The following is a 72089-nucleotide window of genomic DNA, read 5'->3' as shown; positions in this document are numbered from 1 at the left end:
TCATGAGTGATTGAACCAGGTTATGTAGACAAACAGTGCAATTAGTCCAACCAATGACAATAGTGAGGGGTGTGTCATAATTATTAAGTTAATTAGAATGAATTGAGTGAAACTGTCTGATAACATTTGTTTATAGCATATTGAATATATTAGGCGATTTTATCTTATGAAAACATAATTAAATATTGTACATAATATTAGCATCAACATACATTATTGTTTAATTACATTTTACATATATATTTAATTGTTTCCTATTTCATTTTTTAGCAACATGCTCAATGCCTGTGTATTTGAGGGAGGAGATGGGATGGTTAGCTTCAACAAAGTGAGCTGCTTCTGGATAACCAATGTTTTTACACCTGATTGAGCTGCGGTGTTCAGCTATGCGTTGTTTTAATTGTCTTTTCGTTTGTTCTACGTAGGCTTTCCCACCTAAACAGGTGATGAGATTACTCCCTTGGTCTTGCGTGAGATGACCATATACCACACCTCCTCATAGTCTTATTGTTTAAATATAGAGACGTGTTGATTATCGATCAAGGTCAGCAAAGGCCTTTTCTGTAGAGATTAAAATGTATTACGTAGTAATTTTCTCTCTGACAACTGATATAAAACATACTCTCACATGCCATTGTGACAAAGCTTATTCACATTGCCCTCTAATAAGACTGCATTACAGAATAAGCACACACAAACACCAAAACTACTACCATCTGAGTGTCTTCTAAAATCCATGCATTGCCAGATACTGTAATGCCAGGTATTTCTGAAGTGGAAGTAATGTATCCTTTAATTCTCTATCATACTGGCTTAAGGAATCCATCATTTTAATATGTAATGTAATACAATTACTGCTACTAACTATATGTTGCATATCTATGGCTATAACAGTCCAATGTGACATTAAGTTCACAGGCACTATCACATAATCAAATCAAATCAAAGTTTATTTGTCACGTGCTCCAAATGCAACAGGTAGACCTTACAGTAAAATGCTTACTTACCAACAGTGTGATTTTTAAGTAAAAAATAGGTATTTGGTGAACAATAGATAAGTAAAGAAACAGTGAAAAATAACAGAAGCGAGGCTATATACAGTAGCGAGGCTATATATAGGCACCGGTTAGTTGGGCTAATTGAAGTAGTATGTACATGTAGGTATGGTTAAAGTGACTGCATATATGATAAACAGAGAGTAGCAGTAGCATAAAAGAGGGGTTGGTGGGTGGCGGGATACAATGCAGATAGTCCGGGAAGCCAATGTGCGGGGGCACCGGTTAGTCGGGCTAATTGAGGTAGTATGTACATGAATGTATATTTAAAGTGACTATGCATATATGATAAACAGAGAGTAGCAGCAGCGTAAAAGAGGGGTGGGGGGGAGGGGCAATGGAAATAGTCCTGGTAGCCATTTGATTACTTGTTCAGGAGTCTTATAGCTTGGGGGTAGAAACTGTTGAGAAGCCTTTTGGTCCTAGACTTGGCGCTCTGGTACCGCTTGCCATGCGGTAGCAGAGAGAACATTCTATGACTGGGGTGGCTGGGGTCTTTGACCATTTTTAGGGCCTTCCTCTGATACCGCCTGGTGTAGAGGTCCTGGATGGCAGGCAGCTTAGCCCCAGTAATGTACTGGGCCGTACGCATTACTCTCTGTAGTACCTTACTGTCGGAGGCCGAGCAGTTGCCGTGCCATGCAACCAGTCATGCAAATTGGAGTGGGTCTAGGGATTCTGGGATAATAGTGTTAATGTGAGCCATTACCAGCCTTTCAAAGCACTTCATGGCTATGGACATGAGTGCTACGGGTCTGTAGTCATTAAGTCAGGTTGTCTTAGTGTTCTAGTGCACAGGGACTATGGTGGTCTGCTTGAAACATGTTGGTATTACAGACTCAATCAGGGACATGTTGAAAATGTCAGTGAAGGCACATGTCAGTGAAGGCACATGTCAGTTGGTCAGCACATGCCCGGAGCACACGTCCTGGTAATCCTTGTGGATTTTGACCTGTTTAAAGGTCTTACTCACGTCAGCTGTGGAGAGCGTGATCACACAGTCGTCCGGAACAGCTGATGCTCTCATGCATGTCTGTGTTGCTTGCCTTGAAGCGAGCATAGAAGTGATTTAGCTCATCTGGTAGGCTCGCAGCTGTGATTCCCTTTGTAGTCTGTAATAGTTTGCAAGCCCTGCCACATCCGATGAGCGTCGGAGCCGGTGTAGTACGATTCAATCTTAGCCCTGTATTAGCACTTTGCCTGTTTGACGGTTTGTAGGAGGGCATAGCAGGATTTCTTAAAAGCTTCCGGGTTAGAGTCCCGCACCTTGAAAGTGGCAGCTCTACCCTTTAGCTCTGTGCAAATGTTGCCTGTAATCCATGGCTTCTGGTTGGGGTATGTACGTACAGTCACTGTGGCGAACATGTTCCAGTCAAGTAATATATTGACGGTAACGGGAGCTTTCCCACTTGCCTTCTGTGGATCCTTGCGATGCACCCTGCTCTGTGTCCTCTGTACCTGCGTCTCTTTCTCTTGCCAATGACGGGGATGTTGGCCTTGTCGGGTGTTCGAAGTACATCCTGTGCGTACCTTGCAGTCGGAGGCCGAGCAGTTGCCTTACCAGGCAGTGATGCAACCAGTCAGGATGCTCTCGATGTTGCAGCTGTATAACCTTTTGAGGATTATAAATCATAAAAATATATATTATTAAATTATTTTACGAGGAAAGTCAGTTAAGAACCAAATCTTATTTACAATGACAGCCTAGGAACAGTGGGTTAACTGCCTTGTTCAGGGGCAGAATGACAGATTTTTACCTTGTCACATCCGAGATTCAATCTAGCAACCTTTCGGTTACTGGCCCAATGCTCTAACCACTGGGCTACCTGGCGCTCCCCTAGATAACTCCTGCTCTATAGAGATAATCTTCATCTTAAAAGAGTCAAATATAAGATGTGCCTTGTAGTGTCCTTTTTTGGCATTTATCCCTGAATGACAGATTACTGAGCTCAATATGTAGGTCAACCTCCCATTGCGAACTGCTGAAAGATCAATAAAGCGAGATAAGGACACAAGGTTTCACATTACTGTGGATGCCTTTTGACCTTACACGAGAAACATAAAGTACAAGTAGTGCTGGAGAACGAAGTGCTGTATGACACACACATATGTATGACACAGTCCCCCTCCAAAACGAATCATTATTTGGTTAGTAGAGATCCTACTGTGTATTTTCTACCCCACTTTAGCTGAGACATGTGGAAACGTTTTCTCATTACAGCCCAATATTCTCAACATACTAGTGTCAACATTGTATTTTCATTATTGGTCTTAAAAAATATTATTTACATTTGTTTTCATAAATTACTTATTGCAATTTCTTGTTGGCACAATAAAAGTGGCCATAGATTAAAATGCAATATAATTTGAATTAGTTATCACATTGACATAGATTTTATATAATGCCGACTTTTATTTTGAAGTTTTCCACATTACCATACGAAAGTGACGTCTCGTCGGAGCTGCTGGCAGAATACTAGTGCGTGTATTTATGTCAGTACTATATTGATAATAACAGCGGCTATTTGTGACCAAGCATATGTAAAGCAATTCTGCGTGAATATATGCAAAGGTAAGCAGATTAATCGAATATCGAATGTTGCCATTTTGATCATATCTGTAGTGCGTGTGTAATACCGCACAGTGATGCTTTGACATTGTCAGGGGAACCGGGCAACATTTTGCAATATGGAAACATTTTATCCATGCTAACAATGCCCTGTGCTCTGCAAGTTTTCTACGCAATCATTCACATCAATAACTTGACACCAAATAAAATACAACAGAATATCGCAGCAAATACGCAACAATGTATTCGTGAGTTTCAGATTAAAATGGCAGGCGGCGAACGAGTTTCTCTGGAAGGAACATGGTGTACTGTGTAGCATAATGGTCGTCTGCACGTCATAACAGTACCTCGACCATTGGCGCACAATGTATAGTAGGAGTAGAAGACACGATGCGATGTGTTTGACTAGGTTACATATATTTGGTCCATACGAAACTTTGGTCAGAACAAGTGTCTTTTGTTTGACAATAATTGTTTCAAGCACGCATGAATTACATAGATGGTGCGCACTTGATAAGAGCTTTTGGGGAGTTGGTGTAAACTGGTCTAAACAAAACAAAAATAATCTATCCAAAAATGGAATAGGAGAATGGTAGCCTGTCTACAGTATAAATTGGCTTTTAAACCTGTATATACATGGTCATGACGTAGGCAGGTACCTTGTTATAGTACAAAAGTAGTATAAAACAATTTGTGTAAAATGACCATAACTACCATGTAAATATCAAATGAATATGTGGCACGAGTTTTCACTACCAACCACACCTACTTATTAGATCTTAAATGTTTTATTCACAGAAAGTGATGGGGAAGTCACACTCCCTCTTGTCGAAGGGGAAAGACGACCGTAGCAGCCAGAGTGGCCTGACGACTGGTCCAGAGTACATAGACACACAGAGTGAAGAGGATGGAAAGAATGGAGATGTGTCTCAGTTCCCCTATGTGGAATTTACTGGCAGAGACAGTGTCACATGCCCCACATGCCAGGGCACTGGCAGAATACCACGGGGTAAGGGGATAAACAAATACATTCCTACACAGTAATAAACATGAACTCTCACTCACTGACACAATACACCTACATCTGTTCTAAATCTCCACCTCATGAGCTGCTATTTTTTATTTCCTAATTTGCATTTTGATTAGATAGGCCACCTAGAAACACTGAGACTTCCAACATTCACTGAAAATGAAAAAGACATACGTTTGAACCAACATCAGTTTCCTCTGTAAATGGCTTTGTCATCACATCTCTAATGCAGGCCAAGAGAACCAGCTTGTGGCTCTGATTCCATACAGTGACCAGAGGCTCCAGCCAAGGAGAACGTAAGTCTCATCTCGCTCAGCCAAGACGTCTCTTTTCTTTTGAAAGCTGTGCAATTGAATGATTCAACTGTGGTTGACTGTGGTCTATATCCAACTTCTGTTTTTCTTTTAATGGCGCTTCCTCCCTTTCTCTTGCAGAAAGCTGTATGTCACTGTGTCTGTGTTTCTATGCCTCCTGCTGTCTGGCCTGGCTGTGTTTTTCATGTTCCCTCGTTCTATCGACGTCTCCTATGTGGGCGTGAAGTCTGCATTCGTCTCCTATGACCAGGACAAACGGATTGTCTATCTCAATATCACGGTAAGATCCTCTCTCTGGTGTTCGTTTTTTTCTTGTGTTTCCATCTAAGGGTTGACATGGATTCAAATCAAATTGTATTGGTCACATGTTTCGTAAAACAACGGTGTAGACTAACAGTGAAATTAGTATTTACCAACCGTTCCCAACAGTGCTGAGAGAAAAATAGAAAAACAACAACACAAGGACTAAATACACCATGAGTAACAATAACATGGCTATATACACGGAGTACTAGCACCGAATCAATGTGCAGAGGCATGAGGTAATTGAGGTAGATATGTACAGTTGAAGTCAGAAGTTTACATACACTTAGGTTGGAGTCAGAAGTTGGAGTTTTCTATATCCACAGTAAAACGAGTCCTATATCGACAACCTGAAAGGGCGCTCAGCAAGGAAGAAACCACTGCTCCAAAACCGCCATAAACAAGCCAGACTACAGTTTGCAACTGCACATGGGGACGAAGATTGTACTTTTTGGAGAAATGTCCTCTGGTCTGATCTCGGGAGTTGATAGGCTTGAAGTCATAAACAGCTGCTGGCAAACGCACAAAAGTGTTGTTTGAATGAATGCTTACGAGCCTGCTGCTGCCTACCATTGCTCAGACTGCTCTAGCAAATCATAGACTTAGTTATAACATGATAACACACAGAAATACTAGCCGTAGGTCATTAATATGGCCGAATCCGGAAACTATCATCTCGAAAACAAGACGTTTATTCTTTCAATGAAATATGGAACCATTCCGTATTTCATCTAACGGGTGGCATCCATAAGTCTAAATCAAATCAAAAATCAAATCAAGTTTTATTTGTCACATACACATGGTTAGCAGATGTTAATTCAAGTGTAGCGAAATGCAGTAATAACCAACGAGTAATCTAACCTAACAATTCCACAACTACTACCTTATACACACAAGTGTAAAGGGATAATGAATATGTACATAAAGATATATTAATGAGTGATGGTACAGAGCGGCATAGGCAAGATACAGTAGATGGTATCGAGTACAGTATATACGTATGAGATGAGTAATGTAGGGTATGTAAACATTATATTAAGTGGCATTGTTTAAAGTGGCTAGTGATACATGTATTACATAAAGATGGCAAGATGCAGTAGATGATATAGAGTACAGTATATACATATACATATGAGATGAGTAATGTAGGGTATGTAAACATTATATTAAGTGGCATTGTTTAAATATTCCTGTTACATTGCACAACCTTCAATGGTATGTCATAATTACATAAAATTCTGGCAAATTAGGCGGCCCAAACTGTTGCATATACCCTGACTCTGTGTGCAATGAACGCAAGAGAAGTGACACAATTTCACCTGGTTAATATTGCCTGCTAACCTGGATTTCTTTTAGCTAAATATGCAGGTTTAAAAATATATACTTCTGTGTATTGATTTTAAGAAATGCATTGATGTTTATGGTTAGGTACACATTGGAGCAACGATACGCACCGCATCGATTATATGCAACGCAGGACACGCTAGATAAACTAGTAATATCATCAACCATGTGTAGTTAACTAGTGATTATGATTGATTGATTGTTTTTTTATAAGATAAGTTTAATGCTAGCTAGCAACTTACCTTGGCTTACTGCATTTGCGTAACAGGCATTCTCCTCGTGGAGTGCAATGTAATCAGGTGGTTAGAGCGTTGGACTAGTTAACTGTAAGGTTGCAAGATTGAATCCCCCGAGCTAACAAGGTAAAAATCTGTTGTTCTGCCCCTGAACGAGACAGTTAACCCACCGTTCCTAGACCATAATTGAAAATAACAATGTGTTCTTAACTGACTTGCCTAGTTAAATAAAGATTAAATAAAGGTGTAAAAAAATATGAATATATATTTTTTAATCGGCTAATTCGGTGTCCAAAAATACTGATTTCCGATTGTAATGAAAACTTGAAATCGGCCCTAATTAATCGGCCATTCCGATTAATTGGTCGACCTCTATTCTGGATTTCAGGGAGCTCGGCCCCAGTGATGTACTGGGCCGTACGCACTACCCTCTGTAGTGCCTTGTGGTCGGACGCCAAGCAGTTGCCATACCAAGTGGTGATGTAACCAGTCAAAATGCTTTCAATTATGCAGCTGTAGAACTTTTTGAGGATCTGAGGGTCCGTGCCAAATCTTTTCAGCCTCCATTTAGGGGAGAGGTGTTGTCTTGCCTTCTTCACAACTGTGTTGGTGTGTGTGGACAATGTTACTTCCTTAGTGATGTGGACACCGAGGAACTTGAAGCTCTCAACCCGCTCCACTACAGCCCTGTCGATGTGGATGGGAGCGTGCTCGGCCCTCCGTTTCCTATAGTCCACGATCAGCTCCTTTGTCTTGCTGACGTGGGGGGAGAGGGTGTTGTCCTGGCACCACACTGACCTCCTCCCTATAGGCTGTCTCATTGTCGTCGATGATCAGGCCTAGCACCATTGTGTTGTTAGCAAACTTAGTGATGGTGTTGGGAGTCGTGTTCGGTCATTCAGTCATGGGTGAACAGGGAATACAGGAGGGAAATGAACACGCACCCCTGACGGGCTCTGTGTTGAGGGTCATAGTGGTAGATGTGTTGTTGCTCACCTTCACCGCCTGGGATATATATACAGTGCCTTGCAAAAGTATTCGGCCCCCTTGAACTTTGCGACCTTTTGCCACATTTCAGGCTTCAAACATAAAGATATAAAACTGTATTTTTTTGTGAAGAATCAACAACAAGTGGGACACAATCATGAAGTGGGACGACATTTATTGGATATTTCAAACTTTTTTAACAAATCAAAAACTGAAAAATTGGGCGTGCAAAATTATTCAGCCCCTTTACTTTCAGTGCAGCAAACTCTCTCCAGAAGTTCAGTGAGGATCTCTGAATGATCCAATGTTGACCTAAATGACTAATGATGATAAATACAATCCACCTGTGTGTAATCAAGTCTCCGTATAAATGCACCTGCACTGTGATAGTCTCAGAGGTCCGTTAAAAGCGCAGAGAGCATCATGAAGAACAAGGAACACACCAGGCAGGTCCGAGATACTGTTGTGAAGAAGTTTAAAGCCGGATTTGGATACAAAAATATTTCCCAAGCTTTAAACATCCCAAGGAGCACTGTGCAAGCGATAATATTGAAATGGAAGGAGTATCAGACCACTGCAAATCTACCAAGACCTGGCCGTCCCTCTAAACTTTCAGCTCATACAAGGAGAAGACTGATCAGAGATGCAGCCAAGAGGCCCATGATCACTCTGGATGAACTGCAGAGATCTACAGCTGAGGTGGGAGACTCTGTCCATAGGACAAAAATCAGTCGTATATTGCACAAATCTGGCCTTTATGGAAGAGTGGCAAGAAGAAAGCCATTTCTTAAAGATATCCATAAAAAGTGTTGTTTAAAGTTTGCCACAAGCCACCTGGGAGACACACCAAACATGTGGAAGAAGGTGCTCTGGTCAGATGAAACCAAAATTGAACTTTTTGGCAACAATGCAAAACGTTATGTTTGGCGTAAAAGCAACACAGCTCATCACCCTGAACACACCATCCCCACTGTCAAACATGGTGGTGGCAGCATCATGGTTTGGGCCTGCTTTTCTTCAGCAGGGACAGGGAAGATGGTTAAAATTGATGGGAAGATGGATGGAGCCAAATACAGGACCATTCTGGAAGAAAACCTGATGGAGTCTGCAAAAGACCTGAGACTGGGACGGAGATTTGTCTTCCAACAAGACAATGATCCAAAACATAAAGCAAAATCTACAATGGAATGGTTCAAAAATAAACATATCCAGGTGTTAGAATGGCCAAGTCAAAGTCCAGACCTGAATCCAATCGAGAATCTGTGGAAAGAACTGAAAACTGCTGTTCACAAATGCTCTCCATCCAACCTCACTGAGCTCGAGCTGTTTTGCAAGGAGGAATGGGAAAAGATTTCAGTCTCTCGATGTGCAAAACTGATAGAGACATACCCCAAGCAACTTACAGCTGTAATCGCAGCAAAAGGTGGCGCTACAAAGTATTAACTTAAGGGGGCTGAATAATTTTGCACTCCCAATTTTTCAGTTTTTGATTTGTTAAAAAGTTTGAAATATCCAATAAATGTCGTTCCACTTCATGATTGCGTCCCACTTGTTGTTGATTCTTCACAAAAAATACAGTTTTATATCTTTATGTTTGAAGCCTGAAATGTGGCAAAAGGTCGCAAAGTTCAAGGGGGCCGAATACTTTCGCAAGGCACTGTATATATATATATATATATATATATATATATATATATATATATATATATATATATATATATATATATATATATTTTAAAAAAAAAAATACCTGGGGGCAAGGAAGTCCAGGATCCAGTTACATAGGGAGGTGTGTTCAGTCCCAGGGTCCTGAGCTTAGTGATGAGCCTGGAGGGTACTCTGGTGTTGAACGTTGAGCTGTAGTCGATGAAGACTATTCTCGCATAGGTGTTCTTCTTGTCCAGGTGGGAGAGGGCAGTGTGAAGTGCAACAGAGATTGCACCATCTGTGGTTCTGTTGGGGCGGTATGCAAATTGGAGTGGGTCCTACGTAATGACTCTCTTTCCAACAACTGTTGTGCCGTATGTCTTTTCTTCTAGAACACTCTGAACATCACCAATAACAACTACTACGCTGTATCCCTGACCAACATCACAGCCCAAGTGCAGTTCTCTAAGACGGTGATTGGGAAGGCCCGTATTAGCAATGTGACGACCATCATACCACTGGATAAGCAGCAGGTGGGTCTTTACCATGTGAATTTTAGAATAACATGCCTTGGTATAACTGCTTGTTATAAACATATTACAGTTTATAAAGTGAGCATAGCTTGACAAGTGAATCAAATTTGTACTTTCAAATGTCCTGAAGTGCTTTTCTATCGCTCAACACAGCAGCTCATTGTTCCGCCCGCTTTGCTGCAAAATCTAGCAACAAAATCATGTCTCATTGATAATGAACCTTATTGTTGTTGACGAATCCACTAGAACATCTGTCCCTGTTCTGAGGGCATCAGTAGCAGCAAGGATGGAATAAGGATGTCATTTTTGGACTGTTGCCCTCAAACGTTACTCATTACTTACTCAGTCAGCACTCAACCGCCCTGTTCAATATGAGAGATGGATAACGGCTGCATTACATCATATTGTTTATTTCAGATTGACTACATGGTTCCCACAGTCATTGCTGATGAGATGAGTTATATGTTGTAAGTATTTCACACGTAATTGCATTTTATTGTGTGGTTGGCAGTACAAATGGTGACATTTCTTTAATAAATGTTTTGCGTTGCAGCGACTATTGCACCCTGCAGTCCATAAAGGTTCACAACATTGTGGTCATGATGCAGTAAGTATACAGTGCATTCGGAAAGTATTCAGACCCCTTCCCTTTTTCCACATTTTGTGACATTACAGTCTCATTCTAAAAATGTTTGCTCATAAATCTACACACAATACCCCATAATGACGAAGAAATGTATTAAACATTTTTTTTTAAACAGAAAAGTCTTATTTACATTGGTTCTCTGCTTTGGGACTCAACATTGAGCTCAGGTGCATCCCGTTTCCATTGATCAGCTTGAGATGTTTCTACAACTTTATTGGAGTTCACCTGTGGTAAATACAATTGATTGGACATGATTTGGAAAGGCACACACCTGTCTATATAAGATCCCACAGTTGACAGTGCATGTCAGAGCTAAAACCATGCCATGAGGTCGAAGGAATTGTCTGTAGAGCTCCAAGACACGATTGTGTCGAGGCACAGATCTGGGAAGGGTACCAAAAGATTTCTGCAGCATTGAAGTTCTCCAAGAACACAGTGGCCTCCATCATTCTTAAATGGAAGAAGTTTGGAACCACAAAGACTCTTCCTAGAGCTGGCCCGCCCAGCCAAACTGAACACTCAGGGGAGAAGGGCCTAGGTACGGGAGGTGATCAAGGACCCCAAGAACCAGCTCCAGAGTTCCTCTGTGGAGATGGGAGAACCTTCCAGAAGGACAACCATCTCTGCAGCAGTCCACCAATCAGGGCTTTATGGTAGAGTGGCCAGACAGAAGCCACTCCTCAGTAAAAGGCACATGACAGCCCACTTGGAGTTTGCCAAAAGGCACCTAAAGGACTCTCAGACAATGAGAAACAAGATTCTCTGGTCTGAGGAAACCCAGATTGTTCTCTTTGGCCTAAATGCCAAAAATCACATCTGGAGGAAACCTGGCACTATCCCTACGGTGAAGCATCATGCTGTGGGGATGTTTTTCAGAGGCAGGGACTGGGAGACTAGTCAGGATTGAGGGAAAGAGGGAGCAAAGTACACAGAGATCCTTGATGAAACCCTGCTTCAGAGTGCTCAGGATCTCAGACTGGGGCAAAGGTTCAACGTCCAACAGGACAACGACCCTAAGCACAAAACCAAGACAACGTAGGAGTGGCTTCGGGACAAGTCTCTGAATGTCCAGCCAGAGCCCGGACTTGAACCCAACCAAACATCTCTGGAGAGACCTGAAAATAGCTGTGCAGCAACGCAGAAACTCCCCAAATAAAGGTGTGCCAAACTTGTAGCGTCATACCCAAGAAGACTCAAGTCTGTATTCGCTGACAAAGGTGCTTCAACAAAGTACTGAGTAAAGGGTATGAATACTTCATGTAAAAAAAAACATGATTCTTTTTTTGCAGAAATTTCAAAAAGCCCTTTTTGCTTTGTCATTATGGGGTATTGTTTTCTAGATTGATGAGGGAAAAACACTATTTAATCCATTTTAATATAAGGCTGTAACATAACAAAATGTGGAAAAAGTCAAGGGGTCTGAATACTTTCTGAATGCAGTGTACCTTTTCAAATATCTACTAATACATTGAGTTTACACATGTTACTGTACCTACTCTATTTATTTTGTCAAACCACACACGCCCATGTGGGCAGCCATTTTGGGGAAACTGACTACTGTCTATTGACTGGTTTTCAGGGTGACAGTGACCACATCCTACTTTGGGCACTCGGAGCAGGTCTCCCAGGAGATATACCAGTATGTGGACTGTGGGGGCAACACCACCTCGCTGCATGGACATGTGAAGATGTATCAGTAAGGCAGTCAAAACACAGCCATAATGGAAGCCCATCCATCTAAAGGCAGACGAGAGGGTTTTTTACGGAGTTCCTTTGGGCACATGTCTACTGGAGAATAGGAGGAACCATGAAGTTAGCAAGGCGCCAATGTTCAGTTTAATGAGGGTTTGAGGATGTCGCAGGTAGAACATTTCTTGTGCAAATTCTTCCTAATCGAATGACCCAATCCAATGTGTACAGGCATTTGAGGTAAAGATGCACTTTAGCTTTGTATGGGAAACGCAATCATCAGAGAGTATTTATACGGCAGAGTTGTTGATGTAATGTAGTCTGTACCACTAACCTTCCCAGAACACTAGCTTTGGGACGTGCAATACAAATGAAGTAATAGGACAGCATCCTCATTTGGATTACCAGCACCACTAATCACCTCAAACCACTTTTTTGATGGCATTTTATGGCATTCTTTTTTTTTAAATACCAGCCATTTTGTTTTCTTCAAGGATGTATTTTGTACAAAATAGTACTTCCTGATGATGTTTGTCGTTACTCTTACATTTTCATTGTAATGATAGAATTAGGCGTAAATCTAACTGAGGTGGCAGATCATGTCGGGGTGGAGTCGGCGTAATTGTGATGACTACGGACCATAATTAGATTGCGTCATTTAGGGATCTAATGAGAGGGATCTTGTATTTTTATAATTCAATTATTCAAATACTGTACCTATAACTATTAGATGTGTTGTTTTATGATGTGTATTACTCTTTAATTGTTTGTTGTAATGGGAATGTTACAGGGTTTTTTTCTAACTTGACGACTACCCATTTCGAAATATGATATTACATAAATACCCTCAATGGTGTTGTAAAATTTGGTTTTTATTTTCTCTTTGGGAATCGATTTTAAGAGGTCATTTTGTCTTTACATTTTTCATTTGATGCCCTTTGACCCTTTTAATTTGTCATGATTGATCACTGAAACTCGCAAGTAAGTTGTGCTTTTCGAGTTTGTGTTTCTTTTTGAGATGATTAAATGTCAGGGTACAGTAAGTATCCATTTTGTTATTTTCCTTAAACATTTGTTATTACTTTTAACGTCTGTTGTGCATGCACAGAATACTGAACTGAGGACAATAAAAATGCCCAAGATAAAATATCAGATGTGTACATTGTTTATATTATCTGATATACTCTATGGAGGAACAATCACACCAATGTACTGTTGTACATGTCAATGTGCCATATTATGTACCAAATCATCCAAGAAGGAACATTTTCATCAGTTTAAAGTCAGTTCTGAATCCTCACTGAGGCGCGTTGACTGTGTACTACTGTGTAAATGTGGATACTGTCCATGTAAGCCACTGCCAATCATACAGTACATGTAACAATGTTTTTTCCTTGCATGAAACTGGGAATAAAAGCGGTTGATTTTGAGGTTTTTGTTTGGTGCATTTATTGATAGTTTGTAGTTGGGGGAGAATTCAAAGGGTGGAGAAATGTGCAATACCAATCACTAGCACAGGGTGGCGCCTAATTGAACTAAATTAACTTAGAAACAAGTAAGTGTTGGATGAAAATATAGTTTCTGTAATGACAAATGACCATATGCGCAAGTTTGCATAAAAAGCTTACTTTACTCACTATTGAAGTCCAAGTAATTAACAACACAATGCATGCCATTCATGTGTAAAACACACCAAGTCCAATATTTAGCATCTTAAAAATAGCATGAGGTGACATTTAAAGTCACACAGAATAGACAGGCTTAGGTATGTTTGACAGGGTGCTCTAGTGAACACGTACTTGTATTCTAAATGGACAGTATACAGCATATGTTTGCTGTCATACAGTACTGTGTCAATGTGGTACTCTGTTCTACAAGATCCTAAACAGGTTTGTATGCTGTATTGTAATGCATGCTGTATTGTAATGTATGCTGTATTGTAATGTATGCTCTATTGTAATGTATGCTGTATTGTAATGTATGTGTATTGTAATGTATGCTCTATTGTAATGTATGCTGTATTGTAATGTATGCTGTATTGTAATGTATGTGTATTGTAATGTATGCTCTATTGTAATGTATGCTGTATTGTAATGTATGCTGTATTGTAATGTATGCTGTATTGTAATGTATGCTGTATTGTAATGCATGCTGTATTGTAATGTATGTGTATTGTAATGTATGCTCTATTGTAATGTATGCTGTATTGTAATGTATGCTGTATTGTAATGTATGCTGTATTGTAATGTATGCTGTATTGTAATGTATGCTGTATTGTAATGTATGTGTATTGTAATGTATGCTGTATTGTAATGTATGCTGTATTGTAATGTATGTGTATTGTAATGCATGCTGTATTGTAATGTATGTGTATTGTAATGTATGCTCTATTGTAATGTATGTGTATTGTAATGTATGTGTATTGTAATGTATGTGTATTGTAATGCATGCTGTATTGTAATGTATGTGTATTGTAATGTATGTGTATTGTAATGTATGCTGTATTGTAATGTATGTGTATTGTAATGCATATGCTGTATTGTATTGTAATGTGTATTATGTGTATTGTAATGCATGCTGTAATTGTAATGTATGCTGTATTGTATGTGTATTATAATGCATGCTGTATTGTAATGTATGCTGTATTGTAATGTATGCTGTATTGTAATGTATGCTGTATTGTAATGTATGCTGTATTGTAATGTATGCTGTATTGTAAATGTATGTAATGTATTGTAATGTATGCTGTATTGTAATGTATGCTGTATTGTAATGTATGTGTATTGTAATGTATGTGTATTGTAATGCATGCTGTATTGTAATGTATGTGTATTGTAATGTATGCTGTATTGTAATGTATGTGTATTGTAATGTATGCTGTATTGTAATGTATGTGTATTGTAATGCATGCTGTATTGTAATGTATGTGTATTGTAATGTATGTGTATTGTAATGTATGCTGTATTGTAATGTATGTGTATTGTAATGCATGCTGTATTGTAATGTATGTGTATTGTAATGCATGCTGTATTGTAATGTATGTGTATTGTAATGCATGCTGTATTGTAATGTATGTGTATTGTAATGTATGTGTTTTGTAATGTATGCTGTATTGTAATGTATGCTGTATTGTAATGTATGCTGTATTGTAATGCATGCTGTATTGTAATGTATGTGTATTGTAATACATGCTGTATTATAATGTATGCTGTATTGTAATGCATGCTGTATTGTAATGTATGTGTTTTGTAATGTATGCTGTATTGTGATGTATGTGTATTATAATGCACGCTGTATTATAATGTATGTGTATTGTAATGCATGCTGTATTTTAATGTATGCTGTATTGTAATGCATGCTGTATTGTAATGTATGCTGTATTGTAATGCATGCTGTATTGTAATGCATGCTGTATTGTAGTGTATGCTGTATTGTAATGTATGTGTATTGTAATGTATGTGTATTGTAATGCATGCTGTATTGTAATGCATGCTGTATTGTAATGTATGCTGTATTGTAATGTATGTGTATTGTAATGTATGCTCTATTGTAATGTATGCTGTATTGTAATGTATGCTCTATTGTAATGTATGCTGTATTGTAATGCATGCTGTATTGTAATGTATGCTGTATTGTAATGTATGTGTATTGTAATGTATGCTGTGTATTGTAATGTATGCTGTATTGTAATGTGTATTGCTGTATTCTAATGTATGTGTATTGTAATGCATGCTGTATTGTAATGTATGCTGTATTGTAATGTATGTGTATTGTAATGTATGCTCTGTATTGTAATGTATGCTGTATTGTAATGTATGCTGTATTGTAATGCATGCTGTATTGTAATGTATGCTGTATTGTAATGTATGTGTATTGTAATGTATGCTGTATTGTAATGTATGCTGTATTGTAATGTATGCTGTATTGTAATGTATGCTGTATTGTAATGTATGTATGTATGCTGTATTGTAATGTATGTGTATTGTAATGTATGCTGTATTGTAATGTATGTGTATTGTAATGTATGCTGTATTGTAATGTATGTGTATTGTAATGTATGTGTATTGTAATACATGCTCTATTGTAATGAATGTGTATTGTAATGTATGCTGTATTGTAATGTATGCTGTATTGTAATGTATGTGTATTGTAATGTATGCTCTATTGTAATGTATGCTGTATTGTAATGTATGCTGTATTGTAATGTATGTGTATTGTAATGTATGCTGTATTGTAATGTATGCTGTATTGTAATGTATGCTGTATTGTAATGTATGTGTATTGTAATGCATGCTGTATTGTAATGCATGCTGTATTGTAATGTATGCTGTATTGTAATGTATGCGTATTGTAATGTATGCTCTATTGTAATGTATGCTGTATTGTAATGTATGCCATATTGTAATGTATGCTGTATTGTAATGCATGCTGTATTGTAATGTATGCTGTATTGTAATGTATGTGTATTGTAATGTATGCTCTATTGTAATGTATGCTGTATTGTAATGTATGCTGTATTCTAATGTATGTGTATTGTAATGCATGCTGTATTGTAATGTATGCTGTATTGTAATGTATGTGTATTGTAATGTATGCTCTATTGTAATGTATGCTGTATTGTAATGTATGCTGTATTGTAATGCATGCTGTATTGTAATGTATGCTGTATTGTAATGTATGTGTATTGTAATGTATGCTCTATTGTAATGCATGCTCTATTGTAATGTATGTGTATTGTAATGTATGCTGTATTGTAATGTATGCTGTATTGTAATGTATGTGTATTGTAATGTATGCTCTATTGTAATGTATGTGTATTGTAATGTATGCTGTATTGTAATGTATGTGTATTGTAATGTATGTGTATTGTAATACATGCTCTATTGTAATGTATGTGTATTGTAATGTATGCTGTATTGTAATGTATGCTGTATTGTAATGTATGTGTATTGTAATGTATGCTCTATTGTAATGTATGCTGTATTGTAATGTATGCTGTATTGTAATGTATGTGTATTGTAATGTATGCTGTATTGTAATGTATGTGTATTGTAATGTATGTGTATTGTAATGTATGCTGTATTGTAATGTATGCTGTATTGTAATGTATGCTGTATTGTAATGTATGTGTATTGTAATGTATGCTCTATTGTAATGCATGCTGTATTGTAATGTATGCTGTATTGTAATGTATGCTGTATTGTAATGTATGCTGTATTGTAATGTATGCTGTATTGTAATGTATGTGTATTGTAATGTATGCTCTATTGTAATGCATGCTGTATTGTAATGTATGTGTATTGTAATGTATGCTGTATTGTAATGCATGCTCTATTGTAATGTATGTGTATTGTAATGTATGCTGTATTGTAATGTATGTGTATTGTAATGTATGCTCTATTGTAATGTATGTGTATTGTAATGTATGCTGTATTGTAATGTATGCTGTATTGTAATGTATGTGTATTGTAATGTATGCTCTATTGTAATGTATGTGTATTGTAATGTATGTGTATTGTAATGTATGCTGTATTGTAATGTATGTGTATTGTAATGTATGCTGTATTGTAATGTATGCTGTATTGTAATGTATGCTCTATTGTAATGTATGCTCTATTGTAATGTATGCTGTATTCTAATGTATGCTGTATTGTAATGCATCTGCTAGTCCTGTATGACCTTTGATTTTATTTGTAAACTGTTCTGGATGTGTGTCAGTGTGTTACTTTGTTTGCTTCTAGATGCTTCAGGTCTCCAGTGTGTAACAGTATGCTTACCTCACATCTGTTGCTGTCGTTTAAACGGCAGTTGACTTCCTCCCCAGGATTCAGGTCAGGGACTTGGAGCGGTTCCTAATTAACCAGGGCCCAGTTTCCCAAAAGCATCTTAAAGCGATAGTTCTCCCAAATTACAAAATGACGCATTGGTTTCCTTGCCCTGTAAGCAGTCTATGGAAAAGGTATGACAGCAATCCATGATTTGGTTTAGTTTCCCTGGCACTGTTTCCACATGCTAACGTTCTAGCATTTGTGGCACAAATCCCATTCATGTCACGGGACCAATATTAGCATTTTTCACGCACCATGTCCAAATCATCTGAAGGTATCTCAAATTGATTGTAAAAGCTCAACAAAGTCAGTTCTAGATGTTTTGAACATGATGCACAAAAAAATGCTAATATCGGTCCCATGACTTGAATGGGATTCGTGCCTCAATAGTTTCCCAAAACCATTGTTACTAAAGTTTCACTTGAAAACACAGCTAAGTGCGTCGTTAAATGCTTTGTTTTGCCCTTCTGCATCACTTTATACACAGAAGATCTCCACTAAACATACAATAAGGATGTTTATACACCTCTGTGACCACAAAGTTCAATAGAAATACAAAGTTGCCAATGGCTTTGCAATTGTTACAAAACCGAGATGACTGCATTAAAATGTAAATACAGTATAGGCTACATAGGCCTATGTATTTCAATCATATTGTGTAACACGTTAAGCTTAAGTTCCATCTATTGGGAAACCGGGTCCAGACACAGACACAATGCAGTCACATGCTGTGCTCACTGGCATCATTTATGACCACCAACTATGAGGGAGACTTGAGTTTTCCTGTATTCAGAGTGTATTGAAACTAATGGTCAAGATTCGGGAACTATTTGTAATGGTGTGCAGTCTTATTGTGCTTCCTCAGCATGATACAAGACATCTGGAACATAAAGTAGACTGAGTGAGGATGTGAATTTGGTTTCAGACTTCTGGGTTAAGCAGTTCATGCAATGTTCACAAAATGGAGTTCTTGCGGAAATATGGTTGTTCTTCAGGGAGAAAAGTTACAAATGGTGAACGTAACATGATGTTTTGACAGCTATTGAGGAAGTACATTAACCCAGGGATGTATGGATGCCAGTGTATGGGTTCATGTTTCAGGGATGTAGCCTAGACAAACAACAAGTGTGTGAAATAATAATAAATCCAATTGTGTTTCTACAAACAACACTAAATATCATAGCACACCGAAAAAATACATTTAGATATCAGTGTAAGGTAGACTAGGAAGTTAGAAATGGGAGCAGACTAGACTAGTTTGGTTGTGTAAATGTCATTTCCTTCCCCATAGATGATATATACTTTCCCTTTTCCAGATGTAAGGAAATTACTTTTCCAGGTGCACTGTTGATAGGCTTCCATTACAGAGAAAACCAACTGAACATTTATGTTCTACCACTACCCTATTCTCCCTTCCATGATGGAGAAAAAGAGTTACCTAGTACAACCTCAAATGGTTCCCGAATAACCCTTTTTGGTTCCAGGTATAACCCTATTGCGTTCCATGTAGAACCCTTTTTCCAGAGGGTTCTAAATGCAACCCAAAATAGTTCTACCTGGAACTAAAAAGGGTTCTACCTGGAACCAAATGGGTTCTCCTATGGGGAACCAATTTTTCTAAGAGTGTACCTATCATTGTGAATTAGGTCTACTTCAAACTCAGAAGGCTATACTTTACAGGCTATAGCCCACATTAGGCCTACATTCTGACTAATAACCATCACATCGCGCATAGAACGTAATAATGAAGCCTTGATCATTTTTAAACTTCTATTGAAGTCTATCAGGTGGACACGTTAGCCAGGTTGCCTTCTCTGTTCAGCTATTACATTCCACTCCTTGCCACTTGTCATTTCCCAAAGAGACTGGCCTTTCGGCAATCTTCAAATATGAACGTTCTATCATTAATGAGCTCAAGGAGATCAGAGGATTTGATTCTGATTCGATAACCCTCACAGCTATCCAATCACAATGTTTATGCAAATTAGATAGCTTTTTTTTTAAACAACTGAATTCATACATTTGATTGGAAGCATTCTAACATTGAGCATTCTGACATAAAACATTTTATTGTAAACATAGTGCGCGGGGAGAACAGAGCATTCCCGTTCATTGCTTTCTTACCACCAGCCAATGTTATCACATCACACCAGAGAAGTTTCCCTGCTACTGTGAACACTGTAGCATATTTTATATCCAGAAAGCAAGAGCAAGGTGCTTCTTTGTCCAATATATGTTTTAATTGCTCAAAATAGGTGACCAAACTACATTAAGTGTCCAAAACATTAGGAACATCTACTCTATCCATGACATAGACTGACCAGGTGAATCCAGGAGAAACCTATGATCCCTTATTGACGTCACTTGTTAAATCCACTTCAATCAGTGTAGATGGAGGGGCAGAGACAGGTTAAAGAAGGATTTTGATGCTCAAAAAGAAAGGAGAACCAAGGCACTCTCATATAATGAATTAAAATGCCTTTATTTGTATGGCATGTTCAATGTAAACAACGTTTTAAATATCTGACGCCTTTCGGCTGCGTGGCCTTTGTCAGGGAGTTCAAAGAAATGATAATACAATGCCCTCTTTAGAACAGCTCTTTCCAATCAGAGGATTTTTATGCCTTGAGACAATTGAGACATGGTTTGTGTATGTGTGCCATTCAGAGGGTGAACGGGCGAGACAAAAGAACGTAAGAGAGGTGCCTTTGAAAGGGGTATGACAATAGAAAGGGGCAACTCAATATAAGGAAGGTGTTCCTTATGCCTTATGACTAACGTGACATGGTGTGATGAAAGAAACATACAGGAACTCAAATCCTTCTGTTCACCTGATTTAGAATTCCTCACAATCAAATGTAGACCGCATTATCTACCAAGAGAATTCTCTTTGATTATAATCACAGCCGTATATATCCCCCCCCAAGCAGACACATCGATGGCTCTGAACAAACTTTATTTAACTCTCTGCAAACTGGAAACGATTTATCCGGAGGCTGCATTCATTGTAGCTGGGGCTTTTAACAAGGCTAATCTGAAAACAAGACTCTCTAAATTTTATCAGCATATCGATTGCGCAACCAGGGGTGGAAAGACCTTGGATCATTGTTACTCTAACTTCCGCGACGCATATAAGGCCCTGCCCCGCCCCCCTTTCGGAAAAGCTGACCACGACTCCATTTTGTTGATCCCTGCCTACAGACAGAAACTAAAACAAGAGGCTCCCACGCTGAGGTCTGTCCAACGCTGGTCCGACCAAGCTGACTCCACACTCCAAGACTGCTTCCATCACGTGGACTGGGAGATGTTTCGTATTGCGTCAGATAACAACATTGACGAATACGCTGATTCGGTGTGCGAGTTCATTAGAACGTGCGTTGAAGATGTCGTTCCCATAGCAACGATTAAAACATTCCCTAACCAGAAACCGTGGATTGATGGCAGCATTCGTGTGAAACTGAAAGCGCAAACCACTGCTTTTAATCAGGGCAAGGTGTCTGGTAACATGACTGAATACAAACAGTGCAGCTATTCCCTCCGCAAGGCTATCAAACAAGCTAAGCGTCAGTACAGAGACAAAGTAGAATCTCAATTCAACGGCTCAGACACAAGAGGCATGTGGCAGGGTCTACAGTCAATCACGGACTACAGGAAGAAATCCAGCCCAGTCACGGACCAGGATGTCTTGCTCCCAGGCAGACTAAATAACTTTTTGCCCGCTTTGAGGACAATACAGTGCCACTGACACGGCCTGCAATGAAAACATGCGGTCTCTCCTTCACTGCAGCCGAGGTGAGTAAGACATTTAAACGTGTTAACCCTCGCAAGGCTGCAGGCCCAGGCGGCATCCCCAGCCGCGCCCTCAGAGCATGCGCAGACCAGCTGGCCGGTGTGTTTACGGACATATTCAATCAATCCCTATACCAGTCTGCTGTTCCCACATGCTTCAAGAGGGCCACCATTGTTCCTGTTCCCAAGAAAGCTAAGGTAACTGAGCTAAACGACTACCGCCCGTAGCACTCACATCCGTCATCATGAAGTGCTTTGAGAGACTAGTCAAGGACCATATCACCTCCACCCTACCTGACACCCTAGACCCACTCCAATTTGCTTACCGCCCAAATAGGTCCACAGACAATGCAATCTCAACCACACTGCACACTGCCCTAACCCATCTGGACAAGAGGAATACCTATGTGAGAATGCTGTTCATCGACTACAGCTCGGCATTCAACACCATAGTACCCTCCAAGCTCGTCATCAAGCTCGAGACCCTGGGTCTCGACCCCGCCCTGTGCAACTGGGTACTGGACTTCCTGACGGGCCGCCCCCAGGTGGTGAGGGTAGGCAACAACATCTCCTCCCCGCTGATCCTCAACACTGGGGCCCCACAAGGGTGCGTTCTGAGCCCTCTCCTGTACTCCCTGTTCACCCACGACTGCGTGGCCACGCACGCCTCCAACTCAATCATCAAGTTTGCGGACGACACAACAGTGGTAGGCTTGATTACCAACAACGACGAGACGGCCTACAGGGAGGAGGTGAGGGCCCTCGGAGTGTGGTGTCAGGAAAATAACCTCACACTCAACGTCAACAAAACTAAGGAGATGATTGTGGACTTCAGGAAACAGCAGAGGGAACACCCCCCTATCCACATCGATGGAACAGTAGTGGAGAGGGTAGCAAGTTTTAAGTTCCTCGGCATACACATCACAGACAAACTGAATTGGTCCACTCACACAGACAGCATCGTGAAGAAGGCGCAGCAGCACCTCTTCAACCTCAGGAGGCTGAAGAAATTCGGCTTGTCACCAAAAGCACTCACAAACTTCTACAGATGCACAATCGAGAGCATCCTGGCGGGCTGTATCACCGCCTGGTACGGCAACTGCTCCGCCCTCAACCGTAAGGCTCTCCAGAGGGTAGTGAGGTCTGCACAACGCATCACCGGGGGCAAACTACCTGCCCTCCAGGACACCTACACCACCCGATGCTACAGGAAGGCCATAAAAATCATCAAGGACATCAACCACCCGAGCCACTGCCTGTTCACCCCGCTATCATCCAGAAGGCGAGGTCAGTACAGGTGCATCAAAGCTGGGACCGAGAGACTGAAAAACAGCTTCTATCTCAAGGCCATCAGACTGTTAAACAGCCACCACTAACATTGAGTGGCTGCTGCCAACACACTGACAATGACACTGACTCAACTCCAGCCACTTTAATAATGGGAATTGATGGGAAATGATGTAAATATATAAACAATGCTACCTTATATAATGTTACTTACCCTACATTATTCATCTCATATGCATACGTATATACTGTACTCGATATCATCGACTGCATCCTTATGTAATACATGTATCACTAGCCACTTTAACTATGCCACTTTGTTTACATACTCATCTCATATGTATATACTGTACTCGATATCAGCTACTGTATCTTGCCTATGCTGCTCTGTACCATCACTCATTCATATATCCTTATGTACATATTCTTTATCCCCTTACACTGTGTATAAGACAGTAGTTTTGGAATTGTTAGTTAGATTACTTGTTGGTTATTACTGCATTGTCGGAACTAGAAGCACAAGCATTTCGCTACACTCGCATTAACATCTGCTAACCATGTGTATGTGACAAATAAAATTTGATTTGATTTGATTTGATTCCTAATGTTTTGTACACTCAGTGCATTGGGACACACATTGGGCTAGACTACTGGTTCAAGAGTTATAAGAGGAATAGAGAGAGGATGGATGTAAGAGAGGCCAGTAGAGATGCCAGCGGAGATGCATGAATTGCACAATAATATTTTTGGTCTGACACACGTTTTGTGCCAATGAACTGAAATTGAACATCACCAAATTCGTCGGTTTAATTAAATATGCAATAAAAAAGTATAATGCCTAGGCCTATTTGAAGACTTGTTGACTTAGAGAATTGAGATCGCCTGAACATTTACAACATTTTTACCGTTGCACTAATCTTTCGTGGGTGGGCAGCTGACAAATTACTTGAGACTTTAGTTCTGGGTGAACAGAAATTACCATTGCACAGAAGTCACTCACTGTTTTGAAGTGATTTATTGACAGCTGTCTCTGAACTCTGTCGAGACTTTTCCAGCTAATGTGAAAGGTCAACAAGGGACTCCCTTAATGTTAGAGAAACCCAATTATGGTCCTTTTCCAGTTCACACAAACATTTGAATACTTATAGCTACTATGTCAGGTGTTCATAGTCTGTGTACCAGTCTTTTTAGCTTACATTCCACTCCTTGACACTCCTGTCAGTTACCTACATAAGCAGCCAGGGTTTATCACTTTGAATGGCAGGCATTGCTCTCTGCAGAACCACTTAACAGAGAGGTCCCGAGAAGAAATTGAGACCACCTTCAAACTCCCCAATCCCACCCTGTCCACACCGATGTGAAGCTAGCCACAATAACTATTAGCCACAATAATGGAATTTGCGAGTTGCCTTCAAAATAAAAGTCCCACGTTGAAAGTGATGCACACGGACACAAATAGTGGAACTATGCCAAATTTGGACTAGATAATGCTAAGCAAGCCTGGCTTGTGGTTATATAATTCTAAATAAATACAATAATTCATTAATTTGAAAATAAATAGTACAAAAAATGTTTTAATCCCACTGTGGGTACTAATTGACTGCATAATTGCATTTTGGGGCATACATACAGTATATGCACTGTACAGCCTTACCTATGGAGTGTGCACTGTCTGTGCACCCATGGAATGGCGTTTCAGCCTATTCAGTGACACCCACAGATTATAACTCGGTACAGTTTACACAAATATTAGCGTCAGAGCTCTTATTGTCATTGGTTATTAGTCCTGCTACTAGAATGTCGTCAGAAACCTTGATGATGGTGTTGGAGTCAAAAATATTAGCGTCTTATTGGAGAACTTTGACTGTGGCAAATCACCTCCTCAATCAAACACTTGTGCGTATTGAATATTCATTCATATTGGACTGTACAGCCTTCAAATCAAATCAAATCAAATCAAATTTATTTATATAGCCCTTCGTACATCAGCTGATATCTCAAAGTGCTGTACAGAAACCCAGCCTAAAACCCCAAACAGCAAGCAATGCAGGTGTAGAAGCACGGTGGCTAGGAAAATTCTAGAAAGGCCAAAACCTAGGAAGAAACCTAGAGAGGAACCAGGCTATGTGGGGTGGCCAGTCCTCTTCTGGCTGTGCCGGGTGGAGATTATAACAGAACATGGCCAAGATGTTCAAATGTTCATAAATGACCAGCATGGTCGAATAATAATAAGGCAGAACAGTTGAAACTGGAGCAGCAGCACAGTCAGGTGGAAGTTGAAACTGGAGCAGCAGCATGGCCAGGTGGACTGGGGACAGCAAGGAGTCATCATGTAGTCCTGGGGCAGGTAGTCCTGGGAACAGGCATGGCCAGGTGGACTGGGGACAGCAGGGAGTCATCATGGGTAGTCCTGGGGCATGGTCCTCTCAGGTCCTCCGAGAGAGAGAAAGAAAGAGAGAAGGAGAGAATTAGAGAACGCACACTTAGATTCACACAGGACACCGAATAGGACAGGAGAAGTACTCCAGATATAACAAACTGACCCCAGCCCCCGACACATAAACTACTGCAGCATAAATACTGGAGGCTGAGACAGGAGGGGTCAGGAGACACTGTGGCCCCATCCGAGGACACCCCGGACAGGGCCAAACAGGAAGGATATAACCCCACCCACTTTGCCAAAGCACAGCCCCCACACCACTAGAGGGATATCTTCAACCACCAACTTACCATCCTGAGACAAGGCTGAGTGTAGCCCACAAAGATCTCCGCCACGGCACAACCCAAGGGGGGCGCCAACCCAGACAGGATGACCACAACAGTGAATCAACCCACTCAGGTGACGCACCCCCTCCAGGGACGGCATGAGAGAGCCCCAGTAAGCCAGTGACCCAGCCCCTGTAATAGGGTTAGAGGCAGAGAATCCCAGTGGAAAGAGGGGAACCGGCCAGGCAGAGACAGCAAGGGCGGTTCGTTGCTCCAGAGCCTTTCCGTTCACCTTCCCACTCCTGGGCCAGACTACACTCAATCATATGACCCACTGAAGAGATGAGTCTTCAGTAAAGACTTAAAGGTTGAGACCGAGTTTGCGTCTCTGACATGGGTAGGCAGACCGTTCCATAAAAATGGAGCTCTATAGGAGAAAGCCCTGCCTCCAGCTGTTTGCTTAGAAATTCTAGGGACAATTAGGAGGCCTGCGTCTTGTGACCGTAGCGTACGTGTAGGTATGTACGGCAGACCAAATCAGAGAGATAGGTAGGAGCAAGCCCATGTAATGCTTTGTAGGTTAGCAGTAAAACCTTGAAATCAGCCCTTGCTTTGACAGGAAGCCAGTGTAGAGAGGCTAGCACTGGAGTAATATGATCAAATTTTTTGGTTCTAGTCAGGATTCTAGCAGCCGTATTTAGCACTAACTGAAGTTTATTTAGTGCTTTATCCGGGTAGCCGGAAAATAGAGCATTGCAGTAGTCTAACCTAGAAGTGACAAAAGCATGGATTCATTTTTCTGCATCATTTTTGGACAGAAAGTTTCTGATTTTTGCAATGTTACGTAGATGGAAAAAAGATGTCCTTGAAATGGTCTTGATATGTTCTTCAAAAGAGAGATCAGGGTCCAGAGTAACGCCGAGGTCCTTCACAGTTTTATTTGAGACGACTGTACAACCATTAAGATTAATTGTCAGATTCAACAGAAGATCTCTTTGTTTCTTGGGACCTAGAACAAGCATCTCTGTTTTGTCCGAGTTTAATAGTAGAAAGTTTTCAGCCATCCACTTCCTTATGTCTGAAACACATGCTTCTAGCGAGGGCAATTTTGGGGCTTCACCATGTTTCATTGAAATGTACAGCTGTGTGTCATCCGCGTAGCAGTGAAAGTTTACATTATGTTTTCGAATAACATCCCCAAGAGGTAAAATATATAGTGAAAACAATAGTGGTCCTAAAACGGAACCTTGAGGAACACCGAAATTTACAGTTGATTTGTCAGAGGACAAACCATTCACAGAGACAAACTGATATCTTTCCGACAGATAAGATCTAAACCAGGCCAGAACATGTCCGTGTAGACCAATTTGGGTTTCCAATCTCTCCAAAAGAATGTGGTGATCGATGGTATCAAAAGCGGCACTAAGGTCTAGGAGCACGAGGACAGATGCAGAGCCTCGGTCCGATGCCATTAAAATGTCATTTACCACCTTCACAAGTGCCGTCTCAGTGCTATGATGGGGTCTAAAACCAGACTGAAGCATTTCGTATACATTGTTTGTCTTCAGGAAGGCAGTGAGTTGCTGAGCAACAGCCTTCTCTAAAATTTTTGAGAGGAATAGAAGATTCGATATAGGCCGATAGTTTTTATATTTTCTGGGTCAAGGTTTGGCTTTTTCAAGAGAGGCTTTATTACTGCCACTTTTAGTGAGTTTGGTACACATCCAGTGGATAGAGAGCCGTTTATTATGTTCAACATAGGAGGGCCAAGCACAGGAAGCAGCTCTTTCAGTAGTTTAGTTGGAATAGGGTCCAGTATGCAGCTTGAAGGTTTAGAGGCCATGATTATTTTCATCATTGTGTCAAGAGATATAGTACTAAAACACTTGAGCGTCTCTCTTGATCCTAGGTCCTGGCAGAGTTGTGCAGACTCAGGACAACTGAGGTTTGGAGGAATACGCAGGTTTAAAGAGGAGTCCGTAATTTGCTTTCTAATAATCATAATCTTTTCCTCAAAGAAGTTCATGAATTTATCACTGCTAAAGTGAAAGTCATCCTCTCTTGGGGAATGCTGCTTTTTAGTTAGCTTTGCGACAGTATCAAAAAGGAATTTCGGATTGTTCTTATTTTCCTCAATTAAGTTAGAAAAATAGGATGATCGAGCAGCAGTAAGGGCTCTTCGGTACTGCACGGTACCGTCCTTCCAAGCTAGTCGGAAGACTTCCAGTTTGGTGTGGCGCCATTTCCGTTCCAATTTTCTGGAAGCTTGCTTCAGAGCTCGGGTATTTTCTGTGTACCAGGGAGCTAGTTTCTTATGAGAATTTTTTTTTTTTTTAGTTTTTAGGGGTGCAACTGCATCTAGGGTATTGCGCAAGGTTAAATTGAGATCCTCAGTTAGGTGGTTAACTGATTTTTGTCCTCTGGCGTCCTTGGGTAGGCAGAGGGAGTCTGGAAGGGCATCAAGGAATCTTTGTGTTGTCTGTGAATTATAGCACGACTTTTGATGTTCCTTGGTTGGGGTCTGAGCAGATTATTTGTTGCAATTGCAAACGTAATAAAATGGTGGTCCGATAGTCCAGGATTATGAGGAAAAACATTAAGATCCACCACATTTATTCCATGGGACAAAACTAGGTCCAGCGTATGACTGTGACAGTGAGTGGGTCCAGAGACATGTTGGACAAAACCCACTGAGTCGATGATGGCTCCAAAAGCCTTTTGGAGTGGGTCTGTGGACTTTTCCATGTGAATATTAAAGTCACCAAAGATTAGAATATTATCTGCTATGACTACAAGGTCCGATAGGAATTCAGGGAACTCAGTGAGAAACGCTGTATATGGCCCAGGAGGCCTGTAAACAGTAGCTATAAAAAGTGATTGAGTAGGCTGCATAGATTTCATGACTAGAAGCTCAAAAGACGAAAACGTCATTTTTTTTTTTTTGTAAATTGAAATTTGCTATCGTAAATGTTAGCAACCCCTCCGCCTTTGCGGGATGCACGGGGATATGGTCACTAGTGTAGCCAGGAGGTGAGGCCTCATTTAAAACAGTAAATTCATCAGGCTTAAGCCATGTTTCAGTCAGGCCAATCACATCAAGATTATGATCAGTGATTAGTTCATTGACTATAATTGCCTTTGAAGTAAGGGATCTAACATTAAGTAGCCCTATTTTGAGATGTGAGGTATCATGATCTCTTTCAGTAATGACAGGAATGGAGGTGGTCTTTATCCTAGTGAGATTGCTAAGGCGAACACCGCCATGTTTAGTTTTGCCCAACCTAGGTCGAGGCACAGACACGGTCTCAATGGTGATAGCTGAGCTGACTACACTGACTGTGCTAGTGGCAGACTCCACTATGCTGGCAGGCTGGCTAACAGCCTGCTGCCTGGCCTGCACCCTATTTCATTGTGGAGCTAGAGGAGTTAGAGCCCTGTCTATGTTGGTAGATAAGATGAGAGCACCCCTCCAGCTAGGATGGAGTCCGTCACTCCTCAGCAGGTCAGGCTTGGTCCTCTTTGTGGGTGAGTCCCAGAAAGAGGGCCAATTATCTACAAATTCTATCTTTTGTGGAGGGGCAGAAAACAGTTTTCAACCAGCGATTGAGTTGTGAGACTCTGCTGTAGAGCTCATCACTCCCCTACAGCCTTAACTATGGAGTGTGCGTCCATGAATTTGGGTATCAGCCTACTCAGTGACATCCACAGATTACAACTGTAGAGTTTACACATATATTAAAAATAGAATCAAATGTTATTTGTCACATGCTTCGTAAACAACAGGTGTAGACTAACAGTGAAATGCAGAGATAAAGATAAAAGATCAAATAAAAAATAGAAATAGTGAGACGAGGAATAAATACAGAGTGAATAATAATGCAGAGTAAAAAATAACATGGCTATATAGAGGGAGTACAAGTACTGAGTCGATTTGCAGGGGTACGAGGTAATTGAGGTAGCTATGTACAGTGCCTTGCGAAAGTATTCGGCCCCCTTGAACTTTGCGACCTTTTGCCACATTTCAGGCTTCAAACAAATATATAAAACTGTATTTTTTTGTGAAGAATCAACAACAAGTGGGACACAATCATGAAGTGGAACGACATTTATTGGATATTTCAAACTTTTTTAACAAATCAAAAACTGAAAAATTGGGCGTGCAAAATTATTCAGCCCCCTTAAGTTAATATTTTGTAGCGCCACCTTTTGCTGCGATTACAGCTGTAAGTCGCTTGGGGTATGTCTCTATCAGTTTTGCACATCGAGAGACTGAATTTCTTTCCCATTCCTCCTTGCAAAACAGCTCAAGCTCAGTGAGGTTGGATGGGGAGTATTTGTGAACAGCAGTTTTCAGTTCTTTCCACAGATTCTCGATTGGATTCAGGTCTGGACTTTGACTTGGCTATTCTAACACCTGGATACGTTTATTTTTGAACCATTCCATTGTAGATTTTGCTTTATGTTTTGGATCATTGTCTTGTTGGAAGACAAATCTCCGTCCCAGTCTCAGGTCTTTTGCAGACTCCATCAGGTTTTCTTCCAGAATGGTCCTGTATTTGGCTCCATTCATCTTCCCATCAATTTTAACCATCTTCCCTGTCCCTGCTGAAGAAAAGCAGGCCAAAACCATGATGCTGCCACCACCATGTTTGACAGTGGGGATGATGTGTTCAGGGTGATGAGCTGTGTTGCTTTTACGCCAAACATAACGTTTTGCATTGTTGCCAAAAAGTTCAATTTTGGTTTCATCTGACCAGAGCACCTTCTTCCACATGTTTGGTGTGTCTCCCAGGTGGCTTGTGGCAAACTTTAAACAACACTTTTTATGGATATCTTTAAGAAATGGCTTTCTTCTTGCCACTCTTCCATAAAGGCCAGATTTGTGCAATATACGACTGATTTTTGTCCTATGGACAGAGTCTCCCACCTCAGCTGTAGATCTCTGCATTCATCCAGAGTGATCATGGGCCTCTTGGCTGCATCTCTGATCAGTCTTCTCCTTGTATGAGCTGAAAGTTTAGAGGGACGGCCAGGTCTTGGTAGATTTGCAGTGGTCTGATACTCCTTCCATTTCAATATTATCGCTTGCACAGTGCTCCTTGGGATGTTTAAAGCTTGGGAAATCTTTTTGTATCCAAATCCGGCTTTAAACTTCTTCACAACAGTATCTCGGACCTGCCTGGTGTGTTCCTTGTTCTTCATGATGCTCTCTGCGCTTTTAACGGACCTCTGAGACTTTCACAGTGCAGGTGCATTTATACGGAGACTTGATTACACACAGGTGGATTGTATTTATCATCATTAGTCATTTAGGTCAACATTGGATCATTCAGAGATCCTCACTGAACTTCTGGAGAGAGTTTGCTGCAATGGGGCTGAATAAAAAAAAAAGTAAAGGGGCTGAATAATTTTGCACGCCCAATTTTTCAGTTTTTGATTTGTTAAAAAAGTTTGAAATATCCAATAAATGTCATTCCACTTCATGATTGTGTCCCACTTGTTGTTGATTCTTCACAACAAAATACAGTTTTATATCTTTATGATTGAAGCCTGAAATGTGGCAAAAGTTCGTAAAGTTCAAGGGGGCCGAATACTTTCGCAAGGCACTGTATATATACAGTAAGTAGGGTCACTGTAAAGTGACTAGGCAACAGTATAGATAACAGACAGTAGCAGCAGTGGGGAGCCATTTGATTAGCTACAGTGGCAAGAAAAAGTATGTGAACCTTTTGGAATTACCTGGATTTCTGCATAAATTGGTCATAAAATGTGATCTGATCTTTGTCTAAATCACAACAATAGACAAACACAGTATGATTAAACTAATACCACACAAATTATTGTATTTTTATTGTCTATATTGAATACATCATTTAAACTTACACAGTGTAGGCATGAAAAATTGTGTGAACCCCTAGGCTAATGACTTCTCCAAATCCTAATTGGAGTCGGGAGTCATCTAATCGTGAGTCCAATCAATGAGACAAGATTGGAGATGTTGGTTAGAGCTGCCCTGCCCTATAAAAAACACTCACAAAATTTGAGTTTGCTATTCACAAGAAGCATTGTCTGATATGAATCATGCCTTGAACAAAATAGATATCAAAAGACCTAAGATTAAGATTTGTTGACTTGCATAAAGCTGGAAACAGTTACAAATGTATCTCTAAAAGCCATGATGTCCACGGTAAGACAAATTGTCTATAAATGGAGAAAGTTGCAACTCCCTCTAGGAGTGGCCATCCTGCAAAGATGACTGCAAGAGCACAGCGCAAAATGCTCAATGAGGTTAAGAAGAATCCTAGTGTCAGCTAAAGACTTACAGAAATGTCTGGAACGTGCTACCATCTCTGTTGACGAGTCTACGACACGTAAAACGCTAAACAAGAAGGGTGTTCATGGGAGGACACCACGGAAGAAGCCACTGTTGTCCAAAAAAACATTGCTGCACGTCTGAGGTTTGCAAAAGAGCAGCTGGATGTTCCACAGAGCTACTGGCAAAATAGTCTGTGGACAGATGAAACTACAGTTGAGTTGTTTGGAAGGAACACACAACAATATGTGTGGAGAAAAAAAGACAGCACACCAACATTGAAACCTCATCCCAACTGTAAAGTATGGTGGAGGGAGCATCATGGTTTGGGGCTGCTTTGCTGCCTCAGGGCCTGGACAGCTTGCTATCATCGACAGAAAAATGAATTCCCAATTTAATCAAGACATTTTGCAGGAGAATGTTAGGCTATCTGTCCACCAAATGAAGCTCAACAGGAGTTGGGTGATGCAACAAGACAACGACAAAAAACACAGAAGTAAATCAACAACAGAATGGCTTCAACAGAAGAAAATACGTCTTCTGTAATGGCCCAGTCAGAGTCCAGACCTTAACTCAATTGAGATGCTGTGGCAAGAGAGCGGTTCACACCAGACATCCCAAGAATATTGTTCAACTGATACAGTTTTGTAAAGAGGAATGGTCCAAAATTCCTCCTGACCGTTGTGCAGGTCTGATCCGCAACCACAGAAAATGTTTGGTTGAGGTTATTGCTGCAAAAAGGAGGATCAACCAGTTGTTAAATCCAAGGGTTCACATACTTTTTACACACTGCACTGTGAATGTTTACACTGTGTGTTCAATAAAGACATACAGTAGCAACGTATAATTGTTTGTGTGTTATTAGTATAAGCAGACTGTGTTTGTCTATTGTTGTGACTTAGATAAAGATCAGATCAAATTTTATGGCAAATTTATGCAGAAATCCAGGTAATTCTAAAGGATTCACATGCCTTTTCTTGCCACTGTATTTAGTAGTCTTACGGCTTGGGGGTAGAAGCTGTTCAGGGTCCTCCTCTCCACCCTCTCAGGGCTGGGCATCTCAGGCTCTGCACACTTTTTAATTGCGGGACTCTCCTACCATTTGACGTGGAGGGGATCTGTGACTGCACCATGTAGTCTCACTACTGGTGTCCTCCAGGGCTCGGTTCTAGGCCCTATCCTCTTCTCTCTATACACCAAGTCACTCGACTCTGTCATATCCTCACATAGTCTCTCCTATCATTTCTATGCGGATGACACGACTATCTTTCTCCGTCCCACCTTCTGACACCCAGGTGGCGAATGTCACGACTTCCGCCGAAGTCGGTCCCTCTCCTTGTTGGGGCGGCGTTCGACGTCACCGGCCTTCTGGCCAACGCCGATCCACTTTTCATTTTCCATATGTTTTGTCTATGTCTTACACAGCTGGTTTCACTTCCCCAATTACCTGTTTATTATTTAACCCTCTGTTCCCCATGTTTGATTGTGAGTGATTGTTTGTTGTATTGTGGTCCGTATTGTGGGCTTGGATTTATCTTGTATTTTGATGACTTTGAGTAAAGTTACTTTCATTTGCTCATCTCTGCTGTCCTGCGCCTGACTCCTCTGCACCAGCTACACATAGACCCTTACAGCGACACTCATCTCTGCGTGCCTGGCAGATATCTCAGCTTGGATGTCAACCCACCACCTCAAGCTCTGTCCTCCAGGGTAAGGCCTGCCCGCTCCAAGACTTCTGTGTCCCCCTCCTAGAGTTCAAAGATCCTTGGCGTGACCTAGGACAACACCCTGTCCTTCTCTGCAAACATCAAAGCAGTGATACACTCCTGCAGGATCATGCTCAACAACATCCGTTGAGTATGATCCTACCTCACACAGGAAGCGGCGCAGGTCCTAATCCAGGTACTTGTCATCTCCCGTCTGGACTACTGCAACTCGCTGTTGGCTGGGCTCCCCGCTTTTACCACGAAACCCCTGAAATTTATTCAGAACGCTGCAGCCCAACTCGTGTTCAACCTTCTCAAGTCCACCATGACACCTTGCTCCTCTGCACACCCCACTGGCTTCCAGTTGAAGCTCGTATCCACTAAAAGACCATGGTACTTGCCTACGGAGCAGCCAAGAGGAACTGCCCCTCCCTACCTTCAGGCTATGCTCAACTCCTACACCCCAACCCGAGTACTCCATTCTTGCCACCTCTAGTCTCTTGGCCCTCCCACCCATACGGGAGGGCAGCTCCCGCTCACCCCAGTCCAAGCTCATCTCTGTGCTGGCACCAGAATGGTGGAACCAGCTTCATCTTGAAGATAGGATAGCCCATCTTCCGAAACATCTGAAACCTTACCTATTCGAAAAGTTTCTTAAATAATCCCACAGCACACCCCCTCCTCACCCCCCCAACACAAAAAGCCCTTTGTGAACTAACACTTGCACTTGACTTTCTTCCCCCTTACTAGCTCTGACTTCTTTGATAGGTACTTAATTGAGGAAAAAATGTACTATGTGATATGTGGTTGTCCCACCCAGCTATTTTAAGATGAATGTACTAACTGTAAGTCGCTCTGGATATGAGCGTTGGCTAAATTATTAAAATGCAAATGTAAAATGTTCCAGACTTAACTGCTTGCCGTGCGGTAGCAGAGAGAACAGTATATGACTTTAGTGGCTGGAGTCTTTGACAATTCTTTGGGCCTTCTCCTGACACCGCCTGGTATAGAGGTCCTGGATGGCAGGGAGCTCAGCCCCAGTGACACACAGGGCTGTACTCACCACCCTCTATAGTGCCTTGTGGTCGGATGCATTGCAGTTGACGTACCAAGCGGTGATGCAGCCAATCAAGATTATCTCAATGGTGCAGCTGTATAACTTTTTGAGGATCTGAGAGCCCATACCAAATCTTTTCAGCCTCTTGTAGTGCCCTCTTCACAAATGTGTGGGTGTGTGTGGATCATGTTAATTCCTTAGTGACGTGGACGCAGAGGAACTTGAAGCTCTTGACCCGCTGAACTACAGCCCCATCGATGTGGATGGGCGAGTGCTCGCCCCTCCTTTTCCCGTAGTCCACGATCAGCTCCTTTGTCTTGCTGATGTTGAAGGAGAGGTTGTTGTCCTGGCACCACACTACCAGGTCTCTGATCTTGTCCCTACAGGCTGCTTCATTGTCGTCGGTGATCAGTCCTACCACCGTTGTGTCATCAGCAAACTTGATGATGGTGTTGGAGTCAAAAATATTAGCGTCATAGCTCTTATTGCAGGACTTTGACCATGGCAAATCCCCTCCCCAGCCAATCTATTGTGCGTATTGAACATTCATATTGAAAGGTATAGTCTTACCTATGAAGTGTGCACCCATGAAATGGAGAGGTGATTTGCCACAGTCGAAGTCCTGCGAGAGCTATGAGGCTAATATTTGCCAACTCTACACAGTTTTGTTCTGCGGGTGTCACTGTGTAGGCAGATACCCCATTTCATAGGTGCACACCATAGGTAAGGCTGTACAGTGCATATACACTACATGGCCGAAGGAATTTGGACACCCTTTCAAATGAGTGGATTTGTCATGCCCTGACCTCAGAGATCCCTGTTTCTTCTCTATATTTTGGTTAGGTCAGGGTGTGACTAGAGTGGGTACTCTAGTTTTTGTATATCTATGTTTTCTTTTTTGGCCTAATATGGTTCCCAATCAGAGGCAGCTGCCTATCATTGTCTCTGATAGGGGATCATACTTAGGCAGCCCTTTTTCCCACCTTCAGTTGTGGGATCTTGTTTTTGTTAGTTGCTGTGTTAGCGCTACAAAGCTTTATGTTTGTTGTATTGTTTTTTTTGGTGTTCATTTAATAAATTCAAAATGTACGCCTACCACGCTGCACCTTGGTCTCATTTGAACGACGGACGTAACAGGATTTGGCTATTTCAGCCACACCCATTGCTGCCAGGTGTATAAAATCGAGTACTCAGCCATGCAGTCTCCATAGACAAACAATGGCAGTAGAATGGCCCATACTGAAGAGCTCAGTGACTTTCCACGTGGCACCATCACAGGATGACACCTTTCCAACAAGTCAGTTTGTCCAATTTCTGCCCTGCTAGAGCTGCCCCGGTCAACTGTAGGTGATGTTATTGTGAAGTGGTTCCGCCCTGCTAGAGCTGCCTGGTCAACTGTAGGTGATGTTATTGTGAAGTGGAAACGTCTAGGAGCAACAATGGCTCTGTCACAAAGTTGTAGGCCACACAAACTCACAGAATGGGGCCGCTGAGTGCAGAAGCGCATAGAACGTAAAAATCGTCTGGCCTCACTACCTACCGAGTTCCAAACTGTATCGCCGAACAGCCGTGCACACAAGCCTAAGATCACCATGCGTAATGCCACACGTCGGCTGGAGTGGTGTAAAGCTTGCCACCACTGGACTCTGGAGCAGTGGAAATGCGTTCCCTGGAATGATGAATCATGCTTCACTATGAATCTGGGTTTGGCTGATGCCCACTTTCGTCCTTTGGAATTGTCCATCTGTAGCAGCAAAAGGGGGACCAACTCCATATTAATGCCCATGATCTTGGAATGAGATGTCGCAACAGACAGGTGTCCACATACTTTTGTATATATGTGTGTGTATGTATGCCCCCAATGCAATACTTTTATAATCCAACCTTTTATTAGCATTAGCTAGTTCAAATATGTCACGAAGACCACTATTTGTATCCGTTTGCGTCACTTTCAATGGGGGACTTTTATTTGAAAGCCGAAACGCAAGTTCCACAATTGTTGTTAATCGACATTGTGGCAAGCTTCACATAGGTCCCGTCCTCTCCGTATCCTTTCTCTCGACTGACTAACATCTGCTGTCGTATCTCTGTCCATCAGTGGGGGCGACGTGGAGAGAAACCTTGAGGCGTCATTGTTCGAAGAACTTCGTTTCAACCCTAGTTCCCATTGTCCACTAAGTGAAGAGGATGGTGCTTGCTCGCTGCTGCTTTCCCGCGTCGGTAAAGATGAACGTCGCGCTGCTTGCCTGCTTGGTTGCGCTTGTGGGCATCTGCTTAGCGCGCTCGGACGCTCCGCGAGGGGTGGCGGTGCCCTTTGTTTTTGACCTCAAAGCGACTTGCGACCCTCGGTGCCAACATGCTGGCATCTGCATCCGAAACAACACCTGCTTCTGTTCTCGCGGCTATGAGGGAGAGACCTGCCAGTATGGTGATGTTACAACTTTATATTTACCTACAAAGGAGACGGTAAACAAAATAGCCAAACTAGAAAAGAAAAGTGATGCATTGGAGAATATATGAAATATGTATATCATATATTTTTTTCATCACAACATGTGATGCAAAAGTTGCATGACTTACTGGGTGAGTGCTGATGAATATATTGTCTGTTGTTTTGAACAGCTAACTGCTATCCCAAATGTAAGAATGGAGGAGAGTGCCTTCGCCCTGGAAAATGCAGATGTCCTTCTGGATTTGGAGGAAAATATTGTCATAAAGGTACTTATCTAATTCTGTTAACCTTTTAGATATACAGTATGTTGGTTCTTGGTTAATGTTACACATCTGATTAAATATTGTAATCATATTTATTTATTGGTAACTACAGTAGGCTAGTACAAGTAACCTATTATGTTTTATTTAGAGAGACTGTGGTTTGAAAAGGGTAGGGAGTTAAGACTTGAACATGGACATGGCGAGGTAAATGGATGATTTGATTTTATGTCTGTCTTTTCCAGTGAAATGTGATAGTGGATGCTGGAACGGTGGCGACTGCATTGCTGTGAATGGAGTGGCCAAGTGCATCTGTCCCTCCAGCTGGACTGGCTCCAAATGCCAAGAGGGTTTGTTTACCTCCTAATTAGCCTAATCCACACAGAGGTGAAACCAGCAGTGAGACTGGTTGCTCAGCTGGCCTATTAATCAACAGTAGCATATTAATCCTCTCCGGAACCCTCTGACAACTCCATTGAAATGCTAAGATACCTTCACACCTACTAAAACAATGAAGAATAGTTGTTTCAATTACGATTGAATGGGACAAAGAAAATGCTTCACATGGCCAAATGTATAATGATAATTTATTGGTTCCCAGAATATTGAGAATGCGATGTTTCCCCAGCGATCTGTCCCCAGGGGTGCAGGAACGGGGGCAGCTGTATGGCCCCAGGAATCTGCAGCTGTCCAGAGGGCTGGCTGGGTGGAGCCTGCCACACTGGTGAGTGAGATCTTAAGATGAATGCACTAACTGTAAGTCGCTCTGGATACGAACATCTGCTAAATTACTAAATGTAATGTAAAACGTGAGAATCATACACACTTTACACTCATATTTGGCACACAACCAACTATACACATTTTCAGACATGCACTTCCTTAATCTAACCCCAACAGACACACAAACACGGTAATTATGCACACACTTGCAGACACACTTACACAGATACAGGCAACAGGCCAAATACATGTATAACCCATAACTGGAGCCTAATCACTGATCTGTTCTGGATGTGTGTTAAGAGTGTTAATTTTTAACACACTTGGGTCAAACAATAGATAGCAGAGAAGTTAATCAGGCTAAATAATAAAAATATACATCCTTTATCCTGAAAGAATCTACTGAGTGAGAAACCTGTCAATATGAGATACCTGTTGAAAATTACTGTTTTGAGATATTCTGAGAGCTGTCATTCCTCAGATGTGAAGAGGCCACCAGAAAAAATAATGAGCCCTCCTTCCTCTCTTAATGTAACATCTCTTTTTCTCATTCCCTCCGTCTCACTTCCCTCTCTCTATCTTGCAGCTGTGTGTCACCGGCCATGTCTGAATGGAGGCAAGTGTTTGTCTCCTGATTCGTGCCGCTGTCGCCCTCCTTACTCTGGACCACACTGTGAGGAGAGGAAGGTGTTTTAACCCTTTAGGGGTCAGAGGTCAAAGAGGACCAGTCAGAGGCCATGTAGAACCGTATTCATTCCAAATGTGGTGCTTTAGATATCGTCTCTCTGCCTTTTGTAAAAATGTTTTTTTTTTTAAATAAAAAACCACAGATTTTTGTGTTAACAATAACATTTAACTGTTAACTCAATATCTAGTATACAATTTTGGGTTTGACCTATATTATGAATAAAATGTGGCTAAAAGGTTTGTTATTTTCTTTTGAAATAATTTCTTATCATGCAGTCAGATGATTTACAGTAAAACAACACTTAGCGAACTGCTTTTACTAACAATATACTATAGCCAATTAATAGTATAACTAAACTGTTACAAAAGTGTTCGTCCATCCCTTACTGAATTGCATTTCAAGCATTCAACGTGTTACTTAAAGCAAATGACACTAACTTTTTTATTTTGTTTCCATATGCGTGGTTTACAACAACGCGGTGTAAATGTTAAAATAACACATGTTTTGACCTATGTACAGTATAATGTACAAAAGTGATCAAGTAGATCTGAATTGATTACTTACAACAGATCTCGTCAACAGTTACAAAACAATTGCAGACAAGTGGCCCTAAAAATCAAATAAGCTAATAACATTTCCAAGGGCAGGTGTGATGTATAAAGAAGAATAGTGTTATTTCTCAATACATATTAAGTACTGTATGAAACAGTGCACAACAGCTTAGGCAACAAAAAACAAACACTTTCTGTACCACAATAAACCCGAGATGAAAACTTTGGCCAAATCAATAACAAGGAACAACAAATCAAAAAGAAAAGTGAGTATTAATATCTTATAGAGCCAGATTGTTCTTCAATAAACCATCAACTCGTTTTTCATCTGATCCTCTTCTCTTACTCCAACATAATACTGTGTGCAGTAACACTTTCTTTTATAAAAGCCTTGGATATGGACTATAAAACACATTTGTATGCATTAAAATACATGACTTAATGTCTCTGTTAGATTACATAGTTTGGCTGCGTTTACATAGGCAGTACATTTCTGATCTTTTGCCCAATTATTGTTAAACGAGCTGATCTGATTGGTCAAAAGACCTATTAGTGGAAAAAGATCAGACTTGGGCTGCCTGTGTAAATGTAGCTTTTGAGACATCAACACGATTGGCATAAACATTTCTGAATGGATATGCAGTGTTTAAGACAGTATTATGCATTGTTTATGAATATGTTATGCATTTCTTATGCAAGGGCTTTACATCAATGTGCTACCTTGAGCATTGAGGTAGTAACAAAACAGGGACAATTAGATACGTGCAATATATCCGCCCCCTCTGTTAATGTACAAAGATACACACACACACACATACAGGCACACACACTTTATGATCACACACTGCCTAATAAGGACTCTCCACTTGCGCTGTGTATTTTGTAAAACTTCAGCATCTTCAGTCATTTCCCTTATGCAAGAGCAGCCTACAAAAGAGCAGAGATTTTACAGTACATCATCTCCCAACAATTTTTTAATAAAAAAAAAAACTGTTAATAAACACCCAAACTGTGGCCCAATTACTCACCTTTAACCCACAGGTGACGCCAGTGTACCCGTTGCGGCAGTGGCAGAAGTTGGGCAGGACACACCTTCCCCCGTTGAGGCATCTCTGCTTACAGATGGCTGTCCGTCAGGCAGAAGGAGGAAATAGTATAGAACCCAATATAAGTACAGGATAAAAGTATATAGCTATGTATTGAAACTTGGCAACAATATATCATATTGAATGTGAGAAGGACTCACCAGAATGACACTGTAGGCCTTCCCATCCTGTGGAACAGTGGCAGGTGTTGGGTCCTACACACTCACCACCGTTCTTACACTTCTGCAGGCACACAGCTAAATACACACACACACACACACACACACACACACACACACACACACACACACACACACACAGAGTTGCTTAGCATTGTAAAGGCATCTTTACATGGTGACAGGTTCAGGTTAACAGTGGTTGTACATTATGTTGTCACTCACTAATGTTACACCTCTTCCCCCTCCACCCAGAGGCACAGGAGCAGGAGTTGGGCCCCACACACTTCCCCTTGTTCATGCACATGGGGTCGCACACACCTGAAAGACACAATGCAACATGCATTTTTGGCTCAACTAACATAACTGCATGTACATACTAGCTTGCTACAGGATTATTACAATTAGGTCCTTTCACATGTATTTACGTTGGTATAGGGCCTATAACCATTTAATACTACATGGATAGACAGTGATGTGGGGTGTTTGGTCGTGTTGGGTGGCAGTGGCTCTTACTCTTCTGACACCGCTTCCCTGTGTAGCCCTCGGGGCAGGAGCACACGTTGTTCCTCATACACTGACCTCCATTCTTACAGGGAGGGCTGCAGACAGCTGGAGGGCAAGGCACACAGTGACATAGCTACAGTTATACCTCACTAAACCACAGTACCACCATGCAATAGACTTCTGTGCAAAATGACGGATCAATCACTAATAGGGGAACAGTAGAATGTGTCATAATCAATTGAGGTTATTGATTGTCAGTGTGACACCTATTCTTACCAATCTGACATTGGGAGCCATAGAAGCCACCGGGACAGGCGCAGATGTTGGGTTTGATACAAGTCCCACCATTCAAACACACTGGATTGCAGACAGCTGGAGGTGAAGACAATGGAATATTTAGCCCACAGCCAAAGACACTGTTGTCGAAAAGAGATATATTCGTCATGGGCTTCTAAGTAGAAACATGTGGTGTTGATTGGAGTTACCTGAGTTACATGTTGGTCCGTACCAGCCAGACTTGCACTTACACACATCGGGAGAAATACACTCCCCTCCGTTTTCACAGTGCCTGTTGCACACCACTGAACAGAGACACGCATAGACACAGTTACACATGACAACTCCTAACCCCTATACACACATTCCATTTTTTTAGGAAGCAGACTGGTTTAGATAATTGTAGGGAAACATGATATATGCCAGAAAGGGTCAAATGGATTGAATTATCTCTCACTGATTTCACATCTTGGTCCCACGTAACCGTAAGGACAGGTGCAGAGATTCCTGACCAGACAGGTTCCTCCATGCTGGCAAGATGGCTCACAGTTAGCTACAAACACAGCAACCAAGGGGTGTACAGAGCATCCAGTAAGAAAAGGACAATATATACAATATTTAACATGGAGAACATATAGCCTGTACCCAGATCTGTTTGTGCTATCTTACCAACTCATATTACGTCATTGTCAAGCCACACAATGAGTGACAATGAGTTGGCAAGTTAGCACAAACAGATTTGGGGCCAGGATATAGAGTACATAGTTCGAGTTCAAATATGTGTGGGATGATATGTTTACCTTCCTCACATGTTGGTCCGCTGTAGCCCACGGGACAGACACACACATCTGGCCTGCCACACTTCCCTTGGTTTTTGCAGTCCGGTCGGCAGACAGCTGAGAAGGTAGAAGGTTAATAGAATTTACAACTTCTATGTGTAACTGAAAACAACTTATTCTGATTTACAGACATTTTTGCAGAAGTTACTTTGTAACTCTCATAAAGAGCAATAAGAATAGAAACTCAGCTGTCTCCTCCAACCCTGACTGTTGTTCCCACCTATGTGGCAGTTATATCCGGTATAGCCTTCTTTACAAGTGCAGGTATTGGGTAGAGAGCACTCCATATTCCTTCCACATGGATACCGGCACACAGCTGGAAAACACCACAAACAGTTTCATGGGAACCTACAGTATACAGTGGCTTGCGAAATTATTCACCCCACTTGGCATTTTCCTATTTTGTTGCCTTACAACCTGGAGTTAAAATAGATTTGGGAGGGGTTGTATCATTTGATTTACACAACATGCCTACCACTTTGAAGATGTAAAATATATTTTATTGTGAAACAAACAAGAAATAAGACAAGAAAACTGAAAACTTGAGCGTCCATAACTATTCACCCCCCCAAAGTCAATACTTTGTAGAGCCACCTTTGGCAGCAATTACAGCTGGGGTATGTCTCTATAAGCTTGGCACATCTAGCACATCTGGCCACTGGGATTTTTGCCCATTCTTCAAGGCAAAACTGCTCCAGCTTCTTCCAAGTTGGATTTGTTCCGCTGGTGTACAGAAATCTTCAAGTCATCCCACAGATTCTCAATTGGATTGAGGTCTGGGCTTTGACTAGGCCATTCCAAGACACTTAAATGTTTCCCCTTAAACCACTCGAGTGTTGCTTTAGCAGTATGCTTAGGGTCATTGTCCTGCTGGAAGGTGAACCTCCGTCCCAGTCTCAAATCTCTGGAAGACTGAAACAGGTTTCCCTCAAGAATTTTCCTGTATTTAGTGCCATCCATCATTCCTTCAATTCTGACCAGTTTCCCAGTCCCTGCCGATGAAAAACATACCCACAGCATGATGCTACCACCACCATGCTTCACTGTGGGAATGGTGTTCTCGGGGTAATGAGAGGTGTTGGGTTTGCACCAGACATAGTGTTTTCCTTGATGGCCATCTGAACAGAATACCTTTAGCATATGTTTGGGGAGTCTACCACATGCCTTTTGGTGAACACCAAATGTGTTTGCTTATTTTTTTCTTTAAGCAATGTTTTTTTTCTGGCCACTCTTCCATAAAGCCCAGTACTGTGGAGTGTACGGCAGATACGCCAATCTCCGCTGTGGTTGCAGCTGCTTCGGGGTTATCTTTGGTCTCTTTGTTGCCTCTCTGATTAATGCCCTCCTTGCCTGGTCTGTGAGTTTTGGTGGGCGGCCCTCTATTGGCAGGTTTGTTGTGGTGCCATATTCTTTACATTTTTGAATAATGGATTTAATGGTGTTCCGTGGAATGTTCAAAGTTTCTGATTTTATTTTTTATAACTCAACCCTGATCTGTACTTCTCCTCAACTTTGTCCCTGACGTGTTTGGAGAGCTCCTTGGTCTTGGTGCCGCTTGCTTGGTGGTGCCCCTTGCTTAGTGGTGTTGCAGACTCTGGGGCCGTTCAGAACAGGTATACACAGTTGAAGTCGGACATTTACATACACTTAGGTTGGAGTCATTAAAACTCGTTTTTCAACCACTCCACACATTTCTTGTTAACAAACTTTAGTTTTGGCAAGTCGGTTAGGACATCTACTTTGTGCATGACACAAGTAATTTGTCCAACAATTGTTTACAGACAGATTATTTCACATAATTCACTGTATCACAATTCCAGTGGGTCAGAAGTTTACATACACTAAGTTGACTGTGCCTTTAAACAGCTTGGAAAATTCCTGAAAATTATGCCATGGCTTTAGAAGCTTCTGATAGGCTAATTGACATAATTTGAGTCAATTGGAGGTGTGCCTGTGGATGTATTTCAAGGCCTACCTTCAAACTCAGTGCCTCTTTGCTTGACATCATGGGAAAATCAAAAGAAATCAGCCAAGACCTCAGAAAACAATTTGTAGACCTCCACAAGTCTGGTTCATCCTTGGGAGCAATTTCCAAACGCCTGAAGGTACCATGTTCATCTGTACAAACAATAGTACACAAGTATAAACACCATGGGACCATGCAGCTGTCATACCGCTCAGGAAGGAGACGCGTTCTGTCTCCTAGAGACTTTGTACTTTGGTGTGAAAAGTGCAAATCAATCCCAGAACAACAGCAAAGGACCTTGTGAAGATGCTGGAAGAAACAGGTACAAAAGTATATATATCCACAGTAAAACGAGTCCTATATCGACATAACCTGAATCGGCCGCTCAGAAAGGAAGAAGCCACTGCTCCAAAACCGCCATAAAAAAGCCAGACTACGGTTTGCCACTGCACATGGGGACAAAGATTGTACTTTTTGGAGAAATGTCCTCTGGTCTGATGAAACAAAATAGAACTGTTTGGCCATAATGACCATTGTAATGTTTGTAGGAAAAAGGTGGAGGCTTGCAAGCTGAAGAACACCATCCCAACCATGAAGCACAGGGGTGGCAGCATCATGTTGTGGGGGTGCTTTGCTGCAGGAGGGACTGGTGCACTTCACAAAATAGATGGAATCATGAGGTAGGAAAATGATGTGGATATATTGAAGCAACATCTCAAGACATCAGTTAAAGCTTGGTCACAAATGGGTCTTCCAAATGGACAATGACCACAAGAAAACTTCCAATGTTGTGGCAAAATGGCTTAAGGACAACAAAGTCAAGGTATTGGAGTGGTCATCACAAAGCCCTGACATCAATCCTATAGAAAATTTGTGGAGAGAACTTAAAAAGCGTGTGCGAGCATGGAGGCCTACAAACCTGACTCATTTACACTAGCTCTGTCAGGAGGAATGGGCCAAAATTCACCCAACCTATTGTGGGAAGCTTGTGGAAGGCTACCCAAAACGTTTGACCCAAGTTAAACAATTTAGAGGCAATGCAACAAAATACTAATTGACCGCATGTATACTTCTGACCCACTCGGAATGTGACGAAAGAAATAAAAGCTGAAATAAATCATTCTCTTTACTATTATTCTGACATTTCACATTCTTAAAATACAGTGGTGATCCTAACTGACCTAAGACAGGTTTTTTTAAAACTTGGATTAAATGTCAGGAATAGTGAAAAACTGACTTTAAATGTGTTTGGCTTAGGTGTATGTAAACTTCCGACATCAACTGTATTTACTGAGATCATGTGACATATCATGTGACACTTAGATTACACACACGTGGACTTTATTTAACTAATTATGTGACTTCTGAAGGTAATTGGTTGCACCAGATCTAATTTAGGGTCTTCATAGCAAAGGGGGTGAATACATACACGCACCACTTTTCCATTTTTTATTTTGTATAATTTTTTGAAACATGTTATTTTCTTCATTTCACTTCACCAATTTGGACTATTTTGTGTTTGTCCATTACATGAAATCCATATAAAAATCCATTTAAATTACAGGTTGTAATGCAACAAAATAGGAAAAACGCCAAGGAGGATGAATACTTTTGCAAGGCACTGTACTTCCATGTAAGGATTTGAATGTTAAAAAGATATGAAAAAAGAACAAAGACCATATGAATGAAAAACAGACAACAAGAGTGCTAACCGCTAACCTTTGCAGGTGACCCCATCTCCAGTGTAACCATACGGGCAGCGGCCACACTTGAAGGAGCCTGAGACAGTGGGCTCGCAGGGCACACCGGAGAAGCAGGGAGAGTCTGCACAGGTCACTATGGAAGACGATGACCCCCACCTCACCCTGTGGCTGAGGTCAGGAGTCAGTTCCACCTTGCTGCTCTGACCTTGGTTGTGATTGGTGGGGGTGGAGACTCTGGTGATAGTTTGGTCCTGGGGGCTAATAGATGTCTTTCTGTCCACGGAGAAGACTCTCTTGCTACCCAATGAGGGCCCCTCAGTTTTTCTCCTGTTCTGGGAGAAGGAGGTGGAGGAAGAAGAGGAGGAGGTGGTGCCAGTGATTTCCCTACTGGAGTCTTCCGTCACTTGAGGACGTCCATCTTCTCTGTTGGTGGTAACTGGCCTCTGTCCTGTAAAACACTGGAAGTTAGAAATTAAATGGGATTTGTATAAGACCTATTATAACTCAATCACCTATATCAACTAACCCTGAAGACCTAGCTAAATAATACTGGCATAACAGTTAGCTTTACTAGGAGCCAGCTATGATCCAGCTATAAAACTATGAAAAAAGCCCATATAAGACCAGATATTTAATAACCTTATAATAAACACCCAAACACACGAACCCTGTGAATCATCAGCTAAGTGATCAGGTGACCCTTCTCACCTGTTGTGGTGCTTCTACTACAGGTGTGTCCATTGCCATGGAGCCCAGGTGGACAGGGTCCACAGATGTACCCTACGGACACGTGTGTGCTCTCAAAGCACTGCACCCCTGGGTAGCATGGTTGTCTGGAGCAGGGGGCCTGGCTTGATGGTTTAACCGTGCCAGAACCCTGGTGACCTCCTGTGGGTACAGCGGGTATAGGCACGGTCACTCTATGAATAGGCTCAAAGTCATCATCCTTACCACTGGACGGCTCCGATTTAACCACAGAAGAAGAGGAGGTAGAATATAATTATTCACAGTCAATAGAAATATATTGATAAAATAATGAGGGGTGGGGGTGGGGGTGAGAGGATAGGGGTAGAGAAAGAGAGATACAGAGGGAGGGATAGAAACAGAGACAGGGAGAGGGGGAGAGTGGGACCCACTGCAACTCTTCCCGTCCCCAGTGTAACCCTCTGGACAGAAGCCACAGGTGAATGAGCCTAGTGTGTTTTTGCAGCCCACCCCAGGGAAGCATGGCTCTGCGGCACATTCATCCACATCCTCTCTACAGGTATGACCTGGAACACAAAAACAACATGAATGAAAACTCAGCCTTCCACACACACAGATTGTAATCTACTAACAAAACATCAAAATCTAAATTCACTGAACCAGATAAGGAAATCTGGCAATGCTTGTATCCAGACACTAAAAGAGTGGCCATAAGGAGTATGGTTCATAGGATGTCAAAGCACAGCTTCCTAACTGAATGATTCAAAGTAAGTTCTCAGAGTCATAAAAGCATCCGAGACCCACAAATGAGCTGCAGTATTAGCATGGAAAGCATGTACAATGTACAGTGTGTGTTGTAATTCTATTTCTGTCATGTACAATACCGGTCATTCCGGGGGGACAGATGCAGGAGAAAGAGTTGGGTCCGTCTATACACTTGACCAGACGACAGGGGTTGGGTTTACAGTCGTCTATGTCCTCCTCACACCTGTCCCCTGTGAAGCCTGCGGGACAGACACATAGGTACTCCCCGCTGCCAGAGAGGAGGTTGATGTTTGTAACACAGGAAGCTCCGTTCAGACAGCCACAGGGCCGCAGAGAGATCTGCACACACACAAAGGAGCGGGAAGTGTTAGTAGAGCTTGAGTTTAATTCACAAATACTTTGAAATGGACATATAAGCATGAGGAAGAATGATTGACAATCCGTGAGTAATTAGTGCATTTTAGTTTTGAATGTCTTGCTAACAGACATACCAAAGCAACAGACGCAGAAAGACTAGTGCAGCGGCAGGCTGGGCAATAAGGACTGTACATCTAGAGCTCCCTCTCGCGGTAGACAGAAAAGCTGACAATCAAGAGAAATCTCTAGGAATCCCCATTCACAGAGTTAACAGAATCAAGTCAAGGAATTCGCATTCCCAAGTTTCTTATTTTGGGGAACATCCTTATTCAACAGACTTCTCGTCTTTTGAAACCTACCTGTACAGAGGCAAGCGTCTCAGCACTACAATCGTCTTTGATAGTGAACTGAATCGTCTGCGTGGAGGAGGCGGCAGCAGTGTCAGTAGCCTTCCAGATGAGCAGGCCAGTGGGGGAGAGGGAGGTGTCACTGGGGCCTGACTCCAGAGTGAACAGCACCACAGAGCCTTCTGGGTCCTGAGCCTGCAGCTGGTACACAAAGTTCTCTCCCTGGAACGTCTGCAGACGCCCCTGGGCTGACTGAAACACTGGTGGCTCATTCTCTTCCAGGAGCAGAATAGTCATATTTAGTAATAACGTTAATCATTTCATCCTTAAAGTCCATGCCATTATCTGAGGTACAAAATATACAATCATTTTCCCTTTATTTCAACTTGTTTATGGATATGTTTATCTATCTTTGTAAATGGTTCTATTCCTAATTTGAACCAGTTGTATTAATTTCTATAATTTACTCTGATTGATCTGGAGTGATTTGGCCTCATTTTGTATAAACACTCAAATCAAAACACAGCACAAAGAACACATTGAGTCAACCACAATTACAGTACCCAGAGGCCTGATGTTACTATAATGAGTCTGATCCCAATAATACCTTGTTGTCTATAGCCTGACCAACACTGAGCTGTAGACATATTGCAGAGACCATGCATCCATATGTGTTCTCTGTGACTGTGTGCTGTCGTCAGTAGTGGGTGGCAGCAAATACCTTTCAGTTTGCGTGGTATGAATGTGTATAGAGATGCTGTTGTATAATGTAAACAGCAGTTGTAGAGTAAAAGTACGTTATAGGTAAGAGGACATTGTACTTACTCTCAGCGATGGACCATGTGTATTTGGAGGAGTCTGGTCGGCATATCAGGCATGGGCTGCTGGGATTGAGGTCTCCTTCTCCATAACACACACTGTCAATGTTGCATGTTTTCTCCTGGGGATTGATACACAGTAACAAAATTGGCATTTATCCCTTTCCCTTTTAGAAAACATAAAAACATCTGTTCTTGCCATTGAAATAGGAACCAGGAACACTTTTCGGGCCAACAAGAGAACAAGGGCTGGCAATGTCTTACTGCATATACAAGCCAGTGAACCTTGACAATCACACTGTACATGTGGACTGGGCTAAAACACCTAATTGTTTCCTGTGTTAAGAGATGCCAGAGAGGTAATCAATCAGAGAATTGGCCACTTTTCATTTGGGTGATAAATGTTCTGTTTGAGTTCTTCAGAAGAAACTGGTTGGCACGCATAACAAGGAGGAGTGGTGCTCATATAGCACATGGGGATGTGTGAAACGTACTCGTCAGCATGAAGCGTCTCCACTTGCACCACATAGCTAGCTTTTTGTGTGGCGCCGACTGGTAAGACGCTTCGGGTGGAGGAGGACGTTTCACACATCTCCATGTGCTACACTCACAGTTCGTTTTAAGAGGGTACGGGCCCATGTGCTGTTTTTTCCTGGTGGGAAAGGGGCCTGACATTTTAGCTAGCCTGAACATCTGTTGAATGTCCCACAACATAATGTAGAGTATCTGTTGAATGTTAGTGCCTAAAAAAGAACACAAACTACGAAAAGCGGATTCATACATCGTCAGGCTGAAAACATGTTCTCAATCAACTTGGAAACACACAATGAACAAGGACATGAAAAAGAGGGAGAAAAGTTACCTTGTTACAAGTATTGAATCATTTAAAGTCAGATTCTAATCATTAAACAACACATTCTGATCATGCTACCAGAAACATTGATACCATTAAAACCCTGAGAAAAAGAGAGAAACCCACCCTGGAGGTACAGAGAACGTCAGCGTTGAGTGTGCAGTTCTGACAGGCTCCATCGAACAGGGTCAGGATCTTGGCGTTGCTGTAGCCGTAGCCGTCGTTGGACACCTGCCAAGACAACGTTAATGACTTATTATCAGTGACTACTGGTAATACACATTTACAGAAGCTACTACTATAAGTAAGGGTATCATCGTGAAAACATCAGGTTGCACCATCTTGAAAACATCTGGTAGGTGTGCAAACAAACCATATTACAACACTAGGCCAGAACCCTGCCCTGCTGCAAACCGTACTATTGTTTAGGGCTCTCTTACCCAGCTGTATTTTATGAGGGATTTGCCCATTGGTGGGTTGGGACCTTTTGAGTAACAGCTTAAGACTGGCTCCTGGTTAGAAACGGTAAAAACTTTATTGCGATGTGATGCATAGTGTTGTTCCACTGACTTTGATCTGCCAGCGTGCGAGGGGTCTGTTGGTGGCCGTATCCATGTCCAGGCCTGCAGTGGCTTGTCTGTACTCCAGGGGGAGCTGACACTCCAGACCTGACACATCCATGAAGGTAGCCAGGGTAAACTGAGGTTCGTCCAGGGTCCACTCACCATCTACAAACTGGACGCACGCAGACAGAGACAGGTGGGGACACTCGGCTCAGAAGTACTGTGCTACAGAAATTAATATCACAAATATGGAGGTGTGTGTGTGTGTACAGTGGGGCAAAAAAGTATTTAGTCAGCCACCAATTGTGCAAGTTCTCCTACTTAAAAAGATGAGAGAGGCCTGTAATTTTCATCATAGGTACACTTCATCTACGACAGACAAAATGAGAAAAAAAATCCAGAAAATCACATTGTAGGATTTTAAATTAATTTATTTGCAAATTATGGTGGAAAATAAGTATTTGGTCAATGACAAAAGTTTCTCAATACTTTGTTATATACTCTTTGTTGGCAATGACAGAGGTCAAACGTTTTCTGTAAGTCTTCACAAGGTTTTCACACACTGTTGCTGGTATTTTGGCCCATTCCTCCATGCAGATCTCCTCTAGAGCAGTGATGTTTTGGGGCTGTTGCTGGGCAACACGGACTTTCAACACCCTCCAAAGATTTTCTATGGGGTCGAGATCTGGAGACTGGATAGGCCACTCCAGGACCTTGAAATGCTTGAAAAGCCACTCCTTCGTTGCCCGGGCGGTGTGTTTGGGATCATTGTCATGCTGAAAGACCCAGCCACGTTTCATCTTCAATGCCCTTGCTGATGGAAGGAGGTTTTCACTCAAAATCTCACGATACATGGCCCCATTCATTCTTTCCTTTACACGGATCAGTCTTCCTGGTCCCTTTGCAGATAAACAGCCCCAAAGCATGATGTTTCCACCCCCATGCTTCACAGTAGGTGTGGTGTTCTTTGGATGCAACTCAGCATTCTTTGTCCTCCAAACATGACGAGTTGAGTTTTTACCAAAAAGTTATATTTTGGTTTCATCTGACCATATGACATTCTCCCAATCTTCTTCTGGGTCATCCAAATGCTCTCTAGCAAACTTCAGACGGGCCTGGACATGTACTGGCTTAAGCAGGGGGACACGTCTGGCACTGCAGGATTTGAGTCCCTGGCGGCGTAGTGTGTTATCAGTGGTCTTGTATGTCTTCCATTTCCTAATAATTGCTCCCAAAGTTGATTTCTTCAAACCAAGCTGCTTACCTATTGCAGATTCAGTCTTCCCAGCCTGGTGAAGGTCTACAATTTTGTTTCTGGTGTCCCTTGACAGCTCTTTGGTCTTGGCCATAGTGGAGTTTGGACTGTGACTGTTTGAGGTTGTGGACAGGTGTCTTTTATACTGATAACAAGTTCAAACAGGTGCCATTAATACAGGTAACGAGTGGAGGACAGAGGAGCCTCTTAAAGAAGAAGTTACAGGTCTGTGAGAGTCAGAAATCTTGCTTGTTTGTAGGTGACCAAATACTTATTTTCCACCATAATTTGCAAATAAATTCATTAAAAATCCTACAATGTGATTTCCTGGATTTTATTTCTCATTTTGACTGTCATAGTTGAAGTGTACCTATGATGAAAATTACAGGCCTCTCTCGTCTTTTTAAGTGGGAGAACTTGCACAATTGGTGGCTGACTAAATACTTTTTTGCCCCACTGTATATGTGTGTATTTCTGTGTGTGATGTAGTATGGTACCTTTTCCTTCAAAAATTCACACTTGAGTTCATAGGAGTCTTTGAAGCCTTGTCCAAAGACCTGTACAGTGGAGCAGTCACTCTGTCTGACATCACACAGTCCCTCGTTCTCCAGCTCTGTGATCTCTGGAGTCTGGTCTTCACCATCCCAAACGACACCAGAAACAGACAGAAATGAGAAGCAAAAAAAATGTCTGCAGGTTTTTTAAAAATTATTTCACTAGGATTAGTAAATCACTGTGATATGTCTTTGATGAACTATGAGCCAAACCCTGGTCTAGTGTTGACAATATGTATGATTGACTTAGAGTATAGATGTGTATTACAGATCTAACCCTCCCCCCTCTTCTTACCAGAGATAATGCTGCAGTCATAGGAGCCGAACCCGGGGAAGCACACACACCCCAACTTGGAGCACTGCCCATTCCCATTACATAGATTAGGACACTTGAGGAAGGACAGCATGTCCTGGTGCTCTTCCTCTCTCCCCCTCTCCTCCACTAGCCTCCTCTCACACTCGTTCTCAAGCAGAGGCAGAGTGGCGCCCACCCAGGCCTGGTCGTCCTTTAGCTGGAGGTCGCTGACACACATAGCCACCGCCTGGCTCACTATGGCCGGGCCTAAGAGCCGGCCGCAGCTCAGGGCCATGCTGGAGTTAGCCACCGCCCGCTGGCACTGCACCCTGGCCTGGAGCTGTGTTAGCCCAGACAGGGTGGGCCAGGCAGGGGGAGGGGAGGACTCGGGCCGGGCCGTCAGCTCGTGGTCCTCTGGGAAGAAGTAGGTGAAGCCCTCCAGGTCGGACTGGCTCAAGCTCTGGTAGGGCGTGTCGGGGAGGAACTGGTAGGACTGGCGCCTTCCACGGCTCCTCTGGTTGTTGGCTCCATTGCTGGAGCCTGTTAGGGTAGAGCCTCTCTCTACAGGCTGGGCGGCGGTGTCCTCGGCACGGCCGTGCTCTTTGGAGTTTCCTGAGGGGTGGTCATGGTGGCCTTTGAACAGCTCTACTGAGTTGATGTATTCGGCAGTGACATCCAGAGTGGGGATGATACTGTGGAGTCTCACGTTGCCATGGTGAGAACAGGAGGAGTCGGAGCCAGGGATTGGCTGAGACCTGGTTCGCGGGGACGTGGGATGGGACTCCTCTTCACAGTTACAGTACCTGCGAGGGCTTGGGGCGCTCTGATAGGACGGAATGGTGTCAAACAAGCTGCCACCAGGAGGGAGTCTGCCAGAAGAGAAATACATCCTTATCAGTTAGGATCTCGACGGAAACACATTCAACAAATAATGACGTAACACAACCACAGCTGAAAGAGCTCATGTAAAATGTTCAAAATGATTCATATCCATCGTTTAAAAGAACAGTCTCAGGTCCAGACATGGTTGGGACAAAAGCCCACTCCCGCTTTGCAGATCAAAAGAAACTGTATGGGCATAGGAATTACAATGAAAGCTGCAGTGCAATCACTGATAGGCTGGTTAGAACCATCACCACATATCTTCTTCAGATCTGCAAACTCCATAGCGTTAGGGGCTAGAGGTTGATTTGAGACTTGGCATCAGACTAACTTCCATTCAGAGATGAAGGCTGCTACGTCTTCGTTGTCCAGCGCTGCGCCACCTGCTGTGTGGAGGTCATTGTGGGTCTGTCCGTCATACGTCCCACACAGGCCCTGGGTTTGGCTCCAGTCTGAGCTGGGGGCCCTCAGGGTCAGACTCATGCCCCAGTCAGACACATCGGCACGCACAAATGCCCCAGACGAGAAGGTCATCTACAGCGCAGACAGAAAGGGGATTAGATCCTATTGTATTCTGTTGTATTTCATTTGATTTTGCTCTATTCTATTACAACTAAACAATTTTCTGCTTTCCAGTGCTTCGCTATATCACCACATCTGTATCATATCATAATTAGCATAAACAATTGAAAACCGACTTTGCACTGTAAGTTTACACTGCCTTTCTCAACACCCTATTGGCTAATGACTACTACCTGTGGGCGTGGGCTTCAACTCTGTGACCTTTTCTTTTTCCTGCCACCACCAACTCATCGGAAGACAACTTGAATTCAATTCAATTTTTTTACGTTAGACTTTATGTATTTATTCACTCACTGTGACTTTGCGTCCTTGGTAAGACTCAGTGATGCGGATGCCACTCTTGCCCACGTCCCTGTTCTTCACCGACAGGTGCGGCCTGGTGTCCCCCAGCTCTCCATTGCACATGTCGAAGGCTATGACGTCACCGCCGTGTCTCGCCACGAAGCCGCACGTGCACGAGGCGCCGTGGACAACGCTCCCGCACTCCCACTGGCGCACATGAACCTCGAATGGCTGCCTCGTGCTTTTGTACAACACAAACGTCCCGATCTGATAGTTGTCATACTGCCTGAAAGGAAATGCATGAAAAACATCACACTACAGTATCCGTTACGGTAATGTGTATCCTTGTGATTGTTGTCATATTTGCAGGCTAACATTGCCTTGACTGAATCTATCATTTATGCTGACTATAAAGGAGTGACTGAAGTACCTGCCATCAAACGTGATGATGTGAGGATCAGTGAAAGAGTAGCAGTATGCAGAGGGAACATCCGTCACTGTGATCTGAAAACACAGAGAAAATATCACATATCAGATATAATTTATTTCATTTTCACATTCAGCTATCTAGATGAGAAAATAAAGTGTATACAGTGCATGCTTATATGAGTGTGTTGGCAACTTACAGTTTGTGTATGGGCACTGTGGCAGTGAGCAAATGTACACTATACAGTGTATATAGCATCATAGCATATTCTGCATTGAGTGAGTTAAGTGTAACAATCTAGACTGGTCCCAGATCTGTGAACAACCTAGACTGGTCCCAGATCTGTTAACATAGGCTGGTTCCGGTGTCACGCCTACTCCTGCTTCCTCCCTCCGGTGCTCGACTTCGTCGGTCTACTAACCTCCGGTCCTGGCTTCATTATTACGCACAACTGTTCCCCATCAATACACACACCTGGTTGTCATTCCCTCCTTGATTACTCCCCCTTTATTTAGCCCTCAGTTGTCTTCAGACACTAGGTGTTATTGTTTTCTCCAATGTTCAGCCTCATGTTTGCTCATCTGTATCGGTTCTTTATTAAACTCACCTTCTGCACCTGTTTCCTGACACCTGTTTCCTGACTCCCGGCGTATATGTTACATCCAGATCTGTTAACAACATAGACTGGTCTCAGATCTGTTTATGCTGTCTTACAAAGTTTTATGGCAAACAGGGTGACAATGACCATAGGAGTTGGCAAGACAGCACAAACAGATCTGGGACCAGGCTAATAACAACCGTCACTCTCCTCCCAACCCATCACAAGGGTATTTTTTCCAGTTCCAGTACCTGCACACTCTGTGGTGTGTAGCCGCTCCAGAGGAAGTTGGATGTGACGATGGGTATGACAAAGATCTGTGTTGTCCTGTCCCCGTCCCTGAGGAAGTCTGTGACCGCGCTGAGGTGAACCAGGGCCTGGCTACACACCCCGTTACGACACCCCAGGCTCTGGGAGAGATCCACCCGGCACGACGTCAACACCACGTCTGGACCCAGCAGATCGTCTCCTACGGAGGAATAGATCATTTAATGGTTATTGTCATTGGCTTTGTTTTTGTCTATTTCGTAGGGATTCCAACATGTCAATATGCGTTGTCACTGGAGAATCAAGATGCTATGGAAATCAAACGTATTGCCAAAATCAGTTATTAAGAATACTACATTTTGAAGAAAAAAAACTTTACTGTGGTGATACTGTGAGTATGCAGGATTACTTACGAAGCCTTTACCTTGATTGCTTGTACTCAGGTGTAAGGAGAGAGTACACTGCTCTGTGGTGGAGGAGGAGGAGGCACCGTCAGGGCAGGGGACAGGGATGGTACTCTCCACAGTCAACTCATAGTCCTTCCCATCCTCAGACACAGTAGTCACCTCGGGTCTCAACTGCAGAGACAAATCACAAGAGAAATTCTGATTAACCAGTGACTATTTAAAACAAAAAGGAGACGCACAAACCCAGACCCAGAGAGACAGACAGACAGACAGGCATGCACGCACACACAACTTACACACTTCACACACACTCAAACACCAAATCCTTGAAATAGTGTTCTCTATCTCTTTGACTTACCCTGATCCCGGCGAAGAACTCTTCGCTCTCCGATGGGGCTCCCTGGATGTCCGGCGAGTCCACGAAAAAACTGGAGCAACTGCAGTAAATCTGACAGAGAGGGAAGGACAGCCACAGCCGTTCAGGAGGAAGAGAGAGGCTACAGTTCAGGATGTAGAAAAGCCTTTATAGTTGAAGCCAGGTAATATACATGATACCACAGGAAAACAAAACAACATGTCTGAGAAGAGTTTCATAAAAGGATGACACGACAATATACTGTATAACTTTGATGGCCGGTGGCAGTCTAGGTTTTCAACACGGCCAGCTCGATTGCTCTATATCCTTACTTGTAAAAGAAATTCACTTCAGTTTTGAGAGAGAGCTCGGAAGCTAGCATTATTCTGGCCGTTTGACTGTTTTACAAGCGAAGTAGAAGCTACCCGTAACCACAAGTCTCGGATCAAATGACACCACCCCCGATCTTAACCTTAACCATTAGAGAGGAAAAATATCTGAACCTGCGTCAGTGGTTAGGGGTAACTTCTACCCACCTTGTCCCCCAGTCGGAGGTTGATCCCGTCCAGCTCGATGAAGGCAACGGTTTGGACAGTAATCTCTTGTTTCAGTTCTTCTTTGATGCCTTGGGGGGAGAGGCGAGACCAGGCAACCACATAGCCTAGGGAGCTGTTCACGCTATGGCCCTCGAAGCTGCACTTCAGGTAGACGATGCTCCCAGAGAGCTCTGCTACTATCACAGGTACCGCTGGGGAAGGAGGATGTTTGGCTGGAAGGGATAACGGAGTTGTGTTCAGTAGGGTACACTGAAGCAAAATGTTTAGCAACATATTTTATTGGACAAAATTAGACAAAATGTCTTATTGGACAAAATGGGTAGTTTCACCCAGTTTTCTTCCTACTGAACATGTAACTGGTATTTACATGGACATAGCAGGTAATAGTGTATACAGTATTTGGGTGATATGAGATGGTTGTGTTATAATAGAAGCTTGGCTGAATGTTGTTGTCCTGTGACCCATTAAGTAATCAAAATCTATATTTCAGGCAAAGATCCAGTCATCAGCCACTGCTTTCCAGTGGGTCCCAACATTTTGGTCTATTTCTATAACTCTAATCAGGGAAAGGGGCCAACCATAACAAACCAAAAGAGTAGGTACCTAAACGGTGGGTACCTTCTCCTATTTATAGTATCCCTTCCAACTTGATAGTGTCTCTTGTGTGAATAAAAGTTCATTAAACCATCCACCTATGTCCCCAGCCCCCCTCCTCCTTCGCCCTAAAACCGGGAGGGAAAATTCACGACCTCACCGAAAGATATCGTCATGGAGACGGGGCGAGGGAGGCAGGACACACATGCTTAGCTCATTAAGAGGACCTGTGAGGGGCCTGTTGCTGCATTCCACACCGCATGGCAATTCTGACGTGGATTGTTGTGGTGTCTGACTTTAACAAGGGCCTCCTATAGAGCCAGGCAACACCCAGTCAGGAGGCAGAGAGCTCACTCACCTTTACACGCTCCATCAACCTCCACCTCGTCAGGACCACACACCACAGCCGCAGAGTCTGACATCTCTACATGGTGAATGAGAGCAGGACAATGAACAGACAATTAACAGTGGTGGTCTTAACAGTTAACACTACAGAGGTCTGAGTCACAAGCACATAAATAACAGTTTAATGAGTTACATGTGGTTAGTGCTAATTCTTTTGCGTTTTTACAGTTGTATCATGTCACCTTTACGCTATTACCGCTATAAGAATTCCCTCTTAATAATAATAATAATAAAAGTAGTTATATCCTATTCTAGGAGCATGTACAGCATTTAGCTAACACTTTTAAAGAAACCTAAAGTCTCTCCTGTCTCAGCCTCCAGTATTTATGCTGCAGTAGTTTATGTGTCGGGGGGCTAGGGTCAGTTTGTTATATCTGGAGTACTTCTCCAGTCCTATCCGGTGTCCTGTGTGAATTTAAGTATGCTCTCTCTCTTTCTCTCTTTCTCTCTTTCTTTCTCTCTCTCGGAGGACCTGAGCCCTAGGACTATGCCTCAGGACTACCGGGCATGATGACTCCTTGCTGTCCCCAGTCCACCTGGCCGTGCTGCTGCTCCAGTTTCAACTGTTCTGCCTGTGATTATTATTATTTGACCATGCTGGTCATTTATGAACATTTGAACATCTTGGCCATGTTTTGTTATAATCTCCACCCGGCACAGCCAGAAGAGGACTGGCCACCCCACATAGGAAGAAACCTAGAGAGGAACCAGGCTAGGTTTTGGCCTTTCTAGGGAGTTTTTCCTAGCCACCGTGCTTCTACACCTGCATTGCTTGCTGTTTGGGGTTTTTAGGCTGGGTTTCTGTACAGCACTTTGAGATATCAGCTGATGTACGAAGGGCTATATAAATAAATTTGATTTGATTAATGTAATGTCATGTTTACATTGACACATACAGTAAGAGATCACAGCATAGAGCATTGGCAATAAGCTATGAAAGTGATGCAGCACTACATCGGACTGTACTTCCGAGGTCAGTCCTAATCTTTTGAGTGTGCTTGACGATTATATCATCAAATGAATGAAAACACGTTCATTTATGAAATTATATTTGTTTTTGTGGATGAATGGCCTTTTATGACATTGTGGCGCTGAAGACCATGGCGCTACGTTTTTGCCCATTGAAGAAGAAAAAAACTATGCCACCTCACTTTCATAGCATATGGAGCTCCTCATTGCCTCCACCTAAACAGACTATCGTAAACAGCTGCTGTACCCTGTGCGCAGTAGCCCATGCAACCCTGGGTGGGCTGGAGCAGGTAGACGTAGAAGTCTCCACAGTTGCGCACGGTGACAGGGATGCGGAACAGGCAGCAGTCCTTACTGCTGCTGAGGAAGAACTGCCAGGTGGCACAGGCCGTCAGATGCGTCACCTCCAGGGGCCGGGGAAGGCTCTCGCCCTCCCCCAGAGACAGCCAGACTGGGGCCTGGGTCCCACAGTGGTTCACCTGGTGGACACAGATAAAGACAATGGAGAACAGAATGAGATTACTTTAGCCTGGTTCCAAATCTGTTTGAGCTGTCTTGCAAACTTCTAGTCACTCAATGTGATAAAAAGTAAGACAGCACAAATATGTCTGGGACCAGACTAGTTTATACTGGGTGGTAATAATACAACCACATGGGTAATGATTGGTAGGGCGACATTTTGCAGGCAACAACTGCAATATGACACATGACAATGCCCTGGGAAGAAAAGGAAGCTGACACCTCTGATGGATCCTTCAGTCTGCAGCACAGCGGGCAGCCCAGGGAAAATGAGGAACATCTTTCTCTCTCTCTCTCTCTCTCTCTCTCTCTCTCGCTGTCTAACCATGTCTCTCTCTAATGCTGTCTATCTCTATCTCTCTAACATTGTCTCGTTCTCTCTCTAACTCTGTCTCCCCGTCTCTCTCCTGTCTCTCGTGTCTCTCTCCTGTCTCTCGCTCTCTTTGGTCCTGTGCTTAATGCTGATACCATCCCAGGATCCTCAGAACAAAGAGCCTATGTTCACTTCAAAGGGCAAGACTAGCACTCATGTTACCATTGCAATGATTTGGCTACTCACTGAAAAGTACTCAAGTGCAAGAAAAGCTGCTTAAGAAAATATTTACTAAATAAACTAAAGTAAAAAGTAACACAATAAAATAACAACAATGAGGCTATATACAGGGGTTACCGTTACCGAGTTAATGTGCGGGGATACAGGTTAGTTAAGGTAATTTTTACATGTAGGTAGAGTTATTAAAGTAACTAAGCATGAACAATAAACAATGAGTAGCAGCAGTGTAAAGGGGGGGGGGAGGTTCAGCAGTCTTATGGCTTGGGGGTAGAAGCTGTTAAGGAGCCTTTTGTACCTAGATTTGGCACTGCGGTACCGCTTGCCGTGCGGTAGCAGAGAGAACAGTCTATGACTTGGGTGAATTTTCTTTGACAATTTTTGGGCCTTCCTCTGACACCGCCTAGTTTATAGGTCCTGGATGTCAGGAAGCTTGACCCCAGTGATGTACTGGGCGGTAGTCACTACCCTCTGTAGCAGTCGGATGCCGAGCAGTTGCCATACAAGGCGGTGATGCAACCGGTCAGGATGCTCTCGATGGTGCAGTTGTATAACTTTTTTAGGATCTGGGACCCATGCCAAATCTTTTCGGTCTCCTGAGGGGGAAAAGTTGTTGTCATGCCCTCTTCATGACTGTCTTGGTGTGTTTGGACCATGATAGTTCGTTGGTGATGTGGACACCAAGGAACTTGAAACTCTCAACCTGCTCCACTACAGCCCCGTCGATGTGAATGGGAGGCGTGTTCGGCCCTCCTTTTCCTGTAGTCGACAATCAGCTCCTTTGTCTTGCTCAAGGTTGTTGTCCTGGCACCACACTGCCAGACCTCTGACCTCCTCCCTATAGGCTATCTCATCGTTGACGGTGATCTACCACTGTTGTGTCGTCAGTAAATGTAATGATGGTGTTGGAGTTGTGCTTGGCCACACAGTCGTGGGTGAACAGGGAGTACAGGAGGGAACTAAGCACGCACCCCTGAGGGGCCCCAGTGTTGAGGATCAGCGTGGCAGATGTGTTGTTGCCTACTGTTAGCACATGGGGTGGCCCGTCAGGTAGTCCAGGATCCAATTGCAGAAGGAGGTGTTTAGTCCCAGGGTCCTTAGCTTAGTGATGGGCATTGTGGGCACTATGGTGTTGAACGCTGAACTGTAGTCAATGAATCGCATTCTTACATAGCTGTTCCTTTTGTCCAGGTGGAAAAGGGCAGTGAAGAGTGTGATTAAGATTGCGTCATCTGTGGGTCTGTTGGGCCCGTATGCGAATTGGAGTGGGTCTAGGGTTTCCGGGATGATGCACTTCATGGCAACAGACATGAGAGCTACGGGGTGGTAGTCATTTAGGCAGGTTACCTTCACTTTATTGGGCACAGGGACTATGTGGTCTGCTTGAAACATGTAGGTATTACAGTCTCGGTCAGGGAAAGGTTGAAAATGTAAGTGAAGACACTTGCCAGTTGGTCCGCGCATGCTCTGAGTACATGTCCTGGTAATCCGTCTGTCCCTGCGGCCTTGTGAATGTTGACCTGTTTAAAGGTCTTGCTATGGAGAGCGTGATCACACAGTAGTCCAGAACAGCTGGTGCTCTTGTACATGCTTCAGTGCTGCTTGCCTCGAAGTGAGCATAAAAGGCATTTAGCTCGTCTGGTAGGCTCGTGTCACTGGGCAGGTCGGGTTTCCCTTTGTAGTCCGTAATAGTTTGCAAGCCCTGCCACATCCAACGAGCGTCAGAGAGGGTGTAGTAGGATTCAATCTTAGTCCAGTATTGACGAGTTGCCTGTTTTATGGTTCATCTGAGGGCATAGCGGGATTAGTGTCCCGCTCCTCGAAAGCGGCAGCTCTAGCCTTTAGCTCAGTGTGGATGTTGCCTGTAATCCATGGCTTCTGTTTGGGATATGTGCAGCTGAAGTCGAAAGTTTACATACCCCTTAGCCAAATTCACTTAAACTCAGTATTTCACAATTCCTGACATTTAATCTTAGTAAAAATTCCCTGTTTTAGGTCAGTTAGGATCACCAATTTATTTTAAGAATGTGAAATGTCAGAATAATAGTAGAGAAAATTATTTATTTCAGCTTTTATTTCTTTCATCACATTCCCAGTGGGTCAGATGTTTACATACACTCAATTAGTATTTGGTAGCATTACCTTTAAATTGTCAAATGTTTTGGGTAGCCTTCCACAATAAGTTGCAAACCGTAGTCTGTTTTCTTTATGGCGGTTTTGGAGCAGTGGCTTCTTTCTTGCTGAGCGGCCTTTCAGGTTTTGTTGATATAGGACTCGTTTTACTGTGGATATAGATGCTTTTGTACCTGTTGCCTCCAGCTTCTTCACATTGTCCTTTGCTCTTGTTCTGGGATTGATTTGCACTTTTCACACCAAAGTACGTTTGTCTCTAGGAGGCAGAATGCAACTCCTTCCTGAGTGGTATGACAGCTGCGTGGTCCCATGACGTTTATACATGCATACTATTATTTGTACAGATGAATGTGGTACCTTCAGGCATTTGGAAATTGCTCCCAAGGATGAACCAGACTTGCGGAGGTCTACAATTTTTCTTGGCTGATTTCTTTTGATTTTTCCATGACGTCAAGCAAACAGGCACTGATATGTAAACTTCAGAATTCAACTGTACAGTATGTACGGTCACTGTGGGGATGAAGTCGTCAATGCACTTATTGATGAAGCAGGTGACTGAGGTGGTATACTCAATGCCATTGGATGAATCCCGTAACATATTCTAGTCTGTGCTAGCAAAACAGTCCTGTAGCGTAGCATCCACGTCATCTGACCACTTTAGTTTTTACTTATAAGCAGGAATCAGGAGATAGAATTATGGTCAGATTTGCCAAATGGAGGGCGAGGAAGAGCTTTGTATGCCTCTCTGTGTGTGGAGTAAAGGTAGTCTAGAGTTTTTTTCCCTCTGGATGCACATGTGACATGCTGGTAGAAATGAGGTCAAATGGATTTAAGTTTGCCTGCATTAAAGTCCCTGGCAACTAGGAGCGCTGCTTCTGGATGAATATTTTCTTGTTTGCTGATGGCCTTACTGGTCTTAGTGCCAGCATCGGTTTGTGGTGGTCAATAGGCGGCTACGAAAAATGTATATTATTTGTGTCGTTGTTTAAACACAACTAGGTGAAACATAAGATATTACAGTTTTTAATGTCACGTTGGTAAGATAGTCTCGAACGGAGATCATCCAGTATATTTTCCAGTGATTGCACGTTGGCCAATAGAACAGATGGTAGAGACGGGTTACCCACTCGCCGACGAATTCTCTTAAGGCACCCCGATCTCCGCCCCCTGTATTTCCGTCTTTTCTTCACGCAAATGATGGGATTTGGGCCTGGTCTCAGAGAAGCAGTATATCCTTCGCGTCGGACTCATTAAATAAAAAAATCTTCATCCAGTTCGAGGTGAGTAATCACTGTTCTGATTTCCAGAAGCTCTTTTCAGTCATAAGAGACGGTAGCTGCAATATTATGTACAAATAATGCAAAGAATCACACAAAATAGCACAGTTGGTTAGGAGCCCGTAAAACGGCAGCCATCCCCTCCGGCGCCATTATAAGATCTTATACCATGGGGACAATATTTTTCTGTACTGTTCTGACTGAGGTATGGCATTTGCTATGAAAGACCACCTCAACCAGGGGTGTAAAACAAAAAAATTCTCTGGGGGCCACATTCGGTCTTCAACAGAGGTCCGGAGGGCGGCACTGATATTTAAAAAAATATTTCCTCGGCGTCAAAATAATATAAAAATAGTCCTCTATACATTGTTTTGGAAATTTTTATTCTTATATGGGTGTTAGCGACACTTAGGGGCATTGGGTGACCTCCATACATTGTAACATGCTTTGAGACCTAGAGAGAAAAAGTACTATAAAATAAAATGTATCATCGGTATTTACCTCCACACATTGTGTGGGCATGCTGGCGGGCTTGTCAAAGATCTGGAACTGGTACCAGCCTGGTATGAGGGAATGGTCACAGATGAAGTCCTGGAGGGCTGACTGCTGCAGGCTGCGGGAGCTGAAACTGGTGCTGCGGTATGGGTTCTGGAGCAGAGAGTGACCCCCCGGAGCACATTCTGGGGGCAGCACTGAGGATAGACACAAGCAGCCAAACATGTAGCACAAACATGAGTCAATAAGGTGCTGCTGTGTTTTCACTCAAAGCACACGCACGCATATGCACACAATTTGATTTGAAGTTACCGATCCCAAGTTACACCCCCAACACACACAAACAAAATCAACTGAGTTAGCAATGAAACACTGTCAATACTATGTTGCAACCATGTAATAACTAGGCCTAGCCTGATGATAATAATTGTAAAATAGGAGTTATGGGATTATGAGACAAATTAATGTTGAAAATATGTTGATCTTGTTTGTACTTTTGTGCATAAAAAAACATTTATTTGGAGAAATGAAACTCTTAACAAAACAACAATTTTCTGGAGTTGGAACGTCTAGGAGTTGTGACTAGAGGGAGTACAGCTACGACCGGAAGTTACTTTTCGCAGCAGGTTAGGAGAGCATTTTAGCTAACCCTAAACTTTTTCTAACCTTAACCTAAGTCTCCTAACCTGCCACATTAATTATCCTAACCTGCTGAGTAAATGATCCTAACCTGCTACGAAAAAGTACCTTCCGGTCGTAGCTGTACTCCCTCTAGTCAGAATCAAGTAAAAAATGGTGACATCATAGAGAGACACTGACATTCTAGGTGCATCAATCAAACAATTACTTGACTAAACAACAAAGTACTTTCAAAAAATATTGTGTTAAACTAGTTAAAATAACTGTTTATAACTATGGAGGATCATAACCCTTTCCAGAGTAATGCATTCACATCTGACTCAACACAAGGTAAGCATTTTATGTTCAATTACAATTCAAACCTCTCAAAACTGTCTGTTAGCTTTTCAGCTTTCTAACTATCTATGCTTTATGCTTTATTCTAAAGTTAGCATGACATTATCATTTTGCATGACAGAAATTAATTAAGGCATAATGACTTTACAAATGCATTTATTCATAACATACTGTACAAAATATTTTGTGAATCAAAAAATTATAATTTGGTTTCCTTTCAGGAAACAGTTTACTGGCAGGACAGATAACTCTGGTCATAGATCACAGCACAAACCCTCCGGTTGTAACAGCCCATTTCCAGCAGCCTCCTAATCATCCCAATCTCCTTCATCACCATCTTCATCATCACCATCAACCCCTTCTTTCTCATCATCAAACCCATCAACATGCGATCTATGGCACATTGTTGTCTACCAAAGATCAGCCACTTCAGCCACCACCAGTGCCACAAATCTGGGCAGTATGTCCCCCACCAGGGTACATCTGTGTGGCTGCACCAGCACCAGCAGCTGCAACCAACATTACCATGGCACCTATTGATACAACAATGAACACTGGCAATCCAGTTGTCCCATTGGAGGAGGCTGCAGGAAGCCCTGTGATGGAAGCTACTAAAAATAAAGAGGAGGATGCAGAGCAGGGAAGAGGGGAGACGACAAAGAAAACGGCCATCATTGGAGAGGTTGGTGACAGTAGTGATGGCGTGAACAGTGAAAAGATAGAAGGTGAAAAGAGGGATGGAGAAAGAAGTGTAGAGGAGAGTAACCCTAGTCCTGTGAAGGAGCTGGTCCAATGTGCAAGGAGCGGTGCTGCAGATGGAGGTGGGGACAGAACAGGTTCAGACATTTCCTCATCCAGGAAGCAGAAAGGTAGCGTTAAGGGGGCTAAGTTAGGGGTGCAGCCTACCCCAAACGCTCCCCAACCACCCCAATTGACAAGGAGCCGTCTGGGTCATCAGATGATGCAGTCTGTTCAGGTTTTCCACAAACTTGGGGTAAAATCCCAGACATCCAATCAGTCCAACCAGTCTATTCCCAATGAACAAATAACAGAAGAACAGGTCATTTTGATTGACCGCGACCTGCTAGACTTTGATACGATTCATGTTACCGTAGCAAACAGTCACTCCTCAGTGGTGGAAATAAGAATGCGAGATGATGTAGATACCATTGGGGCATCCCAAGCTGAACATCCTTCGTCTGCAAAACCAACTGTCTTTGACAACCCAATAACACTTGACAACCTTTCACAGAAGTATGCTAGCTCCACAAACAAGTCTGTCTCCCCATCCTGTCAGAGTAGGCAACCAACTTCACCAGGGGGAACAATCCATAGCGACCCCACACAACCCCTACCCTTCGCACCACCCATTACCCAAAACCACCCCCCGTTCAAAGCCCCCAACCCTCAACCAAGGAGAAGGTACCGTGGTTCTCGCCATCCCAACACGTGCCATCACCCAACCCCTCCTGGGCAGTACGGGAGGTTACCCCCTCCTGATTCCCTCTACTTTCCCAGCCCGTGGCAGGCCTCGGTGCCCATCTCTCTGTGGCAGAGGGAGGAGAGGGAGGACATGAAGAGGAAGACCCAGCAGCAGAGAGAAAGGGTGTCCCGGATCACCAAACAAGGCTGGGACCACAACGTGTTCATCAACAGGGACCAGTACACTCTGGAGAAATACCTGAGTAGTCCCACAGTACCCATGCTGAAGGGAACCATGAGCGCCTGGAAAAAGCTCATGGAGATCTGGAATAAATGAATGATAATTTTTGTTGGTTTGCATGTGTTTAGTGTATCTTTTAGGAAACTATAGTGATGCACGGGGTATACTACAAAAGGTGGTAAAGACGGTTCACTTCTATGTTTTCTACACCGACTGTCACTGTACTGTATGCAAGTTACAGACAGTCGTGTTTCACTAATTGAATGTGATTTACAGGGAAGGGTGATTGTCAAATCCACTATGCACAGTGAGGAGATCCACTTTGTATGTGATTGTCTTCAACTTCCCCTACATCTATATTGTAATTTAATGTAGCCAATGACAGTCCCAGCTGGGAGCAGTTAGAGTGAAAGTGTTTAGTATGAAAGGATCCGTTACCAAACATGGCGTCTCTTTGGCTACGGAACTAAGCCGTAGCCACAGCTAACAGCCTTATTATTTATAGGCTTCCAAGTTAAATAGAGACACTTCAGCTTTGGCAGGATGTGACTGCTAATGTCCATACGGTCGATTTTAATGTATGCCTTCACATGAGAGGTATCATAAAAGGGGGAAGGAATATGAGGTACATGCTATTCAATGGTATGTGGTAAAAAACTGATGTGGTGATCAAAATGTTGCTTACGATAAGCATGCTTAAAGTAGCTTCAAAGACAGTCCGACTTCTCAGTTTAGGGTAAAATGTGAAATTGAAACAGGAGGGAAAGTATTTATTTGGAGCATACCGAAGCAAGACCCTCGGGTGTTGGACAGAATCTAAAAGAAAGACATCCTCTTGAAACTTTGCTGAGAGGGAAAGTAGGGCCTACTGCAAATACAGCTATTCTGAAGCAGGAATGTTTGGTTGTTGCCACAGTAACACCAGCTGTGTTCACCTGAGTAACAATTCTGACATCACAGTCAGGTAACATTCTAAAAACATTCTAAAATGTGCTACTGATGCTCTTGATTTTATGTAGGTGTGTCCTTTATAATGTATCTGGCATAAGAGCAGAGGATAAAAATGAACTTTCAGTACAATTACCAACAACACTTATTACAACAAGATCATGGTAAGTGTGTTGTTTGAACATCTTTTAATAGCATAACCACAAAACCAAAAATGTTGAAACAATCAGAAATTGCTTCACAAAGAAAAAGTGTACTTAGGGTGTACTAGCATCAAATATGATTACTATTAAATTGCATGCCTAACAAAAATAGATGGTCATGATTGATCAAATATTTAATATAAAACTAATTTGATTGTCTTCAATATACAGGACACCGTTCAAAAATGGGCCTAGATTGTGCTGTTCTTGCAAACATTTCCACAGAGGCCTACACCTCTGGAGGCATCATCCAGCCATCTACTCCATTGATTGATTATGTCTACACACCACACCCTCAGCACCTTCCGGTGATGCCTATTGGACCAGCCTGGCCCTCACAGCCATACCACTGTGTTCCAACCATGGTGGGTGCTGCTATTCCTCCCGTGTCTGTGGTTGATCCCAGCATCCCCTCTACGGTGATGAAAAGAGAGAAGGATAAAAGGCAACGAGCTGTTAGGTCGAGGGCAAAAAGAGACCCTAACAGTTTCACTCAGAAATACAGGAGACTGATGACGGTGATGGGCAAGACTGGAACCAAAATTGACGACACCTCTTATACAAACTATCAGAGATGGGACGCTACTGATATGGTGAATCTTCCAAGTCAGGCAACTGAGACCAAAACAGAAGTGGTGGGTACCCCTGACAGAGACTTATATATGCTAATGGTTAATGAAGAGCAGAACAGCATGAGGGAACATAAAGACGAAGGCAAGATGAATAGAGATAAAGATGGAGAGAAAACTCCAAAAGTGAGAGCTGTGGGACTTAAAGGCCAACATGAGATGAGCATGAGGCAGAGATTTCACAGCCAAGTGAAAAGTCATAGCCCAACTAACTATGACACAGTGACGCCAGTCGGACAAGTTGTTGCAGGTGACGACAGGATCTTTCAGAGCTACCCTATCATCGTTCACTCTCAGCAGCACCTGGTCAGTCCATCTCTCTTCCGCCAAGACGAGAACTCTCATAGTAAATGTCCTGAAATACCCTTCAGCACCATATCTATGTCCGAGTGGGCGGCCCTCATGGACACGTGTCTCTTTCCACCTTGGCCGCAGGGGTCAAAGGCTTGTGTGGTTGGAGAAGACACAGAGACAGGCTTGGCCCTTGCTGCCTCCAATGACAGGTCAACAGACTGCCATAGCAATGAGAGTCGTAGGTATGTGCCCTTGGATGACAGGACCTTGATTGATGAACTTTACTATCAGTATGCACGCCACAGATTTACACCATTCTTACCAGATGGACAGGACTAATGGAGAGAGCAGATACAAAAAGTTTATCTGGCTCTAATAAATTATATATTTTCAGCATTAAAAACGGTATTGTCACCTTTTCTTCCATAGCTATGCTACATTTATCCCCCAGTTCATAATAGTAGGCTTACTGTGTTCATAATATTCATCGTAAACCATGTCCGTTGAAAAAATAAGCTTGAAACCCATTGGTAGGCTACAGGTAATTTACGCACATCATTTTACGGTCTACATCCAATGTAGTCCCAATTTGGCATTATCAATTAATAACATTGGCATACCACTTACCTGTTTGACAAAATATTGTATTAGGGAGTAAAATTAGTAAATACAAATGTTCCAAAACTATGTTAAGTTTCATCGTTCACGAGCCAATGTGAAGCCTTCCAAAATGACCACTGACAGACCACGGTTTTACAACGGTCCTTGGCTCCTCAAAAGATATGCTCAGTTCAGCTGCCTTCGATTTTCCAGTAGCTTTAAAAAAGAGTAGGGATAGGCAGAAATAAACGACAATCAAAGACACCGCCGACAGTCAAAGAAAGTCCGTTTCTAAGAGGTTCGCAAGAGCTGATAAAAGCACTTCCCGGGACCACCGGACTGCGGCGCGTGACCACAAACTCCCAAGAGCAAAAGCAGCAACATATTAGGAGGAGCGTCCACGAACCGTATCTCGACCGAATCAACAGCGACGACTGTTTAGACGAGGACAAGTGATAAAAGGATTAAAGTCGGGGACTATCCAGTTGCATTAACAGGAAAATGGTCGAGTCGTCATCATGATTGTGGTCATTCATTCGCTGAGAACTGATGCAGCTTTCAATTTTGAGCAAATGTAAAAATGGTAGGCCTAAATCAATTATGAAATAAAAGTAGAATTTATGTTTTTTTGTTGTTGGAAATAATGGACTGTTATTACAATGTTTGTTCTTGGTACAATGTTATTAGTCATGATTGATTTTTCCTCTGGACTATAATTACCACTCAGCAAACTGTGAATTCTACCCAAAACACATAATTTTGTCACCGTTGCTGCTGCTGAGTGTAGGGCGTTGAATACCATCATAATTACAAATGCATAATAAACAAAAACTATGGAAATTAATATTAGCACTAAAATGTATGACATTACCATTGGGTGATTGAACCTGACCAACTTGACCGAGCTTGGCTGGTTATTTGCCTTATAATTATTCTGCAGTATACAATAATTATACATCCCATACGCCCATGGAGGACCAGAACAGTAAGGTTAAACTGAATTTACCACAGGCAAAGATGTGTACAGTCTATGATTTTTCTCTCTTTCCCTAGATTTCTCTCTAATTATCCAGCGACAATCTAGGCGATAATGATTTCCATTCACTATGCAGTCATGGGATGTTTAGTCACTACTCCAATACACTAAATCAGATGGTCATACTGTATCTTTCAAGAAAATGACTCGGCCAAAGAGTGAGATTTTGGATAGGCCAGATATCACGTAGGCCAATATAGCTCACTCTAAACGGTATATTTCCTTTCCCATTTAATTCGAAAGTGTATTGTGCAACCGTATACCTTGCTTACGGCATTCCAAGATCTCTTTCAGTGTTTGGATTTGAACCGAGAAATGATCGCTCAGTTCGAATCGTTTATACACAGATGTAGGATCTTAATTTGAGCCAGTTTGCTACAGCAGGAAAATAATCCTGTAGCAACATGTTGATTGTAATATGGAAATGTTTTGTAGGGGCTGATACATTTGTTATGGCACATTTGTTATTTTAAAGTGGAAATTACTATGTGTATTATGATGTTAGAATATTTTTTTTTAACATTTAAACATGTTTATAAAGATTGACATTTTACTATAGCTGTGGACATCATTCAATAACATATTGACATCCCACACTAACATTTGTTTGAGAACTGATAGAATTACATAACACAGAATTACACTATAAAGACAGGACTGATATCTTAATGGGGAGGATTTTCAGAGAGCTCAAAGAGCTCTTGAAAAACTAACAAACCAATCAGATGGGTGATAACTTTTTCTGAAAGTCATAGAATGGGTTTCACATGATGACCTTTATATACTGCTGGATAAAGATTCCCTAACCATCTTGTCCAAGGCTTTCTCCTTTTGACTCTCAGGCAGAGGGAGGCACAACCTCTCGCTCGTAAATCTCCTGGACCATCAACCTGTTAGTGTCTGGAAAATCTAACAGGGAAAACACAGATATTCCCCTCATGCAGTTTCTTTCCCATAACAAGTAATTAGGTAAAATCTCGATCGTACATTCTTAATCACTTAGTTTTTCAACCATGTAAACACTATATACAATCATGTATAAATCTAATCTCGGGAAAGAATAAGTGATCTGACCCATTAACAAATACAGGTAATTGACAATTTGATATTTTAATCTGAACACTTGACCTCATTTTGTGCAATTTTCCCTATTACAATTAGTTATGCATGGATGGAGTGAGGAGAAAATACTACTTCCTGTACCTCCTGTGGGAAATCTAATATCAGCTAATGGAATACTGCTGTGTAATTACTTTGACCTCCACTTACAAACCCTGAATGTACAACTTCATGTACACACAACATGGTTTTGGTATTTATACTTTTAGCCCCTAATTTGTGCAACACAAAACGCGGCCCTCTCACAAACAATATTTACAAAACAGTGTAAAGCCTACCACTAAAAGCACAGTTTTAACTATAATCAACAACAGAACAAAACAATGGAAGCAAAATACTAAAGATAAAGACAGAACAAGCCCCATGATTTATGTCAGTAGGAAAAGTAACAGATAGAACTAGTGACAGGCCTTATAGGGACCATTACCGGACTGACCTTGTCCATGTAGCCCAGTGGCGCTGCAACAGGGAACCACTCCAGAGGCCAAAGCCACACACGCATCCAGACGTGTGCTCACATGCCCAGCCCACTTCTGCTTATTGATA

At 42.4% G+C, this 72089-nt stretch overlaps 3 protein-coding genes across 4 annotated transcripts; 2 read left to right on the top strand and 1 right to left on the bottom strand.

Annotated features, from left to right (window-relative positions):
* The first annotated feature begins 3492 nt into the window (after positions 1 to 3492).
* LOC112223019 (transmembrane protein 106B) lies at positions 3493 to 13783 on the top strand. Of its 2 annotated transcripts, XM_024385948.1 has the most exons (8): positions 3493 to 3627; positions 4423 to 4633; positions 4887 to 4950; positions 5089 to 5248; positions 9878 to 10018; positions 10436 to 10485; positions 10572 to 10625; positions 12244 to 13783. In XM_024385948.1, exons 2-8 carry the CDS (start codon positions 4429 to 4431, stop codon positions 12362 to 12364), a joined length of 795 nt encoding a protein of 264 aa, XP_024241716.1. In that variant the 5' UTR covers positions 3493 to 3627; positions 4423 to 4428; the 3' UTR covers positions 12365 to 13783. The 2 variants fall into 2 exon arrangements, with proteins under 2 accessions (XP_024241716.1, XP_024241717.1); XM_024385949.1 differs by lacking the exon at positions 10572 to 10625.
* A 23262-nt stretch (positions 13784 to 37045) lies between these two features.
* Positions 37046 to 39401, top strand: vwde (von Willebrand factor D and EGF domains). The gene is made up of 5 exons (XM_024385951.1): positions 37046 to 37467; positions 37662 to 37757; positions 37997 to 38101; positions 38380 to 38475; positions 39061 to 39401. Exons 1-5 carry the CDS (start codon positions 37227 to 37229, stop codon positions 39168 to 39170), a joined length of 648 nt encoding a protein of 215 aa, XP_024241719.1. The 5' UTR covers positions 37046 to 37226; the 3' UTR covers positions 39171 to 39401.
* Positions 39402 to 39589: 188 nt separating this feature from the next.
* vwdel (von Willebrand factor D and EGF domains-like) lies at positions 39590 to 69837 on the bottom strand. Its single transcript, XM_024385950.2, has 31 exons — positions 69416 to 69837; positions 64083 to 64273; positions 59350 to 59581; positions 58087 to 58152; positions 57114 to 57346; positions 56581 to 56670; positions 56240 to 56393; positions 55800 to 56017; positions 54954 to 55027; positions 54536 to 54809; positions 53991 to 54193; positions 52778 to 53646; positions 52426 to 52562; positions 50681 to 50845; positions 50237 to 50341; positions 49265 to 49379; positions 48452 to 48714; positions 47855 to 48074; positions 47402 to 47536; positions 46974 to 47153; positions 46282 to 46713; positions 42817 to 42912; positions 42558 to 42653; positions 42215 to 42310; positions 41967 to 42062; positions 41758 to 41853; positions 41491 to 41586; positions 41200 to 41295; positions 40960 to 41055; positions 40742 to 40839; positions 39590 to 40640 (listed from the first exon to the last, which is right to left on the bottom strand). The coding sequence occupies exons 1-31, from the start codon at positions 69486 to 69488 to the stop codon at positions 40626 to 40628; spliced, it is 5310 nt and encodes a 1769-aa protein (XP_024241718.2). The 5' UTR covers positions 69489 to 69837; the 3' UTR covers positions 39590 to 40625.
* Positions 69838 to 72089: the final 2252 nt, after the last annotated feature.

This window comes from Oncorhynchus tshawytscha, linkage group LG23, assembly GCF_018296145.1.
Source record: "Oncorhynchus tshawytscha isolate Ot180627B linkage group LG23, Otsh_v2.0, whole genome shotgun sequence".
NCBI lineage: Eukaryota > Metazoa > Chordata > Actinopteri > Salmoniformes > Salmonidae > Oncorhynchus > Oncorhynchus tshawytscha.
The sequence above is the reverse complement of the archived record's forward strand: the minus strand, read 5'-3'. Positions and strand labels throughout refer to the sequence as shown.

Bases quoted from the DNA above. Each gene is read 5' to 3' on its own strand.
- LOC112223019 (XM_024385948.1), top strand. From the start codon at position 4,429: ATGGGGAAGTCACACTCCCTCTTGTCGAAGGGGAAAGACGACCGTAGC. The intron at 10,486-10,571 runs GTAAGTATTTCA...TTTGCGTTGCAG, and splicing joins GATGAGATGAGTTATATGTT to CGACTATTGCACCCTGCAGT. The intron at 10,626-12,243 runs GTAAGTATACAG...ACTGGTTTTCAG, and splicing joins AACATTGTGGTCATGATGCA to GGTGACAGTGACCACATCCT.
- vwde (XM_024385951.1), top strand. From the start codon at position 37,227: ATGGTGCTTGCTCGCTGCTGCTTTCCCGCGTCGGTAAAGATGAACGTC. The intron at 37,468-37,661 runs GTGATGTTACAA...TGTTTTGAACAG, and splicing joins GGGAGAGACCTGCCAGTATG to CTAACTGCTATCCCAAATGT. The intron at 38,476-39,060 runs GTGAGTGAGATC...TCTATCTTGCAG, and splicing joins GGGTGGAGCCTGCCACACTG to CTGTGTGTCACCGGCCATGT.
- vwdel (XM_024385950.2), bottom strand. From the start codon at position 69,488: ATGAAACTTAACATAGTTTTGGAACATTTGTATTTACTAATTTTACTC. The intron at 49,380-50,236 runs GTGGGTTTCTCT...ATCAATCCCCAG, and splicing joins ACGTTCTCTGTACCTCCAGG to GAGAAAACATGCAACATTGA. The intron at 46,714-46,973 runs GTGAGAAGGGTC...AGTGTTTTACAG, and splicing joins TAGTAGAAGCACCACAACAG to GACAGAGGCCAGTTACCACC.